The sequence below is a fragment of the Solanum lycopersicum genome, chromosome 10 (assembly GCF_036512215.1).
Source record: "Solanum lycopersicum chromosome 10, SLM_r2.1".
NCBI lineage: Eukaryota > Viridiplantae > Streptophyta > Magnoliopsida > Solanales > Solanaceae > Solanum > Solanum lycopersicum.
The window spans coordinates 13,161,081-13,233,169 of NC_090809.1; the positions used below are offsets into that span (position 1 = coordinate 13,161,081).

At 36.0% G+C, this 72,089-nt stretch overlaps 1 protein-coding gene across 1 annotated transcript; it reads left to right on the forward strand.

The window, feature by feature from the left end:
• Nucleotides 1-31,489: 31,489 nt before the first annotated feature.
• On the forward strand, nt 31,490-49,200 carry LOC138338716 (uncharacterized). Its single transcript, XM_069289798.1, has 7 exons — nt 31,490-31,552; nt 45,295-45,441; nt 45,610-45,744; nt 45,835-46,176; nt 46,916-46,989; nt 47,484-48,145; nt 48,977-49,200. The coding sequence occupies exons 1-7, from the start codon at nt 31,490-31,492 to the stop codon at nt 49,198-49,200; spliced, it is 1,647 nt and encodes a 548-aa protein (XP_069145899.1).
• Nucleotides 49,201-72,089: the final 22,889 nt, after the last annotated feature.

Genomic DNA, 72,089 nt, shown 5'->3' on the forward strand with positions numbered 1-72,089 from the left:
TATACTTTAAAATAAAAAAAAGAATTTAAAACTTTCTTCACAAACGAAGAAATACTTTCATTAAATACTCAAGCGGAAGATTTATTTAAAAATATCTAACTTTACAATGTCTTATATAAACCATCTAATACTTGGAATGTACAACATAGGGACTAAGCCCACAAAAACTATAAAATAAAGACTAAGACATAAAAGGAAAATGTAGTTATTGTCCTCGAATCAATGAGAAATCACCAATACATCATCGTCAACCCTTAGAAACCTATCCATTCTGCATGGAATATGAAGAATCAGTTCCCTATAATGTAGTCAAAAAGGTAAAAGAAGGGGTTAGCACATTTAATCCACTAAGTATGGAAGTCATGCAACAACCATGAAAAGAGGACATTTAGTATAGAAACATGCTTTCATGACCTTTTAATATACAAGATTCATAAAGAGTTTAAGTTATATAACATAAGTCAATAATCACATATAAAACCCTTTTTAGTAACCTCAATCACATTAGGATATTCACATGGACCCCCTACCAAAGATTATCCTAAGACCCACCTAATTAAGCTATGAACCGCCACCCATAAAACCCCTTCACATATACCTAGATGATCCTTAAGACTACCTAAAGTAAGATATTCAATACATCACATAGCACAATTTCCATATTCAATACAAGAAGTCTTTACATCATATAAACTCCCAACCTAAGGCTGCTCTAAGACTCACCGAATTAAATCATGAACAAGCCGCCCATACACATTCTTTAAGCCTACCTATGCAATCCCCAAAGCTACCCTATATAAGTACCATTTCATAAAACAAACTTCATTTAGAAACCATATTTTCATTAAAAACATTTAGAGAGGAAACCATGTATGGACATCACATAATGGTCTTGGGAAGACCTAGGGAACCTACATCCTAACATCTTCAAAGTGTAATCATTCCATGTCTGGATATAGTCCCATTACACTACCTAATCGTTGTAGAACTTATCTAACACTAGAATGTATCCCACATCATGAGAATAGGCATACATCGACATACAACATACTAGCTAGGAATGGAATCCGAGTCAAACCCTACAATAATGGAGGGTGTTCCACTTTCGTAGGATAGAACGAGGACACATCCTTTATAGGCACGTGGTTAAGTAATATCAAGGTCTTCTGTCTACTCCACTATCATCTTAAGTTGAGCTACTACCCAAGCATATTCACTCGGGGCTAGCCTTATTGTCATAAAGTAAGTTCAATTAAGGGCATATGAAGAGGTACCATATAGAAGTCATAACCAAATCATAATACACCTTAACAAGAATGGGTCCACTAGGGCTACCACCCAACAGTCAAATAGGATAGCTCAATGAATTTCATAGAGATGGTTTCATATCGTTCCAACCAACCTACCCCTAAGTCCATCATTCAGACGAGAAGGACACCATTACGACTTTTAACATCAAGGATATCATAACCTTCTTTCTAAAAGGTTCCAAGTAATGACCTTCTTTCCTATTTTCAAAGTCATATATCAATCACTAGTACACTCACAAGACAATGATGCTTTATCCTACCAAGTCAAGAGATCATATATTTACATATTATTCATGCATGAAGACGAGGAACTTAGGTCTACCACATCAATAAACACTATTCATCATATCAAATATTCATCTTTTAAGTACCATGTAGGGACTACAACACAAGATACCACATAATTACATATAGCAACTCATCATAGTCTACCATAACCACACATAGTCATTTAAGAACAACATGCTTGAACATCAATCATTTATACACAACATTATCACATAATATACTTCTTATACCTCTTATCCTTCTATACCATCACTAAAGGAAGAATCACAACATTATCATCCATATAAGCTCACATAAGCATTAAAAGTGCACTACACTTCACATCCTCACAATTCTACCAAATAAAAAATATATCACATCATACTTCACTTTACATAATAATATAAGTCATAATATCTTTAAAAAAATACCATTACTTCACATAATCAACTTCACACTATCCATTTGTATAAGCCCTAATATGATACTACTACAATTTAAAAAAATAATGCCAAGAAGACCATGTTCATCACATAATCAAGACATAAACATCGCCACCATAAGTGGGCCATACCAATCGATAGCAATTCTATAAAACTCTACATCAATTCTACACAATATAGAGAATCAAGTAAACTTACCATCTTTGTATCATCAACATCAACATTCCTTAGCCATTTCAATCAAATCAACTCACAAAGGCTCTTATGAATAGCCATCAATAAAATTCCAACCCAACAATTCAACAATAAAAAATATGAAAATTTAAGGCACCCTATATACCATTCTAACATAATATTTACATAAATAAATAGCCCAAAGTAATCTACACATGATATTCACTATATCAAGTCATGACAAATTCACCATGCTATTGACAAATATAGAGATATGGGAAGGTCAAATGTTCATGTATATTTTATTTGGAAAACATAAATGAAACATCATTAATATCATATCTTAATGTTTGAAAATGTTTCATGCAAGAACCCATGACTTAGAGTAGAAATTGGATCTTTTCATCTTATTGAAACCATTGAAATCATCTTTGTAATTGACTCTAATATGATAGAAAGCCTTATATGAAGAACTACCATAACCTATTAGAAGAATCCTAAGAGAATTGAAGAAGAAATTCCATTGAAAATCCATCATCAAGCTCCATCTTAATCTTGAGCTCTCATGGAGGTTTTTGGAGAAAGTTTGGGAGGCAAAGGATTTTCACATAGGTGTTAGGGTATAAATGAGAAGTAAATAAATTTAATACTCTTAAAATACCCAAATACACCTAAATAAACCATCTCGCAATATATAAGACTTGGGGTGAATTTTCACAAAACACCCCAAGCTTGTAGAAAATTGCAAGCAGTGTGCAGTGCCCATCGTTGCCCCATCATCAATGAACCGTCGAGTGGCCTATGCCCCATCTATTGTGGTCCATTGGTTGGGTTTTTATCTCCTAAAACTTAAGGATACATGTATCCATTGATGCCACCCATCGACGAGCCGTCGTTTGATCGACTGGCCGTCGTTTGGGGGTCGTGGATTGCAACTGCCAGGCAGTCGGCCTCTTTGAGTCGAGATCCTCTTCTAGGGCCCCTTGTGGGTCCTAGGTAGAGTCATTCCCGGACGTTAAATCCCTAAATACTTACGTAGAGATATTAGGGACCTACCCCATCAATTCCAACATCAAACAACTTATAAAACATGCAAAGGAACACATAATCACACAAGCACGTCAAAAGACTTACTTTCAAATGCCCCCAACGTTCTTGGACGTTTGGCATCAAAATTCTTCCAAACCTCATATATTGCCTCGAAACTACATAAAAAATAAATTAAAGACCTTAAAACTCAGGACATACACACATAAGAACATAAGTACTATCCGTTGAAAGTCTTGGTCGTCCCATGACGTTTGACTTCAAACTCAATCCGAATGACTTGAAAACTCAAATACACATTCTTTAAGATAATAAACATCATTTAGAACACTAGTGAAACTCAAGATAAGCATAGTTCATTTTTGGGTAGTTACATTCTCCCCCACTTGAGAACATTTGTCCTCGAATGACACTTCACATTTAAGGGGATAACACCCAAAGAATTACAACCCACACTCAAGTACACAATATTATAATAGAACTCATAGTTAGGAGGAACATCACTCCATATAAAAGACATCAAACAACTTCATGCAATTCAAGAAAATAGAGTTACATCTATCAACTCCTTATGCATCAACTACACCATACTCATTTAAACATCATTTAGCACATTGTGCAAGTTCTCATGAAAGAAAATTCACGCAACATCTTCTATAAGGTACAATTTAACGAATTTCTCATAGAATCTCAATATGCAACTTTCTCAACAACACAATAGCATGCTCAACAAGATCAACCTCTTATAAAAATTTAGACATGATCACTATTTCTTCCTCATGAAGAAAATAATAACCTAGACTAAATGCACATAAGCATGAGGAAATACCATGCATAAAACTCATTTTCTCATCTAACAAGATCTTAACTAAAACATGCATATCAAAAGGAAAATATTTTGGAAACTCATTTTTCACAAAAGGCTCCAACATAAACCAAGTCAGTAGGAACTCGAAGGTTTAAGCTTGAATAAGCACATAAGTAAAATATAATGATGTCTCACTCCCAAAAACTATATTATTAACCATACTCCCCCACTTAGGAGAAACCCAATCTAAGGTCAACATAAGCATACTACAAGGATGTCCCTCAAGGACACATCACCCTTACATGGACAAACTCACCTTTACTCTTTCAAACACTACAACCTTCCTTTCTAAGGTAGAATCAAAAGAACTTCAAACTATCTCAACTATCAATCCTCCACCTTTATAACACTAGACGTCACCATTTCTTTCAATGACACTACTCTTAAAAAAGTAACTCAACCAACCTAAGGTCAACATCAAAACCTTTTTATATCCCATCTCACAAGTCACGTCTCACCTTTTTCTCTCCCTCACCGAAACTCCTCAAAGGCCACACTCCAAGGACCATCACAAAAGGGAAAAAGGTGATGACACCTTCAACAAAACTCTTAGGCACGATTTGTAGAATGAAGAAGTGAAACATTCCTAGCACCCATAACCTCTTACTCGTAATGTGGCATTCTTCACATTATGAACAAGAATCTACTATATGTGGTTTATGAAATGACTAAGACACTCTCAAAGCCTGATGCTCTGATACAAACTTTGTCACACCGCGAAGATATACGCTACAAGATAGGGAATCCCTCAAGTTGGGACACAGTGAATGAGACTTCAACAAGTCTCACTCAATCCTCTTGTATCAATCATCTTATAATATACTTTAGAAATAAGTAAGAATTAAAAATATTCTTCACAAGTGAAGAAATACTTTCATTCAATACGCAGGTGGAAGACATTCATTAAAAATATCTCACTTTAAAATGTCCCATATAAGCCATATAATTTTTTGAATGTACAACATAGGGACTAAGCCTATACAAGATTTTAAAATAAATACTAAGACATAAAAGGAACATGTGGGTATATTCGTCAAATCAATGAGGACTCACCAATACTTCATCTTCAATCCTTAGAAACCTATCCATCCTCCATGGCATATAAAGACTTTCAATTCCCTACACGTTAGTCAAAAATAGAAAAGAAGGGGTTAGCACATTGAATGCATTATGTATGAAAGTCATGACAAAAACATGAAAAGAGGGACATTTAGTATAGAAACATGCTTTCATGATGTTTTGATATAACACCTTCATAAAGAGTTAAGTGTCACATCCGGGGAGCACCCTTAGACGTAGTAAGCGTCTTCGTCCTCTTTGACGACTAATACTAGCCTCTTAGCTTACAATATTACATACGTTGGTCCAAAATGCAAAAACTTTAAATTTTTTCGTTACTTCTACAATGAGGTTTACATAGACCTCTACATACACATAATATTTATATAGAGTATACATAGACCCTTCGTATAGGAAGATTGCATAGTCTTCTACTTTTATTACACACAGATATATAAGATATAACATAGTCTCAAATGGATGTCTCATCTCATAATCATCTACAAAAGTAGAACAATATGGGGCTAGCCCATACATTAATGTAACAAATCCACATATAGGCTATACAATGTTTAGTACTCAAATAAAAAAGGAAAGAACATAGTAGTCTTAAAACTAGAAACTTCATAAGCTTGATATTGGCATTGCTCTCGGAGATTGAGGACCTACCAAACTTGGACGAATGACAGTTCCAAGTCTTCTTTCAAAGTCATCTCAAATCCCATCAACGACCAGAACATAAAATGTTAGACAAGAAGAGAGAAAATGGGGTTGTTACACCGCTTTTACTAAGTAAGACACTATATACACACATATCAAGAAATCATTCTAAAAAGGGTTAATTCATTGAACTATGCAATTTACTTTGAAAAGACTTATGAACATTCAAGAATACCATACCAATCATTAAGACATATTCATTGAGTCAAAATCCTATACATCCGAAGACAAACAATGTTAAGTCTAGTCAATTCAACATGCATATCACATAATTGAACACATATTCGAGGTAACTCTAACATCAAGTTATAATAGCCACAAGCATGAATAAGAGTTCGTTATAACAGAACCAATGCAAGAAAATTAACCCTGAGCCATCATTAACTCAACTAGTGCAATGAACAAGCAATATCCCATAACCTTACTGAATCAAATAAACTCAACAAGACTCATAACTAATTTCCTACATCACATAGTATATCATAAAGAGTGAATATCATAATTATTTAGTAATAGAGATCAACACAAGTTCGTAAGTGAACCCAATAATCATGTAGTATCATCAATGTGCAAGATCATCATATACATTACATGTACAATTATATGCAAATTCATATATAAGAACAACCTTCTAATGCTTCCTTCAAGGCAAACTAGTTTAAGGCATATGTAGAGTCCCATACCCCGACCTAAGCTAAGCCAAACCTCTTAAGTCACCTTTGTTGGTTTGTACTTCATTTATTCATTTTAGTTTAGGGAGCACTCGCCTTAGCTGACATAGCCCACAAGAGGTAAGTGTAGTATCCGTGTTGTAAAACCTTACACCGATGGAAGGTGGTCTACTAGCCAAAGTAAAACATAAAAAAATGTCGATTTCTTGGTGGATCCAGTAACTAGTCTTCCTATGGGGGCAACATAGTTCAAGTACTAAGAGATAAGTATGAACTCTCTTTATGCGTCACGGCAAATGGAGCCTCATCTCATGGGAATCCATAAGATGAGTATCCCTCATATGGGAGTCAACACCTCATGTGGAACTATTGGGTGAATCTTCCTCTATGGAAAGTCAACACCTCCCATTCTCAAGTTCAATCTATGCTAAGCTAAGCTCCTTTTAAAATGTCTTTAAAGTCTTTATTAATCATTATTGCATAATGTAGGTAATAGGGTCTATCCCTTGTATAATCATAATCATCATAACTCAATAAGAATTGCATGAGTATAGTCCTTTCATTACAATTCATATAGTTGAGGTTAGTACATTTATGCATTCACATCATGGAAAGACACATTAATAAGTTATCACCATCCTTATAACATTTACATATTAGATAACACCTCACAAACCATAGTCAAGAAATTTAAATTCAAAATCATACCAACCCTATCAATCCTAATACAAGATATACTTCAATGCAACATCTTCACTTAATTTCAACTAACCACTATTCAAGCAAATAGTTGAGATCATAAGACTTACCAAGTGTCCTTCATAATCTATCCTCAATTTCTTACCATCAACACATAAATCAATCCTCCAATGGGTATAATATAATCAAATTATTGTAACCAACATGATAATAAAGTCAATTCAATAACTACATCACAATCCTTCACTAGTTTATAACTTAAGACAAAAGACATAGGTCAAATTCATAATCTAGATCAATTACTCAAGAACTAGCATGATAGGACTAACATTCATCCTAATATATTCATAATTGATAAAATAACATCATAGGATACTAACTCAACCAATAACTAAGTTAATTGAACCAACCTTACACAACTCACACCAAGATCACAACCTAGGGTTAAGGGGAATAGGTCATCTTCTACAAACTAGACCGACCCATCAACAAATGGCACAATGGAGTTATAATAAATGTTAATATATTCATAATACCTAACAGAAATCATAAACAAACATATTCAAAAGATCAATTGCGAGATTAGAAAAGACCCATTTGAATTTTATAATTTTGAAATAAATTTGATGGAAACCCTTTGGGGAAAGAAGTCCCAAAAGTTAAAGGAATCATATACCTTAATGTTTGATGAAGATTTATTGAGAAAACTTGGTGATTGAATCCCTACAAACAACCTTGACCTTGTCATGCTGTTCTTCAACTTGGGAGAGAGAAGGAAGAGAGTTTGAATTTGTGAATTATGAAGGCTTAGGTTAGTTTAATTACCTTAGGGGCTTTATATAGGACATTGACCAACATAATTATACCTCACTAAAACCCCAAATAATTAAATAACCACCTAATAAATTAATTTAAAAAATTTAACAACGTGTAGCAAAACAACTCCTTTGCTGACCTGACAATGACAAACTGTCCGTTCGTCAAACGACGGGCACTGTTCACTTCCGTGCTGCACACTCGTTGTTTTTGTGTGAGACTTGTCAAAATAGGCCTCCAATTGTCTAAGTGTCCATCAACGGAATAAGTCTACGCCCCGTGGATTGGACAATGGGTCATTGGTTTAATCCGTTGGTGGACACTGCCTAGGGCTGCCTTTGACCCCAAAATGCAACGGTCCTTCTCATGGGAACTTGATTGGTCTTTGGGTATTCGTGCTTGAACGTTTGAACTATGAGTAAACTATAATATGTTTTATACAACCTTCCACAAAAATTCATCAATTTCGGACTCCTAAAACATAGTAAAATAGACTAAGGCAAACTAGCACCTCATTGAACTAATTTCTCAACGTCATAGACGTTCCATGATGTTTTGATTTCTAAACTTCCTAAATGACTTATATACATTAAAATAGACCTTAAAACAATTTATAAACCTTTTGACACGTATGTTAGGATCTAGAACACGTCTTAGACTTTGGAAGGGTTACATTATCCCCCTAGGAACATTTATCTCGGAATGACACTGAAATCTTTTGAAAGGAAGGAATAGACTCAAGACTAGCAGCCCAACCAATCAAAAATACTTGAAAACATGAGTTAAAGCATCAATAATTACATTTACACATAGAGATTCAAAACATCAATTACCACAATTAGACCCAAAATCACACTATGAGGAATTTCCTTCTAACACAACAACATGTGCTCAACATACCATATATGAGTCAACTATGCCTAAAATTCAACTTACAAACATGCTCAAACTCATTTCATAAAGACTCACCATATCAATATGCACAACATAACTCAAAAAAAGAAGAATTGAAAAATTTTCAAGTCAAAACACATTTCACTACAATGACACCATAACATGCATATTTTGCAAGACTCCACAAAAAAATCAAGGAAAAATTAAATTTAGTTATTATATCAGTTATTAGTAAGAAAAACTAACCTTCATTAGGAAAGAGATGAGGATAACGGTACTTTATGTCGGCCTCGGCCTCCCTTGTTGCTGCCTCAACTAGGTGGTTTCTCCATAACACTTCTACGGAGGTCGCCTCTTTTTTTCCTTTACATCTTCACTTGACGATCAAGGTTTTCCACCGGAACCTCCTGATAGAAGAGGTTATCCTTCACACCAAGACCATCAATACGAAGAATAGACTTGGGATAACCGATACACTTCTTAAGCATAGAAAAATGGAAAAATGGATGAACCGAAGCCAATTCACAAGGAAACCTCAACTCATATGCCATCTTACAAATCTTTTGCAAAAGTTCTTAGGGATCCACATAGCAAGGACTAAACTTCCCTTTCTTTTATAATGTAACCACACCGTTCATAGTTCAAGTACACCTTATAACTTTCTTCAAACTCTAATTCCCTTCTCCTACGGTCGGCATAAGACTTTTCCCGACTATAGGCTGTTTTCAAGCGATTTCTTATGATATGAACCTTCTCCAAAGTCTTATAAATAAAACTGGGACTCAAAATATAAGACTCACACACTTCAAACCATCCAATTGGAAATCTAAATCTCCTTCCATACAAGACTTCATAAGGAGCCATAGATATATATGAATGGTAGCTATTGTTGAAAGCAAAATCTACAAAAATGCAAATGCTTATCCTAATTTCCCATAAAATCAATGGTACTACCTCTAAGTATATATTCAAAGGTTTGAATAGTACCCTCCGCTTGACCATCTATTTGAGGATGAAAAGCGATGCTTAACTTCACCTTGGTGCCCAACCCTTTTTGGAATGACCTCCAAAACCTAGATGTGAATTGTGCACCCCTTTCCGATATGATGGATAATGGAATACCATGACGATACACAATCTCATCTATGAAGATCCTGCATAGTCCTCCGCTGAAGAGGTAGACTTGACGGGAATAAAATAAGCGGATTTGCTCAACCTGTCCATAATCACCCATATAGAGTCATATTCCTTTTGTGTCCGAGGTAAACCTACCACAAAATCCATATTAATTTTATCCTAGTTCCAAGTAGTAATTTGTATTTCTTGAAGTAAACCACTTGGGTTTTTGTGTTTGATTTTCACTTGTTGACAATTTGGACACTTCGCAACAAATTTTGCTATGTCCTTCTTGAAATTTTCCCACCAAAACACTTCCCTAAGGTCATGGTACATCTTTGTCGAACCCAGATAGATGGAGTAACAGGACCTATGAGATTCTTCAAGGATTCAATTGCTCAAACAATCTACATTGGGAACACACAACCTTCCTTGATACCTCAAATCAACATCCTTCCTAAGGAGAATGACTGATTAAGCTTGCCAAGTCTTCAATGCCATTTATGATTGATCAAGTTGTTTTCTTCACCTAAATCACCAATGATTACTCAGAGTTATGATGGACCATTAAACCACCATTCGGAGAATCTTCCAATTTAACACCCAACCTAAATAACGTATGAACATCTTTCACTAGGTCATTCTTGCTTCCTGTACATGAGACACACTACTTATGGTCGTACGACTTAGAGCATACACAACCACATTGTCCTTACCGTGGTGATAGAGAACACTCAAGTCATAATGTTTCAACATATCCATCAAGATTCTTTATCGGAGATTCAACTCTTTTTGAGTAAGCGCATATTTTAGACTCTTGTGGTCGGTATACGCATAAACATGAACACCATAAAGTAATGCCTCCATAATTACAAGGCAAATACCATGGACACTATCTCAAGATCATGAGTTGGATAGTTCCCATCATGCACCTAAAGTTGTATAGAAGCATAGGCTACTACTTTACCGTGTTGCATAAGCACACACCCTAAACCAACTCAGGATGAATCACAATATACAACGAAGCCCTTAGTACCCTCCATTAAAGTCAACACCGGAGCGGTAGTGAGCCTATCTTCCAAGATTTGGAAGCTCTCTCACATGTCTTTGACCAATCAAATTTCTTACTCTTTTGGGTCAAACTAGTCAAGAAAGATGCAATGGAGGTAAAACCATCCACAAACCTCCGATAATAACCCACTAGACCCAAGAAACACCTAATGTCGGTTGGAGTCAATGGTCTAAGCCAATTTTCGCTACTTCGGTTTTACGTGGATCGACATCAACTCCCTCACTAGACATCATATGACCAAGAAATGCCACCGACCTCAACTAAAACATACATTTTTTATACTTGGTAAATAATTGGTTCTCCTTAAGCACTTGTAATACCACACTCAAATGGTCCATGTGTTTACCCTCATTTTTTGAATATACCAAGATGTCATCAATGAAAACAATAACAATGAATCTAGGTAACTTTAAAACACCCTATTCATGAGATCCATAAATTCTACCGGGCATTAGTGAGACTAAAAGACATTACTGAGAACTCATAGTGACCACATCTAGTCCGAAATGTCGTTCTTTGTATATCCTCACCTCTCACTCTAAGTTGATGATACCCCGATCTCAAGTCAATCTTAGAGAAGTAGATTGCCCCTTGGAGTCGATCTATCAAGGCGTTAATCCGATGTGGAGGATAATTGCTTTTTATAGTGACTTTATTGAGTTACCGATAATCGATGCAAATACTAAGGGACCCATCCTTCTTCTTCAGAAACAAAACCGGAGCAGCCCATGGAGAAATATGAGGTCTAATGAACCTTTGTCTTGTAAATATTTGAGTTGAGCCTTCAAATATTTCAATTTGGCCGGATCTATCCGATAAGTAGGAATTGAAATGCGATTTATATCTCGTAACAAGTCGATACCAAAATAAATTTCCCTTTTGGGAGGAATACCGCAAAGACCATTTGGAAAGACCTTTAAAAATTCCCTCATTACGGGGACCGACTCAATAAAAGGATTTTCAAAGTTAAAGTCTTGTACTCTAACTATATGGTATAAACACCCTTTAGAGATCATCCTGCAAGATTCCGAACAAGAAATGATACAACCTCTAGGAAAAGAATTTCCTCCCTTTCACTCTAAAACAGGTTCATTTGGTAAATCAAATTTCACTACCCTTGTTCTATTATCTATAATGGCAAAGCAAGTATTCAAGCAATCCATACCCAAAATGACATCAAATCAAGCATATCATGTTCTACTAGTTCGACATAAGTAACTCTATTGGGCAATATTATAGGAGAATTTCTATACACCCTTTTTGCAACCACCGACTCACCTGTAAGACCTCGAAAATGGATTAGGTGAAATAGATCCTAAATAGGTCTAAAATATTGTATTGAGGCACTGTCTAAGAGTTTAGGTGCATTGGAATTCAAACGTCAAGGGACGACTAAGACGTTCGACGACTAAGTCACCTATATTCCTCATATCTGGTTCTATGTGTTTATGTGTAATTAATAATGTTTTACGGTACTTAAATGAGTTATTATGATATATATAGGCAGTGTGTTGAGTTTTCTGGAGTTTGGAGGTCAAACATTCAAGAACGTCCATGACGGTTGAAATGTTTGCCTTGAAATGACCTTGTGTGTCAAAGAATGTTTCGTAGAGTTTTACGTGTTTATTTTTGATGAAATTCATGTGAGAAATACTAAACTTACATACAATAATGTTTTTGCTTGAAACTTCAGTTAACAATTCCCTAAGGACCATTTAAAGGTCCCTAAGGAAGGATCCAAAATTGGTGCAAAGGTTGCCCAAGACACCAAACCACGGAGGCAATAGACGCCCAGTGGGTAAATCGACACCCGGTTGGTTGGGTCTTGTCACTTGAGACATATCCTGGGGAAATAAGGGACAAAATACAATCCTCATTCCCAGACCATTGACCAACAGGTTGGTCCGTTGGTCAAGAGACGGGCCGTCGATGCCCCTTTCGTATGTGAAGCTATGTTATGCGCATGTTCACTTAAGTTGAGGGGTGAACTTATAATTTCACCCCAATTCCAAATAAGAGTATTGTAGGTTTCTTAAGGGTATTTTTTTTATTTTAAATATGTATATAAGTGTTTAATACTTAGAAGATTTTATTCTTCCAAATAAAAACGCCAAATCCCTTATAATTCTCTCTAAAACTCCATTGGAATCAAAACTCAAAGAAGGGCTTGGTGTGAAGAATTGAGTGCAGTATCTTCATAAAAGTGAATAATTAGCTTCTTAAAGGTATGAATTTTCACCCTTGAAACTCTCATAATAAAGGAGCCCAACACTTATTTTCAAAGTTGAATTGTCCGATTTCACGATTCTACCACGGGTTCTTGCATCAATTGCTTATAAACGTTTGTTATGGATTAAATTTTATTTTATTGATGGTTTTAACCTAAATTACCTATGAACCAATGAATTGGATTAACACTCATTTTTGACTAAGTTATGGGTTACTTGATTTTGACCTAATATTGATGAATTATTGTGTTTATTTCTATGGGTTGTCTAATGATGTAACTATCGTAGTATATTTATATCTAGCTGGTATTTTATTGATGAATATGTATTAATTTAACCTAGTTTCATGAATATTGTTACAATTGTGTTTAATTGTTTGTTATGGCCATGGGTAAGGGCCTTGTGATATCGAATGTGGTGTTTTGACATTAAATTCAGGTGTTGAGGATGATGTGGTGGTAAGTTGACTTATTTCCTTTATTTTGATGTTATTTATACTTTAATTATATGTGATTGGTATGGTCCAATTATGGTGGCAATGTTATGATTTTTACTAGCAATTGATGTGACTTGATCGACATTACTTTATGTATTATGATGATCATGGCCTTTTCAGCAACTACTTTGAGTAATATGGTTATTTTTGTAGTTTATTATGTGAATAATGACAATATATATCTATATGTGAAGTCATATATTTATTGTTCTATTCATGTCATTTTAGGTGATAATGTTAGACTATGACTTTAACCTTGTATGTATAGTCTTAGAGTTGAGTCTTGGTTAGTCCTAATTGACTATATGAGTCCATGTTTGTCACATTGATAATGTTATGATTGTTGATAGGATGACTTGAAGATGTTATGGTTACATTTATGTGTTTTTTCAGAATGGTATGCATTATGAGTTAAAGTGAAGTATGTGGTGACTTGTTCGGGTTGACTTGTGTCCCTTACTTGATGTATATATGAATAGGAATATGTGATGTCTTGACTTAGGATTCAAAAGCTCTTAGTATTCTATGTGTGAATGACATGATACCTTAAATGATGTTGAGAGAGTCTTTTCTGTTAAGACCTTTACCTAGTGGTAAGGTTATGAATGTTGAAGAAGAAAGTCGTAACGGTTCTTGTCGCCATTTTAAGGTGACCCGAAAGGACCTCTTTTGTAGGATAAATGTAATTTTGTTATGGACTTGATATGGAACCCCTTTATATGAACCTTAATGTGAATTAATCTATGAGAACGAAGGCAAGCACTAAGTGAGTATGGTAAGGGAATTATTTTTAGTCAAAGAATGAGGCTAGAATATAAAGAATGCTCTTCATGTTCCTTAACCATGTGTGTAAATCACATAAGTCTAAGTTCTACTATTGGCAAGTAGAGCAACCTCATCGGTGTAGGATAGAACTACGGATTCCATGTCTTTCTATCATGGTCTATGTAGGTTATTGCCTATTCTCATAATGTGGGATAATTACTAGCGTTAGAGAAGTTCTATGAAGTTCAGGTTGTTGTGTGGGACGCTATCAAGACATTGCACAATAGGATTTGAGGGTGTTACTTAGAGTCGCTAGTTCTTGTCCAAGACCATTACATGGATGTCCTTTATGTGATGTATTATCTCTTAATAAACTAATTAACTAATGACCTATGTTATGAAGTATGTAAATGAATGAATACCTAATATGAAGTTACTTAAGGATTCCTTAGCTAAAGTGTGAAGAGGGCATAAGGGATGATCTCTTCATGTCTTATATATTGATGTCTTGGGAATGACTCTAGTTTGGGAAGTTTGATGATTATTTGTACATTATGTAAGCCTTAGGTAGTCTTAAGGATTACATAGGTAATCCTAAAGAGGTGAATCATGGACGTTATCATCCTGATTTACATAAGTAGGTCTTTTGATAGCCTTAGGAAGGAGAATGACATAATTATCACTATGTTGATACAATTATGGAGAATGATTCTATCCTAGTTAGTCTATAGGATCTCTTGAGTTTGCGTGTAAGGGATTGTATGGGCTGTCGCGTCACAACTCACTCAAGTGAGACTTAGAGTCACCTTTGGTAGAAGAATCTTACATTGATATTTATGCTTAGATGTATGGGCGGTCTCTTTTTTTATGTGCCTAAGTGGTTCTTAATATAGATTTAAGTGGGATAAGTATTTACTAGATGATGTCAAAAGGGAAGATAAGAAACTTCATTGTACAATGAAGGAATTCACTGTAACAGTGAGTTGAGCTTACTGTAACGTTGGCTCAAAATTATGATAATTTATTTAAATGCTCCCTTATGTGTTTCTAAATTGATAAATGTTGTTTTTATGATTTAATATGATTTCTAAATGAAAAAGATACGTATTTCCAAAAAAATGTCCGTGTTCAAAATGTTATGCATTATGCCATACTTAGTACATGTGGTTGTACTAATCCTTGCTTTTCTGTATCTCGATAGTTTTTGGTGGGTGAGGAGAATTTGGGAATTCAAGACTTGGACCGTAGCATAGTTCAAGAGAAGTTGAAGTATGTCCTCATTTGACTTGAGGGCGTATATTTCTTTTATGTTTTTATATGAAGTATTGTAATAGATAAGTATTTCTATTTTCGCATTGTGTATGGGCCGTGTCCCAAGTATTCTCGTGTATTAAGTTTGATGAGTTTGAGACTTAGTATTTAATATGATTTATATGAAAGAGGTTTTTGAAGGACTTAGTTTTGTGAAAAGTTTTAAATCTGCACTACTTTTTACTATATTTATGCGATGAATGATACGTAAGGGCTTGTACAAGACCTTGGAGAGGTCAAGTACGCTAGTTGAAATCTTATATTGACACTAACTTCTAGGGTGTCATTCTGTTCATTCAAAATATTTGGCAAAATGTAAAACTTTTTAGCTACTATAGGTGTAAAAAATTGTAACAGTACGGAAATGCAATGAATTATACTAGAGATTAATCTATTAAATAATGTTTAAAATGATATTTCCAGACCTATATTAATGTAATAGTTTCATTAGGAAACGGTTAGAGCCAAAACGAAAAAGAAAGACCTTGACGTTCGGAAACTAGCTAACATCCTTATGTTTGGTGATGTCTTCGAGGTGTCAAATGGAGTCTAAAACATGAAAAGAAACCTTGGATATCTAGTATGTAGTACAAAGGGTGCAAACGCCTAGTAATGACAACTCAAGGACCACCCAAGGGATCCTTGGGCAAGACCCAATCATGGGTGAGCAGGTTGCTTGGCAACCTGTGAACAGGCATATTTAGGGACAAGGTGCGCGACACACAGCCCTCACCTGGTGTTCTGGCACAAGATGTGAGGGGAAGCCTCGCGACGCGAGGATGACATGCACCTTACTGCTGCAACCCTGAATTCAGAAAAATAATGGGAATTGGCCGTGCGACGAGCAGCCACTTCTTAGATTCGTTAAAGTTGTATTTTTGGTAATTTAACTTCATAAAAAATCCATTTATGTGAATGGTATTTTGGGTATTTTATAGGAAAAATATATATGGCAATTAGATATGTTTTAGACCACTTTTTACACGTCCAAATAAGATTCAAACGCAGTTATCCATTTCTCTCAAGAAACACTCTCTTTTCAAAACTCCATTGAAGAACAAGAAGAGTTTAAGGAAAAAGATGAAATCTTCGAGGATTCCAATCAAATTTTGTGGATTATCATCTATGAGGTATGAGTTTTTCACTCTTGGAGTTCCTTTCCCCAAGAGGTCCTTTGAAAGATTGTTTTAAATAATTCAAACTTTTAGGGCTTTTACTTTACAAAACAGGTTTTCTTCCTAACTCAAGATTTATGACTTTAGGTGAAATATAATGATATTCTATAGTTTATTTCACACGAATAGTGGATTATTTATTTATTAATGTTTTAATTTCATGTTATGCATGACTTTTCTCTTATTGATTGTTTGGAATGGTTGTTTCTACTACTTAATAACGTGTAAACGTGAGTATTGGAACTAAGACTTGAAAGAACTCTTTAATGACCCTTTCTCTTATCCTACATTATGAATTCATCTTATATATGAATTCAAGAGTTTGTATTGAGTATGTTATTGAGTATTTCACTATCGTACTGTTATGAATATTGAAAATTGAATATAAGTTTTGAATAAGGTACTTGGATGCAAAAAGAAAGTCTTCTACAGTTGTGATTACTCGATGATATTTATGTTAGCCTATAAATGATGAGAATATGATAATGAAGTATGCATGATGTTTCTAACAATATATATTGGGCTATGAACATGCTAAATGTCAGATCATGATGAGAAGACGAAAATGCATGTTTATGATATCCTCTTGTATGATTTACACAATATTATTATGTTATGTTAATCTCACATATGAAAGGTTATGATAAAAGGAAATTCTCATCTAATCCTAAAAATCTCATGATCATGTTTATACAAGGAGTTAATCTCTTATTACCTATGATAAATTTATGATAAAAGACAACTTAAAGGTTATTCAAGAAAGGGACTTAATCTAAGCATCGATGGACTAGATATGAGAGGTGTCCCTTCCCTAGTTGGAAGGTTGGTTCATAATTACTCTCATGATATAGAGGATTCCATTTAATGTGGAACTGTGGGTGTATATTACATCTCCTAGTTCTTGAATTATGTTGCCACTATAGGATACTAGCTGGTGGATCCACCTGGAAAGCTATGTCGTGTTTGCTTCTACTTTGGCCGGTAGACCACCTTCACACCATGTGGGATTTTATGATATTTTATTCTATGTTTACCTCACATGGTGTATGTTGGTTAAGGCTTATGTTCCCACAAGTAAAATGAAATACAAGTGAATGGACGTTGACTAGGGCTACTTGAAGAGTGTACTTAGTATAGGTAGGGGTATGGTACTCTACGTAGATATTGCACGAGTTGACTCTAAGGAAAGTCCAAGGACATTATTCTTATGTAATGTGATAACATGAAAGTTATGATGATTATGATACATGTTGTTACTCTTATATGAAGTTGGTTACATTGATGAACATGTTATTGGTCTATATTTCTTTATGAGGTGATGACTACTTATATTACAAGTTACATGAATCAAAACTTTACTTATGGTCTCCTATCTTATTTACTTGGTTGTGTGGGGTTTGGTGGCTTCTCATGACCACTTCACATGTAGTTTGGGCAAGGGATCATTGGTAAGTGTTCTGTATGTTATGTGTATATGATCCTTTTAATATGAATTGTTAACATGACTCTATGATAATATGTCTTTGATTATGATCATTCTTTATTTTGATGGAATTCTTAACTTGTACATGTTTTATGGTATGTGCATTAAAGACATTCATATGACTTAACATGCTTTCTAGAGAAATAATAAATGATCTTTTTTCATGCATGTCCTTCAATATTATGTGCATATACCGATACTTAGTACATGTGGGGTACTAACCCCATTACTTTATATTGCTACAAATGTAGGGTCTGGCCATTGAAGATTAAGAAGGTTGATTAAAGAAGCTTGGAACTCTTTCTCGAAGTGTTGGTAGGTCCTCATGTTCGGGGATGCTATCTTTTCTTACTCTAGCTTATGAAGAAATTAATGGTTTTATGAATATTCTATTTCCATTATTGTTCATTCGATTCTTTTGTATTAAGTCCTATATGGCATATAGACTATTTATTGGCTAATTCCAAATTCGTTCTCTTTAGATGGTTTTATACATGTGAGACAAGTTTTTAGAATATCGTATGCTATTATGAATGTGAACAATGAAATCTAAGTATACTTCGCATAGTATTAAAAGTTTTTAGTTTTCTGCAATTTTAAATCATAACATGTTATGATGAAATGCTAAGGTCTTGTCTGAGTCCTCTGAGAGGTCGCCGCCACCGTTCACATCTGCGGTGTACTCTCCAGGTGTGACAAGGGTATCAGAGCATGAAGTTAAATATCCTTAGGATAAACGTCTCACTAAACCACATTACATAGTATCTTATTCATGGTTGTGAAGTGCGCTACAATTATATATGAGAGTCTATGTGATGACTAGGAAACTTCTCTTTTCTTTATAATCCTATATCGTGCCTGTAGAGTTTTGACACTATGTATCTTTTAGAATCTAATACCTTTGTTGTGGTTTTAGGTGATGCACACAAGAATTACAGCCACTAGAAGAGTAGGAGATGATTGTGAATGCGGGAGTTACTCCCCAAGGCAATCGAAATGCTCCTTATGTGCAAGTTGTTGCAAATGAACAAGATTTGGACAATCCTCCGGCAATGACGGATGGTGAGGTGATGGAAGCACTATTTCAAATGGCCCAAACCATCACCACCCAAGCTCAAGACATTACGGCACAAGCTAACATGGAGGTTGTTCCTCAAGAGTTTCAACATGATGGCACTATGGCTAGCCTTTGAGGGATTTTACGAGGATGAATCCTCCTATGTTTTTGGATCTAAGGTTGATGAAGACCTTCAATACTTCCTTGCTGAGGTTTAATATATTTTGTTTGCTATTGGGGTAAGTAAAACTGAGAAGGCTGAGCTTGCTGCCAAACAATTCAAGGACATGGGTCAGACATGGTACAATTAGTAGAAGGAAAGTAGGGCATTAGTAGGTGGTCTCATGGCTTGGGAGACCTTCAAAAAGGCATTTCTTGACAGATTCTTCCTAATATATCAAAGGGATTCTAAGGTATATGAGTTTATCAACCTTCATCAAGGAGGTATGATCGTCAAGGAATACTCCTTGAAATTCATTAAGATGTTCAAATATGCTTCCTCTTTGGTTTCTAACGCTAGGGATGAAATGAGCCGTTATGTACCTGGCGTGTCCGAAGAGCTTGAAGAAGAATGTCGTGCAGCCATGCTTCCTGACTATATGGATCTTTCTTGGTTTATGTTTCATGCACAAAAAGTAGAGGAGAGTCGTCTAAGGAAGGGGAACAGAGAATCTAAGAAGGCAAGGTCTTTCTAAAGTAGTTTTTCTAAGAGTAGGCTTGATGTTCAAGACAAGCCTAAGTTAAAGAAGATGTTTTCAAACAAAGTCCCTCCAAATTTCTCCAAGAATCGCAATGATAAAGGTTTAAATTCTAAACCTCAAAAGGGGAGAAATGTTGATCCTCTAAAAGAAAGACCAACATGTAGTAAGTGTGGTAAGACACATGTGGGTGAAATGTCTTGTTGGGACTAATAGTTGCTATGGTTGTGTCAAAGATGTCCATATGGTGAATGATTTTCCTAATGAGAGAAGTCACGGCAAAGGAAATTGCAAAGCTCAACCAAGCAGTCGTAGTTCCGAAGCTCTAAAAATGAACTGTTTCTATGCACTTAAGGCTAGAGGAGAACAAGAGAACTCTCCTGGCGTTGTGGCAGGTATGTTACAAGTTTTATCTATTAATGTTTATAGATTGCTTGATCAAGGTGCTACTCTTTGTTTCGTTACACCTTTGGTAGCTAGGAAGTTTGATGTATTTCCTGATATTTTGATTGAACTCTTTTCAGTTTGTACCCCAAAGGGTGACTCTATAGTTGCAAAAAAAATCTATAGGAAATATCCTATAATGTTGCTCAATAGAGTTACTCTTGTTTATTTGATAGAACTTGACATGTTTGACTTTAATATCATCTTGGGTATCGATTGTCTTCATACATGCTTTGCTTCTATAGATTGTAGAACAAGGGTAGTGAAGTTTCAATTTCCCTAATGAACCCATTTTAGAATGGAAGGGGAAAAATTCTATGCCAAGGGGTAATATTATTTCTTGTTTGAAGGCTTGTAAGATGATATCCAAGGTTTGTCTATACTATGTTGTCAGGGTTAAGGACTTAGAATGTGAAACTTCATCTATTAAGTTAGACCTTCTAGTGAGAGAATTCCCAGAAGTTTTTCCTAATAACCTTCCAAGAGTTCTTCCCAAATGGGAAATTGTCTTTGGTAATGACTTATTAACTGATATGAATCCCAATTCAATTGATCCATATAGGATGACTCTGGCTGAATTGAAAGAGTTGAATCTCAAACTCAAATATTTACTACTCAAGGGTTTAAGTTAACCTATTATTTCTCCAGTCTTGTTTGTTAAAAAGAAGGATGGGTCTCTTAAACTGTGCATTGGTTGTGACCAACTTAATAAGGTCAACATAAAGAACAAGTATCCTCTCCCTAGGATTGATGATCAATTTGATAAATTCCAAGGTGCTAGCTAATTTTCCAAGATTGACTTAAGGTCGGGATATCACCAACATAGGGTGAGAGGTGAAGATGTTCCCAAAACCAATTTCTGAACTAAAGATAGTCGCTATGATTCTAGTTATGTATTTTGGGTTAACAAATACCCCGATGACGTTTATGGATCTAATGAATAGAGTTTCCGAGATTACCTTGACTCATTTGTTATTGTTTTCATTAATGATTATATTATATACTCCAAAAATGAATATGAGCATCAGAGTCACTTAAGGTTGGTGTTGCAAGTCCTCAAAAAACACCAACATTATGCCAATTTAGCAAGTGTGAATTTTGGTTGAGCTCAGTTGATTTTCTTGGCCATATTATCTTTGGTGATGGGGTAGAGGTTATTATCAAGATGACGGATGCATTCAAAAATTGTCATAGACCTTTGACTCCCACAGACATAAGATGTTTCTTGGGTCTAGGATGGTATTATAGAAGGTTTGTTGATGGATTTTCGTCCATTACTTCTCCTTTACAGCTATGACCCAGAAAAGGGTATGTTGAGTGGTCGGATGTTTGTGAATAAGGTTTTCAAGAATTGAAAGATAAGATCACCTCCACTCCGGTGTTGACCTTACATGAGGGCAATGAAGGCTTTGTAGTGTATTATGATGCTTCCGGTGGCAAGGGATGTGCCCTCATGCAGCATGGTAAGGTGATAGCTTATGCTTCTAGGAAACTTAAATATCATGAGAAAAATTATCCAACTCATGACCTTGAGTTATCTGTTTCAGTTTTCGACTTGAAAATATGGAGACATTATTTTTATGGTGTGCATATTGATATGTTTACTGACCATAAAAGTCTTCAATACGTGTTTACACAAAAGTAGTTGAATCATTGATAGAGAATATGGTTATAATTGTTGACGGATTTGTCACGACCTGAAAGTACCCCTAGAAGTTAGGGAGAACCCTTGTTCGTGACCAATCGTACTAGACGTTTTGGGATCTTGTACAAGCCCTTTAACTACCATTCACTGCATAAGACATGAAAAGTAGTGTGGAATTAAACCTTTCAACACATTAGATATAAAAGGGAATCTTTTATAAATACTAAGAAAATCTAACTATCACAAGTCAAACATAAAGACACGACATAATTAACTTAGGGACACGACCCTTTACATTTGAAAGAGATACATAATAAGTATTAACATAAGGAAATGAAGAAGAAAGAAATTATGCCCTCGGATATATGAGGACACACTTTGTCTTGAGTAGAACTTTCCTAAGCTTTTCCTTCTAGACCTCATGCTTGCTTCGAGAACCTATACTTAGATAGTTTAGAAAAGTATGTGGTTAGTACAAAACAATGTACTAAGTTTGGTATATGCAAAAACATGCAAAAAGGGACCTTTTAGTAAATTAATATTTCATCCAAATTAAGTAACACATTCAATAATATAGGAGCAAAACATCATAAGGAACACCATTAAACACTTAGAGAAGGATTTCAGTAGTTTTAACCAAAGGGTACCCTTTACAGTAAACACATAAAATGATAAAGTGACTCAATTTGAACATTACAGTGAATTACAAGACTCCAAAGTAGTGAACATCAAAAGTATTGTGAATGAGGAATAAGCATCATTTCCATCGGAGTTTCCCTTTCTAAGGTCATCCTAAGACTCACTAAGGTAAGACATGTAAGAAGTACACCTATGCCTCCTTAAATACACAGAAAAGTGACTCTCAAGACTACCTCCCTTTTGGAATACTCATCTCGGGAGAACTAGCACCCACTCAATGGCAATCCAATAGAAGAATACCCAAGAACACACCATGAATTTCCTTTCAAAATACCTATTAATTGCAATGAATAGATGGCGTCCCATACCACCACCTACGCTATGTAGTACATTCTTTTAGAAGACTTGACACCAAGACTGTAACATTCTAGAAAATATATCTATCTAGTGAAGGGCCCATAATGTTTTGAAGAAGAGGTATTGGGGGTAACTAGGCATCCCAATGCCCAATACATAGAAATATTTATTAGGCATATTAGAAAATATTGTCTTAAAAGGTGGTAGCCAAATTTCTATGTACTAACAAACTTGTCCATGAATTGTACCTGCAATGAAGACCCTAAAATAAAACATATATTTTCTAGTATTTGCACATTAGGTGCGAGCCATCCAATTGTCAAGCCTAGGAGCCATAGCACATGAAAAATTAAAATGGGCTTGTAGATTAAGCAGTGCCCAAGGATGAGGATCCTTGGGACAATAAGTAAACGTTTTAAATGAACCCCCTAGAATTGTTAGTTCGTAAAGTACACACAACAAAAAATGAGTAGCAACACATTTGCAAGAATTCAGTTACAGGCTCACATGTGGGGAGTCAAGCCATGTGGGGCTGAGATTCCTAACTAACTCTAGGATCTAACTAACTTACCTAACTAGATAACTAACCTAGTACTAATTGAAAAAAACTAACCAAGGGACCTGACAACCTAAGACACAACCAGGTTAGACTAACCTAGTAACTAACTCAAGAAACATCATAGTAGCTAACCTAGAATGGTCCAACGATGTAGGGTTACTCTAGTAATTAGCTTTATAACTAAATTAATTAAATTAATAACTTAATTAAATAATTTAAATTGGAAAACCGAAATCCTTACACTAGACAAGTAACTAACTAAGAAACATCCTAGTGCCTAACCTAGGATGGTGCAAAGGGTTGGTTATGGTCCTAATAACATAGGGGTACTTTAGTAATTACCCTAGGTTACCTAATTAATTAAATTTCTCAGTTTAATTAATTAACTTAATTGGTCAAAACCGAAACTAGTAAGCTATTTCAAGATTTTTGTTAAGTCAAGTGTTTTTCTAATTCTAGTCAACTTAGGAGGAGCATTTTAGTAATTAACGAATTAATTTATTTAATTACCTTTATTAGTGTAAAGTTGAATTATTAAACATCAGTTGTTAAGACCTAAAACCCACAATCATTAACTTAGAAACGGGTCTCAAAGACAACAAGCAAAAACGTAGAAGGACAAGCTTCTCTTAGGCTATTTCAAGGTATCTTTCAAATTCTTAGTGCAAGGTGATCTTCGTAGATACAATTCTACATAAGGTATGAGTTTTCTTTCCTGGAATTCAATATGCAAGAGGCTTTTCTAACGTTTTCGATTCATGAATATCAAAACTAGTGTCGTTACCAATGATATTCTCGAACGTCTATCTTCCTAGTTATCCTTTTTTTCGATTCTAATAAGTATGTATATGCAAATTCGAACATGTTGTGGGTATGTTATGCTAATTGATAATTATGTATAGATTTCTTTATTTTTTAATAACTAATGAGGCCTATAGATCTGATTCGTATGATTTAAGTATTAGTTACACAAAATAAAGAATGATGTAATGCTTACTTGTGCTCGAGAAGATAAAGTTTTTTATAAGTCGCCTATGAAGTTTCATTACTGTGAAATGTCGACTGGTTTATGTTGAGGAAATCACTATAGTACATTCATGAAACTTATTTATTTTGTTAGTGGTAACATAATGAAAATTGTCTAAGTAAAGTTTGGTTCATGCAAATAAATTGGCTAACAATACTTTGTTCAAAAAGATCAATGGAATTGTCTTTTGATGTTATTTATAAGTTATGTAATAGAAATAGACAATGACTAATACATACCAAATTAAGCATGGCCAATGTAAATTATAATGTTTCTTGTAAAGTACAAATTTTGCTTCTCAACATAATATATTATTATAATGTATTTATGTAGTAATTGGCATAGCTAGTAATAATGTTATGACAAGTAACTAGTGAAATTGTGATTTATGCCTATAAATTTGCTAGAAAAATTATGTCAAATCATATTACTTCAAAATCTCTACATCAATGAACTCATAACATAGGGTATGCCAATCAATGGGACAAACCCTAACATACCCTATCCACATGAACTTGTGAACGTAATAGCATTGAATAAGTAGTTATAATTTTCATAAAGAATCAAAGCTAGTAAATGAATCTAAAATCCCAATTCAACTTCACAGCTTGGCCAAACCAAGCATTGAATTTTTCTTATTAGTTAGTTAAAGGTTAAAAGTTCAAGTGTTTATTGAATGTTTGGCTTATGCCAATAAATTGCCCTACAACATTATTTTCAAAATATGTAATAGAATTGGTCAATGACTAAGCAATACCAAATTAAGCATGACCAATGTAACTCATTGAATTCATAACCATGGGTATGCCAATCATTGGGACAAGCTCTAATATAACCTTTCCAAATGAATTATGAATATAAGTCAGTACATTGAACAAATTTTACAACGTTCATAAAGAGTGGTTTAAAGCTACCAAATGATATTGAACAATATAAGGTGAGTAATAGCATAATTAAAAGTTAACGAATTATGAAAGTAACCCGACTGAGGTATCAAAAGAAGTGACACAAATCTAACTCACACCTAGACAATTATGTTAAAAATACTCACATAAAAGGGTGTTAATTATCATGAGACAAGTCTCATTAATACTAAGATGATAATGTATGGTTAAATACACATTTCATCAACGTAAATAAAGGTATGACTAATTATCCAAAGAGTTCAGTACACCTCCTTAATAGAAGCAAGATTCCATAATGTTTGAGTAAAATTCTAAGATATAGAAGGTATAGTAAATCTAAGCTTAGCACCAATAGACTAGCAATGAGCATGTGCCAGCATATGTAAGTCTCATGAGACGAGGCTACCACCAAGTTGGAAAAGTAGTGTCCTTATGTCTCTTAGTCTTTGAACTATGTTGCTAGCATAGGAAATAGTCGGTGGATTCCCCCTAAGGATAGGTATGATGCGGTTTCACATTGGCCGGTTATTCCACCTCTTTTCTGTGTGGGGAAGACCTCGAATTTCATGTTTAGCTCACATGATCTATGTGGGTTATCGCTCGGGAAAGTATCCTGTTCACTTCAGCTGTGAACCTTTCTTTTCGGTGTGGGAAGACACTGACTTGGTTGCACTTTAGCCGGTGAACCTCCTTTTTAGTGTGGGACAGGCACTAGATTTCATGTTTAGCTCACATGATCTAGGTTCACTTTGATCGGCGAATCACCCCTTTTCGGTGTGGGGCAGACACTGGATTTCATGTTAGCTCGCACGATCTGAATGCCAAAGATTACTTTAAGAAAGTAAGAAAGAAAAAAGAACAAATTTAATTTCAAAGTGACTAAGAAAGTAAGAGCTTAAGTTTGTCAAATCATCTTTAGTAGATAAGAATAAAGTCTCATCAAGTTATTGTCTTGTGCCAGATCAAGATATATTCTCCAATGTCTTCACGTTATGCAAATGACCGAATAATGGGCATAACCAAATAAAAATGTTCTTATAATTACTTCTTATATTATGTCAATAAAGGGGAGTAAAACATAATGGCAAATCAATGTAACACAATCTCCATAACATTAAAATGATAAAATAAGTGGCCTAGCAAATAAATATTTGCTTATAAAGATTTCAGGCCCAATCCAACAAGAATGGAAAGATTAACTTGTAGGAAGGGTAGCCAAATAATTTCCTTAGTCTTTTGGATTACTTACTTGATTCCTTGTAGGTATGAGACTACAATGAATATTCACACATGTAAGTAAAACAAAAGATAGAAGACATCTTTGAACTACACAACAAAGAGAAGAAAAACACTGAAAAATAAAATAAGTATAAAAAGAAGAGCTCTCGGGTTTTGAGGGGAAAAAATGAAAATTTTCGTTTGAGTTGTTCTTAAATTATGATCATGAATCTAAGGTCTTATGTTCATATAAAAAGTGAGTTGTTTTTTTGAATGCATTAAAATACATCATATTTATACCACAATTCACAAATAACGAATTGGGAAAGTCTACTGAATTCACTTTCCTGAAATGCCATGTGGTTATAGGAAGAGCTTTCCTTGATCATGCATTCTCCTTATGTTTATGTGTGCATACAATAATACTTAGTACAAGTGTGTACTAACCTTATACTATTATTATCTTTATAGGTGCACGTCAAAGAGAAGGTTGAAGACTCATCGTAGCTGTTTGGATTAGCGATCTCCAGACTTTGGTAGGTCCTCTTGAGTTCAAAGATGGTACATTTATCTTTCTAGCCTAGCACTTTGCACATAGCTAGTGGATGTTGTCCCTAGAATTTATTTCCAGATGTTTTATTAAGCTTAGTATTAAGGACGTTTGGTAAACTATTAAGATATATTGATTTCTTCATTGAATTGTTTAATCGATTGTAGATGTTTGTTTTGTTTGAGCTCATTAGAATATTCTTCTATATAGTAATCATTGAAGTCTATGTATACTTTATTATTTTAAAATGTTTTAAGTATTCCGCAAAGTTAACTATATTATTGTGATGAAATCTAAGAAAAGAATTGTGTGCGACCTCTGAGAAGTTAATGACGCCTGTTCCATTCTGATTCAAGAATCCGTGTGTGACAAAGACTCCCCTCTTGTTAGGTCCTACGTATTGCAACGGGTAGATAGCGTTCCATACCACCACTTTCCCTAAGTAGTACATTCTTTTAGGAGACTTAGTTTATATATTTTTAATATGACACACCAAGACTTTCCTTTCGGAATGCCTACCTAGTGCAATGGATAAATAGTGTCTCATTCCACTACCTACCCTAAGTAGAAACACTCCATTAGAAGACATATAACATTCACTTCATTTGTGCGAGTTAGATTAACCAAAATAGACCATGATAGCTACACATGGGATCCAGATATTAACCCCTATAGGATGAGGGATCCTCACTTGCCTAGAATAAGGTCATTCTCTTAGCTTTTACATGGCTTGACCAATAGCTACACCTATGCTGACGCATAGTTGAGGGATAAGGAGATTGCTACTAAATAACTCATTTTCTACTAACGAGGAGTACTCATCACAGGAGGTACATTGGAATACAATATCTCAACACACGAAGTATAAGAACCTCTTCTTCATATCTTCTCGGTTCTAGGCATAACTTCGCACAAATTCTAAACATTATAAACTATAGGTTAATAACTAGTGAACACAACATCACAACTCACGAAGGACATTCATCCTCCAACCTATCTTAGAAAACTCATGGTATGTAGTGGGATTGCTAATAAACACTTCATTTCAACTCACGAAGAGAGTTCACCCCAAAACACCCCTTTAGGACTTAACTTAGCTTCATTCATTCATTCAAGTGTGAGTGTGTGTGTACATGTGAGCACACCTCCCACATAAGCTTCATTTCGTTTACATTTAACTTCTATGCATGCTTAGACCTTCATTAGTCACATCACACACTTTACATGCTTCACATAATCATATAAGTCACGTAGACGTAATCCTTATTATACTTCTCATAACAAGTTTCATAAAGCAATTAACTAGTGTAACTTCATTTAAACATGTACTCTATCCTACTTCACATAATAGATTCATAAGGAACATTTAACAAAGATAACATTATTATAATATTAATTCACATAACTAGCCTTCAAGGACTCATTCACAATAAACAAGTAACTTCACATTCAAACAATTCAAGTAAAAACAGCCACCAAGATGGTGAACCATACCACTCAAGAGCATTTCAAAATTAAAGATAAACACCATAACCAACTTACCCTTTAATCCAAGATTTTATCACATGCAAATTCTACTCAATATTTAATTATAAAAAATCCCTTTGGGAAGTAGCTAAACAACAATAACAACCATAAGAAACTGGATGTCATGTTTGTGTCGCATAATCTATGTCGGTTATAGCTCAGGAAAGTATTCGGTTCACTTCCACTGTGAACCTCTCTTTTTGGTGTGGGGAAGACACTAACTTGGTTGCACTTTAGACGGTGAACCCCACTTCTTGGTGTGGGGTAGACAATGGATTTCATGTTTTGTTCACATGATCTAGGTTCACTTTTATCGGTAAACTATCCATTTTTTGTGTGGGGCAGACACTAGATTTCATGATAGTTCGCATGATCTTAATTCCAAAGATTTCCTTAAGAAAGTAATAAAAAAAGAAGAAATGTAATTTTACAGTGAGCTAAGAAAGTAAGAGCTTAAGCATTTCAAAACATTTTCGGTTGATAAGAATGAAGTTCTAACAAGTTATTGGCTTGTGACAATTCAATGTATATGCTCTAATATCTTCAGGTTATACAATGATCAAATAATGGGCATAACCAAATAAAAATTAGTTTATAATGACTTTCTTATATTATGTCAATAAAAGGGAGTAAAACATAATGGCAAATCAATGCCCCACAATCTCCGTAATATGAAAATGATGAAATAAGTTGTCTATCCAATAAAGATTCTCTTATAAAGATTTCATGCCTAATCTAACAATAATGGAAAGAGTAACTTGTAGTAAGGGTAGCCACATCATTTCCGTAGTCTTTTGTATTTCTTGATTCATTGTAAGAATGGGACTACAATGTATCATTTCACTTTAATTTAAAAAATAATATTAAAGATAACTTTGAAAAACACAATAAAAAGAAAAAAAAGACTGAAAAATAAAGTAATGTTTAAAAGGAAGAGCTCTCGGGTTTGTAGGAGCAAATTTCAAAATTTTCGTTCAAGTTGTTCTAAAATTATGATCATGATTCTAAGGTCTTATATTCATATAAAAAGTGAGTTTTTTTAATGCATTAAAAAAAGTCATATTTATACCACAATTCACAAATAACAAATTAGGAAAGTTTAGTGATTTCACTTTCCTGAAATGCCATGTTGTTATAGTAAGAGCTTTCCTTGATCATGCATTGTCATTATGTTTATGTGTGCATACAACAATACTTAGTACGAGTGTGTAATAACCCTATATTATTATTATCTTTATAGGTGCAAGTAAGATAGAAGGTTGTAGACTCATTGAAGATGTTTGGATTATAGATCTCCAAACATTGTTAGGTCCTCTTCAGTTCAAGGATGCTACATTTATCTTTCTAGTCTATCACTTTAGACATAGCTAGTGGATGTTGTCCCTAGCATTTCTTTCCATATTTTTTATTCAAAGCTTTGTTTTAAGGACGTTTGGAAAACAATTCAGATATATTGATTTCTTCATTTAATTGCGTAATGGATTGTAGGTGTTTTGTTAGTTAGAGCTCATTAGAATATTATTCTATATAGTTATCATTGAAGTCTATGTATACTTAATTATGTTTTAAATGTTTTAAATTTTCTACAAAATTTAACTATATGATTGTGAAGAAAGCTAAAAAGAGGCTTGTTTGCGACCTCTAAGAGGTTAGACACCGGTTGCATTCGGATTCAAGAATCCAAATATGATAAACTTGGTATCAGAGCATGGGTTAAATTACCTAAGAACTAAAGCTCAAAACAACCACGTTAATTATTTTCTAATACATAGAGACTACGTGATGTTAATAATCTTCAATTCTTATACTCTTTATCATACCGTGTAGAGGTTTGACATTTTGTGTCATTCTAGCATCTAATTACCTTCTTGAGTATATGAGTAGAAAATGAACACAAGGAGAAACGCAGGCAAAAGATTCACAAAAGCAGCTGCTGGAGGCAACCAAGCACCTCCTCAAGCCCCAGCTGTTGGAGTGCAAATGATTGTCAACCCAGCTGCGTTGATGAATGGAGAAGTAAGAGATACGATAATCCAGATGGCCCAAGACATCACTACTCAAGCACAGGCTATCACAACCCAGGCCACTAGAGAGGGTGCGCCTAGGGAGAACCCACATGCTAGCACCATGTCTAGCAGACTGAATTATTTCACTAGAATGAATCCTCCAGTATACTAGTCTACTTCAGTCCATAACTAATGAGGATCCCCTAGAAGTTTGTGGATGAGGAGTACAAAATTCTCGATGTCATGGGTGTTAATGAAAAGGCAAAGGTTGAGTTAGCTGCATACCAGCTCAAGGATGTGGCTCAAGTATGTCACAAGAACTGTTGAGATGGCCGAGTTTGTCTACGGTACCAGATTAAGGTCCTATGGTCTTAAATGGTAGAGAGGAGCTGGAGAAGTCAGTTGATGTGGTCGCTGGTACCTTGAATGTCTTTTCTTTTTCGGTGTATGCATTGTGAGATTCAAGATCCACCTTGTATTTTTTGACTCATTTAGTAGCTAGTAAATTTAACTTGCTTCCTGAGATTTTGCATGAGCCTTTTCTAGTTAGTACTACCATAGTAGACAATATTAGGGTTGAAAGGGTATATATAGATTGCCCAATAATTGTTCTTGATAGTGTTACTTATGCGGACCTAATAGAATTAACCATGCTTTATTTTGATATAATTTTGGGTATGGATTGGATCAAAAAGTGCTATGCCACCACAGACTATCGGCACAGGGTAGTAAGGTTTCAGTTGCCAAATAAGTTAGAGTTGAAATGGGAAGGGCGTGGTTCAAATCAAACTAGCCAAATTGTTCCAATATTAAAGCCAACAAGATGTTATCTATAGGGTTTGGATCTGATGATAACCTTTCTCACGAAGAAGTTCCCATTGAAATTTTAGATCTCCAAGTGAAATTGTTAAGGAGCAAGGAGTGTTCCACCGTTAAGTTTTTATGGAGAAATTACCTTGTTGAGGGGGCAACATGGGAGACCGAGGTTGATATGAGATCCCTCTACCTTCAATGATTTAGTTCTTGAGGGTAAATATACTCTTTCTTAGTTTGATTTCGTTAATGGGACTCTAAATCTTATTGCATTAGGACCTTGTTGAGGGGGCAAATGGGAGGCCGAGGTTGATATGAGATCTCGTTACACTCAATTATTCAGTTCTTGAGGGTAGATATACTCTTCCATAGTCTGATTTCGTTAATGCGACTCTAAACCTTAGTGGATTAGGAGGATTTTATGTTCTAAGTCCATCACCATGTATCTTATACTTCCACTATATGAGTTAATATGAGTTCATGCTTGCATTCATGTTGTTGTTTTTGTATAGCGTAGACATGATTTTTGTGTTGCTCGAAGTGTGATCTGCATTAAGTTAAGTTTGATTGAGAAGGAAGTTCCTCAATCTCATATATAAAGCTTCAGATAAGCTTGAGTAATATGCATCATCCAGAATAAGTGTAAATCACAAATTCACAAAGAGTAAAGTTTCAAGTATGTTGTGTGTTTTCGAAATTACCATCTTTATTTTAAAATGATAAGTAGTATCATTTAGGGACGAATGTTCCTAAGAGGGGGGAGGGATAAAGTAACATTCTAGAAAATTATACCCATCTAGTGAAGAGCATATCAAGATTTAAAGAATAGGTTTTGGGGGTAAATAGGTATCCAATGCCCAATATTTCTATTAGAAAACATTGTCTTAAAGCATGTTAGCCAATTTTCTATGTACTAACAAGTTTGTCCAAGAAATGTAACTGAAACATATACCCAAAGCTAAAGACATATATTTTGTAGTATTTTCACATTAGGTGCGAGACATCCAATTGTAAAGCATAGGCACCATAGCACATGACCAATTAAAATGGGCATGTAGATTAAGCAGTGCCAAAGGACATAGTGATGATCCTTGAGACATTAAGTAAAAATTTCAAATGAACCCCCAAGAATATTTTGTTAGGGAAGTACACACTACAAGAAATGAGCACCATTACATGTGAAAGGACATGTGCATGAATTCGTTTAGGGTGGTTAGGGCAGTTAGGGACAGGCGCACATGTGGGGGGTCAAGCCATGTAGGGCGGAGCTTCCTAAAAAACTCTAAGCTCTAAATAACTTACCTAACTAGCTAAATAATCTATTACTAACCGAAATAAACTGACCAAGGGACCTGAAAACCTAAGACACAACCAGGTTACATTATTCTAGTAACTAACTCAAGAAACATCCTAGTACCGAACCTAGGATGGTCCAAAAGGGTTTGTTGTGGACCTAAAGACTTAGGGGTACTTTAGTAATTACCCTAGGTCACTTAATTAATTAAATTAACAACTTAATTAATTAATTGAGATAAGAAAATCGAAATCCTTACACTAGACAAGTAACTAACTAAGAAATATCCTAGTACCTAACCTATGATGGTCCAAAAGGTTGGTTATGGTCCTAAAAACTTAAGTGTACAGTAGTAATTACACTAGGTTACCTAATTAATTAAATTATTAATTTAATTAATTAATTTAACTAGTCAAAACCGCAAACACAATGAAATTTCCAGATTTTGGCTAAGTCAAGTGTTCTTCTAATTCTAGTCAATTTAGTAACTAAATAATTAATTAATTTGATTAAATTAATTATTGTAAAGTTGAATTATTCAACATCAGTTTCTAAGACCTAAAACCCACAATCATTCACTTAGAAACGGCACTCAAAGGCAGCAAGCAAAACGTAGAAAGACAAAAGTTCTCGTAGGAGATTTCAAAATATCCTTCAAGGGCTTCGTGCAAGTTGATCTCTGCAGATTCAATTCTACATAAGGTATGGGTTATGTCTCTTGGAATTCTTTCTCCAAGAGGCTTTTCAAACGTTTTGAATTCATTAATATCAAAACTAGGTTATTCCAATTGATATTGTTGAACGTCCATCTTCCAAGTTATCCTTGTTTTAGATTCTAATAAGTATGTAGATGTAAATCTCGAACATGTTGTTGGTATGTGGTGCTAATTGATCATTATGTATAGGTTTCTTGCTTTTTTGATAACTTATGAGGCCTATATATCTTATTCGTATGAGTTAAGTATTACTTACAAGAAATAAAGAATGAAGTAACGCTCACTTGTGTTTGAGAATATTAAGTTTCCTATAAGTCGTCTATGAAGTTTAGTTAATGTGAAATGTCGTCTGGTTTATGTTAAGGAAGTCAATATCATACATTCATGAAACTAATTGATTTGGTTAGTGGTAATATAATGAAAATTGTTTATGTAAAGTTTCGTCCATGCCAATACATTGGCTAACGATACATTATCCTAATAATTGAATGGAATTGGCTTTCTATGTTATTTACTAAATATGTAATAAAATTGGCCAATGACTAAGTAATACCAAATTAAGCTTGGCCAATGTAAATTATGATGTTTATTGTAATGCAAAAAGTTTGTTGCTCAACATGATAGATGATTATAATGTATTTATGAAGTAATTGGCGTGGCTAGTGATAATGTCATGAAAATTAGCTAGTGAAATTGTGATATATGCCAACAAATTGGCTTGAAAAACAATGTCCAATCATATTACTTCCAAATCATATAGATTCATACCAATCTCTACATCAATGAACATATAACATAGGGGTTCCAATCAACGAGACAGGTCCCAACATAACCTATCCACATGAACTTGTGAATGTAATAGCATTGCATAAGTAGTTATAACTGTCATAAAGAATCAAAGCTAGTAAACGAATCTACCACGTCAATTCAACTTCATATCATGGCCAAACTAAGCATTGAATTGTTCTTATAAGTTAGTCAAAGGTTAAAAGTTCAAGTGTTTAGTGGATGTTTGGCTTATGCCAATAAATTGGCCTACAACATTATTTCCAAATTATGTAATAGAATTGGTCAATGAATAAGCTATACCAAATTAAGAATGACCAATGTAATTCATTTAATTCATAACCAAAGGTATGCGGATCATTGGGCCAAGTCCCAACATACCCCTTCCAAATGAACTATAAATATAAGTAAGTACATTGAACAAAGTTTACAACGTTCAGAGTGGTACAAATCTACCAAATGATATTGGACAATATAAGGTGAGTAATAACAGAATTAAAAGTTTATGAATTATGAAAGTGACCAGAATGAGGTGTTAAAAGAAGTGAGACAAGTATCAACACACCTAGACAATTATGTTAAAGATACTCACATAAGAGGGTGTTAATAATCATGAGACAAGTCTCATTAGCACCAAGATGATAATGTAAGGCTAAGTTCACATTTCATCAACGTAAAGAAAGGGATGACCGGTTATCCAAAGAGTTAAGTAAACCTCATAACCAGAAGCAAGCTTCCATAGTATTCGAGTCAAACTCTAAGAGATAAGAATGTAAAGAAAATATGAGTTTAACACCAATAGACTAGCAATACGCTTGTTACAGCAATTTAAGTCTCATGAGACGGGTCTATTACCTAGGTGGACAAGTAGTCTCTTTATGCCTCCTAGTCTTTGAACTATGTTTCAAGCACATGAACTATCCAGTGGATTGCACCTAAGAGAGCTAGGTATGATGCAGTTTCACTTTGGCCTGTGATTCTACCTCTTTTTGGTATGGGGAAGAAACTGGATGTCATGTTTGTATCGCATAATATATGTCGATTATAGGTCAGGAAATTATCCGGTTCATTTCCATTGTGAACCCCTCTTTGCAGTGTGGGGAAGACACTGACTTGGTTGCACTTTAGCCGGTGAACCCCACTTTTTGGTGTTGGATAGACAATGGATTTCATGTTTTGTTCACATGATCTAGGTTCAGTTTTAACGGTGAACCATCCCTTTTCGGTGTGGGGCAGACACTAGATTTCATGTTAGTTCGCATGATCTTAATTTCAACGATTTCTTGAAGTAAGTAAGAAAAAAAGAAGAAGAAATGTAATTTCACAGTGAGCTTAGAAAGTAAGAGGTTAAGCATTTCAAATCATTTGTGGTTGATAAGAATTAACTTCTAACAAGTTATTGGCTAGTGACAAATCAATATATATTCTTCAATATCTTCACGTTATGCATTAATTAAATAATGGGGATAACAAAATAAAAATTGGATTATAATGAATTCTTATATTATGTCAATAAAGGGGAGTAAAACATAATGGCAAATCAATGCCCTACAATCCCCGTAATATGAAAATGATGAAATAAGTGGCCTATCAAATAAAGATTGTCTTATAAAAATTTTCATGCCTAATCTAACAAGTATGGAAAGAGTAACTTGTAGTAAGGGTAGCCACATCATTTCCATAGTCTTTTGTATTACTTGATTCATCGTAAGTATGGGACTAAAATGAATCATTTCACTTTAAACTAAAAAATAATATTAAAGATATCTTTGAAATACGCAATAAAAAGAAGAAAAGACTGAAAAATAAAGTAAAGTATAAAAGGAAGAGCTCTCGGATTTGTAGGAGAAAAGTTCAAAATTATCGTTCAAGTTGTTCTAAAATTATGATCATGATTCTAAGGTCTTATATTCATATAAAAAGTGAGTTGTTTTTTTTGAATGCATTAAGATACGTCATATTCATACAACAATTCACAAATAACGAATTGGGAGAGTCTAGTGATTTCACTTTCCTGAAATGCCATGTTGTTATACGAAGAGTTTTCCTTGATCATGCATTCTCCTTATGTTTATGTGTGCATACAACAATACTTAGTACAAGTATGTACTAACCTTATACTATTATTATCTTTATAGGTAGAGGTCAAGGAGAAGGTTGAAGACTCATCCTAGCTGCTTGGATTAGCGATTTCCAGAGTTTGGTAGGTCCTCTTGAGTTCAAGGATGCTACATTATCTTTCTAGCCTTGCACTTTAGACATAGCAAGTGGATGTTGTCCCTAGAATTTCATTGTAGATGTGTTATTAAGCATAGTATTAAGGACGTTTGGTAAACTATTATGATATATTGATTTCTTCATTGAATTGTTTAATCGGTTGTAGATGTTTGTTTTATTTGAGATCATTAGAATATTATTTGATATAGTAATCATTGAAGTCTATGTATACTTCATTATGTTTTAAAATCTTAAATTTTCCGCAAATTTAACTATATTATTGTGATGAAATCTAAGAAAGGGATTGTCTGCAACCACTGAGAGGTTAACGACTCCTGTTCCATTCAGATTCCAGAATCTGTGTGTGACAAAGACTCCCCATTCGTTAGGTCCTACCTACTGCAACAGATAGATAGCGTTCCATACCACCACATACCCTAAATAGTACATTCTTTTAGGAGACTTAGTTCATTTATTTTAAATAAGACACATCAAGACTTCCTTTTTGGAATGTCTACCTAGTGCAATGGATAAATAGTGTCCCATTCCACTACCTACCCTAAGTAGAAACACTCCACTAGAAGACATACCACAATCACTTCTTTTGTGGGAGTTACATTCACCAACATAGACCATGATAGCTAGATATGTGATCTAAATATTAACCCTTATAGGATGAGGGATCCTCACTTGCCTAGAATAATGTCATTCTCTTAGCTTTTACATGGCTTGCCCAATAGCTACATCTCTGCGGGCGCATAGTTGAGGGATAAGGAGATTGCTACTAAGTAACTCATTTTCTACTAACGAGGAGTACTCATCACAAGAGGTACATTAGAATACAATATCTCAACACACGAAGTATAACAACCACTTATTCATATCCTCTCGGTGCTAGGAATAACATCACACGGATTCTAAACATTATAAACTATAGGATAATAACTAGTGAACACAACATCTCAACTCACGAAGGACATTCATCCTCTAACCTATCTTGGAAAGCTCATGGGATGTAGTGGGGTTGCTAATTAACACATCATCTCAACTCAAGGAGAGAGTTCACCCCAAAACACCCCTTTAGGACTAAACTTAGCTTCATTCATTCGTTCAAGTGTGAGTGTGTGTGTACATGAGCGCACACCTCCCAAATAATCTTCATTTTGTTTATATTTAACTTCTATGCATGCTTATACCTTCATTAGTCACATCACACACTTTACATGCTTCACATAATCATATAAGTCACGTAGACATAATACTTATTATACTTCTCATAACACTCTTCATAAAGCAATTAACTAGTATAACTTCATTTAAACATGTACTCTATCCTACTTCACATAATAGCTTCATAAGGCAAATTTAACAAAGATTACATTATTATCCTATTAATTAACATAACTAGCCTTCAAGGACTCATTCACAATAAACAAGTAACATCACTTTCATACAATTCTAGTAAACACCGCCATCAAGATGGTGGACCATACCACTCAAGAGTATTTCGAAATTAAAGATAAACAACATAACCAACTTACCCTTTAATCCAAGATATCATCACATACAAATTGTACTCAATATTTCATTATTATAAATCTCTTTGGGTAGTAGCTAAACAACAATAATAACCATAACAAACCAAAGCTTGAAGATTACCAATTCATGCTCATTTAACCCATTTCCTAAGTAAACATTTGATGAAAATATTTAACATGCTTTATTTGAAGTTTTAACCTTAAAATCATCAACTTACATTAGAAACATAATTATTAATTCATTAGAAACGTTTTCATGCAACACCCATATTTAGAGTTGAAGATAGAAGAAACTAGGGTTGAAAACCCCTTTTGAAAATTCATTAGAAGGGACTCCTTGAATGGAAGAAAGTTCAAGGATCGATATCATACCTCACATTGAATAAATATCAATTATTTTTTATGGATAATACCACCAATAGACCTCCTAGAACTTCTTAAGTTCTAGCTTCCATGGTGACTTTAGTGAGTCTTCTAAGGGAGAGGGTTTTTGGGTTTTAGGAAGAGGAGTCTAAAATGAGGGTCATTAAAAACATGGGGTGAATTTATTAAACACCCCAAGCCAAGGGAGTCGCTTAACATATTTTGCAGGCCTCAAAGACGAGACCTAACCAACGGATCGTCTGTCCATCAATGGAGCATTTGTTGGGTCTCGTGGGTTAATACTTACCTCCATTTCAAGCCTGTCCAACCTACCTTGCAGTTCCAATCAAATGACCAAGATGACGGCCATATGGTGACCTACTGGATGTTGTTTGATCTCGTTGGTCGACACTGCCTAGATAGTTTTGGGGTCCAAGCCTTGGGCCCTTCACTAGGGCCCCTTGTGGGTCCTAGGTTGGGTCGTGACCAGATGTTAAACCCATAAACTAATTCATATAGGTCTTAGGAACATCCCACATCAATTTTGATTAAAACAAACATGTAAACTCACTCAAACATATCAAGACACATAAGAGCTATCTAATGCATATCATCCGAACGTTATGGATGTTCTTGGACGTTTGACCTCCAAAACTAACCAAACTTCACACATTGACAAAGAAAAATAATATAAATCATTTTAACTTCAAATTAACTCAATAAAAACTCATGAATCTCTAGTTCACCTTTGTTTGTTTTAGGGCGTTACATTCTACCCCACATAGAACAACATTTGTCCTTGAATGACACTAAAACCTTAAGAGCAACAAGAACTCACTTAGAATAACATAACACATTGAAATCATGATAAATAACACAAAATCAAAGAATCAACTAGAAAGGAGCACAATTTCACACTTTCATACACTTTTCTACACTAGCACTTTAGCAAAACTTTCACATTTCAATATCTCTTCTTATCCTTCACTTAAGGAGAAACTACCTTCTCCAGCATTAAACATGCTTATAAACAATACTTATATACACGTTGAAGCTTCAATCAAAGGCAAGAAAATTTTTCTCAAAATTAAAAATTTTTACAGTGAACATCACAACAACTTTATTAAGCATGCTTAAAATTAAAAATTTTCAGTCTTTGAGAAATTCATCAAGAAGTCATGATCATATGAAGTATAATACCTTATAAAATCATCTCATATCACATTCAAACCAATAATTATTGAAAATGCAATTCTCTCTAAAATTTGAACTCCTTTAAACTGACCTCAATATTTCACTATGTCACATGCTTAAAATTTTAATAATGCACCTCACAAGAAACCTTAACAAGATGTGATGACATTATGAGGGACAAGACCACACTAACTTACTCCAAAGAGTCTTTTTAAGTTTCACTAAGTGAAATATTAGAGTAACATCACATACTACCATTTAGTGATACTTGAGGATTCTCTTGGATTAAGTACATTACATTCCATTTTACTTAACATTCATTATGAAAGACTCTTGATCATTACCAAAATATTAAGGATTTGTCCTCAAACTTGAATACCAACAAAAAGGAAAGATGAGGATATGAACTACCTTTCTACTAAATTCATTCTCCCCCACTTCGGGTAAAGCCATCCTCAAGGTCTCATACTTCAAAGTACCACTATGCCTCTTACAGGGTAGGAACTCACATTACCCTTGACTCATGCACATCAAGACAACACATCAATGTTACAAGTTAAGTATGCCTCTTACAAGGTAGGAACTCACACTACCCTTGACTCATGCACATCTAGACAAGACATCAACCTTAAAAGGTAAGTATAACACTTTCCTTTTAGGATTCAAGCCTAAACAAACTCCCTTGAATGCCACCTCATTCAACTCATAGGCATTACTTAACTTAATTTGGTGGAACAACACACCCTTACTAGGCATTCATACCACACTTCCTCTTTAGTGTAAGCCTACACAAGAACCTCAACCAATCATAGTGGCAACTATTCAAACATTAAGCACAAAAGATAGTTTCCCTCTACTCCTACAAAATATCCACATTCTTTCGACATTCGTGAAATTTACTCGTTAAAACACTTCTACCATCCTTCAATATAATCACAAGAAAGCTCATTTGCTCTCAAGGGGACTTTATTCAATCATTATAATTCTTACAATTCTTAGAACTACATCACCATAATGTTTCTCATCACAACACTTCCAATCCCATAAATCACTTCTAGCCATAAATAGCATCACTTCACAATTTTAAACACATACCTTCATACCTACTCTTCTAGCCACAAATCCACCATAACATCAAAACTCACCTTTTCTCTCCCTCGAACATAGCAACATCTCCCCTTCCAAGCAATAACGCCTAGAAGACCACCGGTCAAGCAAAAATAAGAGAGAGTCCTTATGAAGTTAACTTGCATGGCACGATTCAAGGGTAATGAGGAAAGTGAAAGTCAATCGTCTTATAGCCTCTTGTACATGGATGTGTAGCGACTCATACCAATGACCAAGAAACTACTAGACGTGGCTTCTGAGACTTTTAGAACCTAAACTATTTGCCATATGCTTATGCTTTAATACCAAGTATGTCACAACCCAAAAATAACCCCTAGAAGTTAGGGAGAACACGTGTTTCGTGACTGAACGTACACGGCCCTTTGGGGTCTTGTACAAGCCCTTTAACTATCATTCATTATATAAGACATGAAAAGTAGTGTGGAATTAAAACTTTTCAAGTGATTTGATTCTAAAAGGAATTTTTATAAATAATATGAAAATCTCATCATTACAAACCAAAATTAAAGACACGACATAATTAACATAGGGACACGACCCTTTACATTTGAAAGAGATACATAATAAGTATTAATATAAGGAAACTAATATGATAGAAATTATGCCCTTGGATATTTTAGGACACACTTTATCTTGAGAGGAACTTTCCCAAGCTTTTCCTTCAAGACTTCATCCTTCCTTCCAATACCTGCACTTAGATAATATAGAAAAGTCTGGGGTTTGTACCAAACATTGTACAAAGTATGACATATGAAATTACATGAAAAAGGGAAATTTTAGTAAAATAATATTTCATGCAAATTAAGTAAAACATTCTATAATATAGGAGCAAAACATGATAAGGAACATCATGAAACAGTTAGACAAGGATTTCCATAGTTTTAACCAAAGGGCACCCTTTACAATAAACCCACAAAATGATACAGTGACTTAATTTGAACATTACAGTGAATTACAAGACTCCAAAGTAGTGAACTTCCAAAGTATGGCCAATGAGGAATAAGCATCATTTCCATCAGAATTTCCCTTTCTATGGTCATCCTAAGAATCACTGAGGTAAGAAATCTAGAAAGTACACCTATACCTCCTTCAATACACACCAAAGCGACCCTAAAGACTACCTCTCTTTTTGGCATTGTCACCTCGGGTGAACAATCAACCACTCAATGGCAATATAATAGATTAACACCCAACAACACGCCAAGAATTCCCTTTTGGAAAGACTACTTAGTGCAATGAGTATATAGAGTCTCATACCACCACCAACCCTATGTAGTACATTCTTTTAGAAGACTTGGCACTAAGACTCTATTTTTGGAAGGTCCTACCTACTGCATGTTATGCCTCGTATTTTTTTTTACGTAGTGCGCATCGTGATCTAGTAGACGTAAGTCAAGGGATTGAGATTTTATTTTAAGTTCCAAGTGATTAAAGAAGTATTAGGCAAGGATGTTATTTCCAAATGTGATATTAAGTATGTGTTGGCTAATGTAAGTGCCATTAACTTTAAGTAAGGAATTAATTAGTTGCTAATTTGGATTAATTTAATCTAGTGGGCCCCACCACTCAAAGCAAAAATTAAAAAGGGATCAGATTGTGAGCTGGCCTTAGTGGACAGGTGTAGAGGAGGGCTGCCTCCACTTCATACTATTAAATGAGGTGGAGAAATCCACTCCATGTTAAATAACGTGGTGAAATGCATTGCTGCATATCATCTTCTTCTTCACCACTTGTCTTAGGCTACCATGGAAATGGAGAAACCAACCCTGCAACTCTTGGCTAGCAGCTGCAAATAATTTGGTTAGTAATCTCCTTATTTGGTGTGTTAATTCTTTAGAAAACCTTTGTTAATTATCCATTAATTTTAAGAAGGGGGCGTGACCAGTAGCTTAGGATGTTTGTTTTAGTTATTGAATGTGCTGAGTATGAACGGAAACCATAATCGGATTATTAGTGGTGTCGTGTTGGTGCTTGGGCTGTTTTGATTAAAGCAAACTGCGGGAAAATTCTGTTTTGGTGTTGTAAATGTTAAATGTTATTATGAGTATATACTTCAAAGGATGAATATGATAAGTTAGATGTGTTGCGAATTATAAAACAAGTTATCGCTCGGTGTGTCGTTACTTCGCTGCTATGGTTGCCGAGACGGAACTGTTTTGGGGAGGGGCTGTTTAATATGATTCGTTGGGTTATATGTGTTATTGGTATTGCTGTGGATAATTTGGGTTGTTGTCGGATTAGGACGAAGTAAGGAAAATAGGGGAAGAGCTGCCGAATTTTAGTTAGATTATTAGCTAGCTTACAAGAAAGTAAAGCGCGATGTTTATCTAATTGCGGCACGATTGTTGCTTGTTATAGATTAATGGCTTGAGCAGTAAATATTGGACGTGCGGCTCGATTATACGGTATGTAACGCTGTCCCTTCTTTCTTTGTTTGGCATGACATTTAAAAATAAGCGAATAACGGACAGGTTTGATACTTACCTCTAGAGCGTCTAGGTGACGTATATTCTTGCTTCCACAATTATTCCTCTATATATCGGCTATTTCTAAGGCTATAATGATCTCTAATATCTATGGTAGTGCTTCTTAGAGTCATTGAGATTTTACGTTTCCATGTCGTATTAAAGGTTCATAATCTCTATAAAACATTAATCTTTGGTAATAATCCTTGCTGGTTCACGTTGGTTGTTCTATTGAGTTATAAGAAATGATTTTAATCGCATATGGTTGCTCATAATATTCTTCTCGTGCATAGAGTCATTTATCATTTCACCGAGTCCTGGGCCGGGTAATGTTCGTGCGGAGTTTCTTGCATATGTCACCGAGTTCCTCACTAGAGGGCCGGGTATGTATATTATATATATGATAGGTGATGAGGATGGTTATGATGATGATGATGACGGAGATGATGTGATGACTATTTTATCTAGCCCCTAGGGAAGCTGGGCACCTTATATGTTAAAGATATGCATGATTTTCACTTAAAAGGGTGCATCTATAGCGATATTTTGGTTCGACTTTGCATATTGGTATCCTGTCATCTTTACCTTATGTTTTACATACTCAGTACATTGTCCGTACTGACCCCCCTTTCCTCGGGGGGCTGCGTTTCATGCCCGCAGGTGTAGACGCACAGTTCGGTGATCCTCCCGCCTAGGATATCTACTCTGCTGATTGGGAGAGCTCCACTGTTTCGGAGCCCAGTCGTTTTGGTAAATAAATTTTGTGTAGTCTTTTGCTTGTCTATGGGTATGGCGGGGCCCTATCCCGTCGAGTTTCACTAATGTACTCTTAGAGGTCTGTGGACATTATGTGGGTTGTATATATATGTTTTGGATAATGGTATGGACATGGTTTGTTTGAGATGTCCGCTTGTACAGGGGCAGCCTTGTCGGCTGCGTACATCATTGTGTATTGTGTAGTGGCAGCCTTGTCAGCTTACGTATGTTATTATGCTTTGAATAGTGGCGGCCTTGTCGGCTCGCGTATGCTGTTATGGTGGAATGGTTATGACTCCTTATGAGACATGTCCTCTTTATATATATATGACGTTCGGGTTGGCTTGATTTGATTAAATTCCATATTGTCTTAGCTTTAGTTGATTATACTTAGCAAGTTTGTATGTGGGTGTCCAAAACGGGCACTAGTCACGGTCCATCGGGTTGGGTCGTGACAAAGAGTGGTATCAGAGCGGTTCTTCCTTGGAAGTGTCTACACACCGTGTCTAGTAGAGTCTTGTTTAATTGTGTGTTGTGCACCATATCTATAAACAGGAAGCTACAGGACATTTAGGGTATCATTCTTTCTTCTTATTCTAGATCGTGTGATAGGGCTATATTAACATGATAATCCCTCTAACGAATCTGTGTGTTTTCAGCTATGCCTCGAAAAAAAGCGACAGCTTCCCAGAAGGGAAAATCGGTAGCAGAAGGTACTAGTCAGACCCGTAGAGTTACTAGGGCCCGTGCCCAGTCTATGCCTGCTATTATGCTCTAGTCGGAGAGCTCTGCTACACCGCCACCACCAGAGGAGCTTAGAGCAGCAGCATCTCCAGTTCGGGGGATACCACCAGCCCCCAAAACCCCAACACCTGAACCTCCAGCTCCTCAGTCAGGGGAGGAGGATAGGGCCATGAGAGATGCGGTTCAATTGCTGACTAGATTAGTGGCAGATCAGGCTCGCAGGCATGGACTAGGAGTTGATCATGCGAACAAATCTGATAGCTTAAGGGCTCGTGACTTCTTAAGTTGTAATCCTCCAGAGTTCTTTGGGTCAAGGCCCCAGGATGATCCGCAAGAGTTTATTCGTCAGATGCAGCGTACATTGAGGATAATCAAGGCTTTGGAGACCGAGTCTGTTGAGTTGGCTACGTATGGTTTGCGGCATGTAGCTATTAATTGGTATGAGTCTTGGGAGTTATATAGGGGTGAGGGTGCTCCTCCAGCGGTATGAAATGAATTTGTGGAGGCTTTCGAGGGCCACTACCTGCCTCCATAGATGAAGCGAGCTAGAGTCGATAGATTCTTGCGTTTGAAGCAAAATGGCAGGAGCGTTCAAGAATATAGCCTCGAGTTTGATTCATTGGCTAGGCATGCGCCTACTATTGTGGCTGATATGGCAGACAGGGTACATCATTATGTGAGGGAATTTGATCGTTATCTTATTGACGGTTGTATGGCAGTGACTCTTCAGCGAGGTATGGACATTGCTCGGGTGCAGGCATATGCACAGGGGGTAGAGGATCGGCACCGGGGACGTCAGCCAGATAGAGATTATAACAGAGGCCTGCATAAGAGGACAAGATCAGCAGTTATCCTGACGAGTTTCGAAGCGGGCAGTCTCAGCAGCATGTTAGATTTTCTTCCCAGCCAGCACAGAGTGCACCCCCACGTTTCATGGGTAGGGGGTTCGATTGTATGGGATATTCGGAAGATGGTCAGAGCTCTAGGGTGCCAGGGTCACAGATGGGCAGGGGTTTGAGCCAGTCGAGGCCACCTTTGCCTCGGTGTTCTCGCTGTGGTTAGTCCCATCCTGGGGAATGTCGTTGGGCTACAAGTGTGTGTTTTTCTTGCGGCCGTCAGGGCCATACTATGAGGGAGTGTCACCTTAGAGGTAGTGCAGGTGGTATGGCACAGCCTACAGGATTCGTTGCTGGTTCATCTTCTTCTGTGGCTATGCGCCCTACAGGGCAGGGTATTCAGGCGCTAGCAAGCCGTGGTAGAGGACGTGGTGGAGCGTCCTGTTCTAGCGGTCCCTCGAACCGTATATATGCTTTGACTAATAGGCAAGATCAGGAGGCGTCACCTAATGTGATCACAGGTATATTATCACTATTCTCCCGAAGTTTGTATGCATTGATAGACCCAGGTTCAACCTTATCATATATATCTCCCTTTGTTGCTAGTAGGATCGGAATAGAGTCTGAGTTGATAGAACCATTTGAGGTAGCTACACCTGTAGGAGATTTTTTCATAGCTACGCGAGTATATAGGAATTGTTCAGTAGTTATATATAGTCGTCGTATCGTAGCAGATCTAATAGAGTTAAATATAATTGAGTTTGATATTATCATGGGCATGGATTGGTTGGCTGCTTTTTATGCTAATGTTGATTGCAGAGGAAAGATAGTTCGATTTCAATTTCCAGGGGAACCAATTATAGAGTGGAAGGGAAGTATAGTATTGCCGAAAGGTAAGTTCATTTCATACCTCAAGGCCGGGAAGATGGTTAGAAAAGGCTATATTTACCATCTGATTCGGGTGCATGACATAAAGGCAGAGGCACCGACTCTTCAATCAGTCCCGGTAGTTAATGAATTTCCTGATGTATTCCCCGAGAAACTTCCACGCCTTCCTTTAGAACGGGAGATAGAGTTTACTATAGATGTACTGCCAGATACCTAGCCTATATCAATACCTCCTTATAGAATGGCACCCGCTGAGTTGAATGATTTGAAAGAGAAATTGAGGGATTTTCTAGAAAAGGGCTTCATCAGGCCTAGTACGTCACCTTGGGGAGCACCGGTACTGTTTGTGAGGAAGAAGGATGGGTCGTTGTGGATGTGCATTGATTATAGGCAGTTGAACAAAGTAACAATAAAGAACAGGTATCCCCTCCCAAGGATTGACAATCTATTTGACAAGTTGCAAGTGCAAAGTGTTTTTCAAAGATAGACTTGTGGTCAGGTTATCATCAGGTGCGGATAAGGGAGGCAGATATTCCAAAGACGACATTCCGACCCGATATGGGCATTATGAGTTTAGAGTGCTGTCTTTTGGGCTGACTAATACTCTAGCGGTATTCATTGATTTAATGAATCGAGTATTTAAACCATTCCTTGATATGTTTGTTATTGTATTTATAGACGATATTCTGGTCTATTCACGTTCAGAAGAGGAGCATGCAGACAATTTAAGGATGGTACTTAGGGTGCTTCAGCACCAGATGTTGTATGCTAAATTTTCTAAGTGCGAGTTCTGGTTGACTTCAGTGGCATTCTTGGGGCATATTATTGGAGCTGATGGTATTCGGGTAGACACGCAGATGATTGAGGCGATAAAGACTTGGCCCAGACCTACGACACCTACTGAGGTACGAAGCTTTCTAGGGTTAGCAGGATATTACAGGAGATTCATAGAAAAGTTTGCCTCAATTTCAACGCCTTTGACAAGGCTAACTCAAAAGGCAGCCATGTACCAGTGGACTGATGCTTATGAGCGAAGCTTCCAGTTATTGAAAGACAAATTGACTACAGCTCCAGTCCTAACACTTCCGGAGGGACAAGACGGCTATGTTATTTATTGTGATGCTTCGGGTGTTGGGCTAGGATGTGTATTGATGCAGCATGGCAAAGTTATAGCCTATGCCTCCCGACAGCTTAGGAAGCATGAAAAGAACTAACCTACTCACGATCTAGAGTTAGCAGTCGTGGTTCACGCCTTGAAGATATGGAGTTATTATTTATATGGTGTCCATGTGGACATCTATACAGATCATAAGAGTCTCCAATATATCTTTAAATAGAAGGAGCTGAACTTACGACAGAGGCGGTGGTTAGAGTTGCTAAAGGATTATGATGTTGATATTTTATATCATCCAGGGAAAGCAAATGTTGTAGCAGATGCTCTTAGCCGTAAATCGATGGGTAGCTTGACAGCTGTACAACCAGAAAGGAGGGATATGGTTCGGGAGATTCAGCGGCTATCCAGCCTTGGAGTCCGTCTAGCTAATTCAGAAGATAGTGGAGTTTCTATTCGAGAGGTTGCTGAGTCCTCAATCATAGATAAGGTAAAGAGACACCAATACAAGGACCCTATTCTGGCACAGTATAGAGATACAACTCTTCAAAAGGAAAAGACCCCATTTAAGGTTACACCTGATGGAGTGTTACGATATGAAGCCAGATTGTGTGTACCCGATACTGCGGGGCTATGACGATAGGTTATGGGAGAGGCACACTCTACCCGTTATTCTATTCACCCAGGGTCAACGAAAATGTATCATGACCTCAGATGCTTATATTGGTGGGATGGCATGAAAAAGGACATTGCGGAGTTTGTTGCTCAGTGCCCGAATTGTCAACAAGTCAAGATCGAACATCAAAAGCCTGGTGGATTATTACAGGAGATAGAGATCCCGACTTGGAAATGGGAGATGATTAATATGGACTTCATTACAGGCTTACCTCGCACTCAACGGAAGTATGACTCTATATGGGTTATTGTAGATAGGCTGACGAAATCAGCCCATTTTCTTTCAGTCAGGACTACTTATTCGGCTGAAGATTATGCGAGGTTATATGTCAGGGAGATAGTGAGACTTCATGGGGTTCCCATGTCCATTATATCAGACAAAGGAGCTCAATTTACAGCCAACTTTTGGAGATCGTTTCAGAAGGGATAGGGGACACAAGTGAACCTTAGCACAACATTTCACCCTCAGACGGATGGGCAGGCTGAGCTTACTATTCAGACACTAGAAGATATGTTGCGGGCCTGTATTATTGACTTCAAAGGTAGCTGGGATGACCACTTGTCGCTCATTGAGTTTGCCTATAATAATAGCTACCATTCTAGTATCCAGATAGCACCGTACGAGGCCTTATATGGAAGGAAGTGCAGATCACCTATTGGTTGGTTTGATGTTTGCGAGACTAAGTTAATAGGCCCAGATGTGATTCAGCAAGCGGTTGACAAGGTGAAGCTTATTCAAAAAAGATTATTAGCAGCCCAGAGTCGATAGAAGTCATATGCAGATAATCAGCGTCGAGATTTAGAGTTTCAGATTGGTGACTGGTTATTCCTGAAGGTATCACCCATGAGTAGTGTGATGAGATTCGGCAGGAAGGGGAAGCTATCCGAGATACATTGGGCCATATCAGATTGTTCGTAGGATAGGCAAGGTTTCCTATGAGTTGGATCTACCATCTTATTTGGAGGTGGTACATCAAGTCTTCCATGTATCGATGCTATGTAAATGTATTGGTGATCCTTCTAGAGTATTCCCCGTAGATGATATTAAGGTAACAGAGGAGTTTTCATATGAGGAGAAACCCGTGGCTATACTTGATCGTCAGGTTAGAAGGTTACGTACTAAGGATGTTTCTTCCGTCAAGGTGTTGTGGCAAAATAACAATAGGGAGGAGATGACTTGGGAAGCGGAAGAGGAAATGAAGAATAAGTATCCTTACTCGTTCCCCGTACTTGCAGGTAATTCTATTCCTAGCTTGACTATACTGATAGATAATGAGATTATGTAGCTGTGAGGCATCTGTAATTTACGGAATGCAGGTTGATAGGTATAACACTTAGAGAGACCTCGCTGGAATTTGTTTTTGCAAGACGCTAACTTAACATTCGAGGACGAATGTTCCTAAGGGGGGAAGTATGTTATGCCTCGTATTTTTTTTATACGTAGTGCGCATCGTGATCTAGTAGACGTAAGTCCGGGGAATGACATTTTATTTTAAGTTCCAAGTGATTAAAGAAGTATTAGGCAAGGATGTTATTTCCAAATGTGATATTAAGTATGAGTTGGCTAATGTAAGTGTCATTAACTTTAAGTGAGGGATTCAATTAGTTGCTAATTTGGATTAATTTAATCCAGTGGGCCCCACCTCTCAAGGCAAAAAGTAAAAAGGGATAAGATTGTGAGCTGGCCTTAGTGGACACGTGTAGAGGAGTGCTGCCTCCACTTCATACTATTAAATGAGGTGGAGAAATCCACTCCATGTTAAATAAAGTGGTGAAATGCATTGCTGCATATAATCTTCTTCTTCACCACTTGTCTTAGGCAGCCATGGAAATGGACAAACCAACCCTGCAACTCTTGGCCAGCAGCTGCAAATAATTTTGTTAGTAATCTCGTTGTTTGGTGTGTTAATTCTTTAGAATACCTTTGTTAATTATCCATTAATTTTAATAAGGGGCGTTACCAGTAGCTTATTGAATGTGCTAAGTATGAAGAAACCATAATCGGATTATTAGTGGTGTCATTTTGGTGCTTGGGATGTTTTGATTAAAGCAAACTACGGGAAAATTCTGTTTTGGCGTTGTATATGTTAAATGAGATTATGAGTATATACTCCAAAGGATGAATACGATAAGGTAGATGTGTTGCGAATTATAAAACGAGTTATTGCTCGATCTGTCGTTGATTCGCTGCTATGGTTGCCGAGACGGAACTGTTTTGGGGAGGTGGCTGTTTAATATGATTTGTTGGGTTATATGTGTTATTGGTATTGCTGTGGATAATTTGGATTGTTGTCGGATTTGGACGAACTAAGGAAAATAGGGGAAGTGCTGCCGAATTTTCTTTAGATTATTAGCTAGCTTACAAGAAAGTAAAGCGCGATGTTTATCTAATTGCGGCACGATTGTTGCTTGTTATAGATTAATAGCTTGAGCAGTAAATATTTGACGTGCGGCTCGATTATACGGTATGTAACGCTGTCCCTTCTTTCTTTGTTTGGCACGACTTTTAAAAATAAGCGAATAACGGACAGGTTTGATACTTACCTCTAGAGCGTGTAGGTGACTTATATTCTTGCTTCCACAATTATTTTTCTATATATCGGCTATGTCTAAGGCTATAATGATCTCTAATATCTATGGTATTGCTTCTTAGAGTCATTGAGATTTTATGTTTCCATATCGTATTAAAGGTTCATAATCTCTATAAAACATTAATCTTTGGTAATACTCCTTGCTGGTTCACGTTGATTGTTCTATTGAGTTATAAGAAATGATTTTAATTGCATATGGTTTCTCATAATATTCTGCTTGTGCATAGAGTCATTTATCATTTCGCCGAGTCCTGGGCTGGGTAATGTTCGTGCGGAGTTTCTTGCATATGTCACCGAGTTCCTCACTAGAGGGCCGGGTATGTATATTATATATATGATAGGTGATGAGGATGGTTATGATGATGATGATGACGGAGATGACGTGATGATTATTTTGTCGAGCCCCTTACTAGGGAAACTGGGCACCTTATTTGTTAAAGATATGCATGATTTTCACTTAAAAGGGTGCATGTGTAGCGATATTTTGTTTCGACTTTCCATATTGGTATCCTGTCATCTTTACCTTATGATTTACATACTCAGTACATTATCTGTACTGACCCCCCTTTCCTCGGGGGGCTGCGTTTCATGCCCGCTGGTGTAGACGCACAGTTCAGTGATCCTCCTGCCTAGGATATCTACTCTGCTGATTGGGAGAGCTACACTATTCCGGAGCCCAGTCATTTTGGTACATAACTTTTGTGTAGTTTTTTGCTTGTCTATGGGTATGGCGGGGCCCTGTCCCGTCGAGTTTCACTAATGTACTCTTAGAGGTCTGTGGACATTATGTGGGTTGTATATATATGTTTTTGATAATGGTATGGACATGGTTTTTTTGGGATGTCCGCTTCTACAGGGGCAGCCTTGTCGGCTTCGTACATCATTGTGTATTGTGTAGTGGCAGCCTTTTCACCTTACGTATGTTATTATGCTTTGAATAGTGGCGGCCTTGTCGGCTCGCGTATGCTGTTATGGTTGAATGGTTATGACTCATTATGAGACAGGTCCTCTTTATATATATATGACATTGGAGTTGGCTTGATTGGATTAAATTCCATACTGTCTTAGTTTCAGTTTATTATACTTAGCAAGTTTGTATGTGGGTGTCCAAAACGGGCACTAGTCATGGCCCATCGGGTTGGGTCGTGACACTGCAATGGATAAATAGCGTCTCATACCACCACCTAACCTAAGTAGTACGTTCTTTTAGAAGAATTTTTTTATACAATTAAAATAAGACTCACCAAGACTCCCCTTTTGGAATGCCTACCTAGTGCAATGGATAAATAGCGTCCCATTCCACTACCTACCGTAAGTAGAACACTCCTTTAGAAGACTTAGCACATTAACTTATTTTGTTGGAGTTAGCTTAAGTGACATAGACCATGAGAGCTAGACATAGAATCCCAATATTAACCCCATCGGATAAGGGATCCTCACTTGCCTAGAATGATGTCATTCTCTTAGATTTTACATGGCATGCCCCATAGCTTCACCTATGACGGCACATAGTTTAGGGATAAGAAGATTGCTAATATGTAACTCATTCTCTATTAACGTGGAGTACTCATCTAAAGAGGTACATTTGAATACAACATGTCAACTCACGAAGTGTAACCACATCTTTTTCATATCTTCTCGGTGCTAGGCATAACTTCACACCGATTCTAAACTTTATAAATTATAGGTTAAGGATAACTAGTGAACACCACCTCTCATCTCACGAAGGTCATTAATCCTTAAACCTATCTTAGAATGCTCTTGGGATGTAGTGGGATTGCTACTAACAACTTCATCTCAACTCACGAAGAGTGTTCACCCCAAACTCCCCTTTAGGACTTAATTTAGCTTCATTCATTCATTCAAGTGTGAGTGTGTTAGTACATGTGATAACCGCTTAAACATAAGCTTAATTTCATTTACATTTAACTTCTATGCATGCTTAGACCTTCACTAGTCACATCGTACACTTTTAAATTCTTCACATAATCGTATAAGTCCCGTAGACATAATCCTAAGCATACTTATCATAACAAGTGTTACAAAGTAATTAACTAGAATAACATTATTTACACATACATTCTATCGTACTTCACATAATAGCTTCATAAGGTACATTTAACAAATATAACATTATTATCATATTAAATCACATAACAAGCCTTCAAGTCCTCATTCACACTAAAAAAGTAACTTCACTTTCATACAATTCCAGTAAACCCCGCCATCAAGAAGGTGGACCATACCACTCAAGAGTATTTCGAAATTAAAGATAAACACCGTAAAAAACTTACCCTTTAATCCAAGATTTCATCACATAAAAATTCTACTCAATATTTAATTATAATAAATCCCTTTGGGCTGTAGCTAAACAACAATAACAACCGTAAGAAACCAAAGCTTGAAGACTACCAATTCATGCACATTTAACCCATTTCCTAAGTCAAAATTTGATGAAAAGATTTAACATGATTTATTTGAATTTTTAAGCTTAAAATCATCAACTAACAGTATAAACATCATTATTAATCCATTAGAAATGTTTTCATGCAATACCCATATTTAGAGTTGAAGATAGAAGAAACTAGTGTTCAAAACCCCTTTTGAAAATTCAATAAAAGGGACTTCTTCAAAGGAAGAGAATTAAAGGATGGATACCATACCTCACAATGAATAAGTAACAATGATTTTTGATGGAGAATCGACCACCAATATCCCTTTTAGAACTTCTTGACTTTTATCTTCCATGGTGGCTTTAGAGAGTCTTCTAAGGGAGAGGGGTTTTCGGTTTTAGGAAAAGGAGTCTAAAATAAGGTCTTAGGGTTTGAAACACAATAATATATATAATAAACACTAAAATGAACGTCCTAGGGTCACAAAAGATTGTGGGTGAATTTACCAAACACCCCAAGGAAAGGAAGCCCCTAAACAACTTTTGTAGGCCTTAGAGATGAGACCTAACCAATGGACCGTCTGTCAATCAACCGACCGTTGGTGGGGTATCGTGGTATGACACTTTTCTCCATTTGGAGGCTATGCATCAAAACTTGAAGTTCCAATCAACGTACCAAGATGACGGGCCATTTGTTTACTTACCGGCCATCGTTTGGTCTCGTTGGTGGACACTGCCTAGGAAGTGTTGGGTCCAATTCATGGGCCTTTAATTAGGGCCCCTAGTTTGTCCTAGGTAATGTCGTGCCCAGACGTTAAATTTAAATTAAAACGATCATGTAAAACTCACTCAAACAAACATCCCATATTAGATTTGATTAAAACTGACACGTAAAACTCACTCAAATACATCAAGACATAAAAGAGTTATCTAGGGCACACCTTCTGAACCTCATGGACGTTATTGGACGTTTGACCTCCAAACTTAACAAAACTTTGTGCACTGCCTAAGAACACTAATATAACTCATTTTAACATAAAATCAACTCAATACACACTCATGAGGAACTAGTTCACCTTAGTTTGTTTTAGGGCATTATAGGATTACGACATCAGTGTCCTTTTTCATCCTCGCAAATCGAATGTGGATACGGATGCTCTGAGTCGTATGACTATGTGTAGTGTGCCTCATGTGGAATAACATAAGAAAGAAATTTTGAAAGATGTTCATACGTTGGCTTGTTTAGGTGTGAGGTTAGAAGATTCTTCCAATGGTGGTTTCATGGTCTATCATTAATCGTACTAATCATTAGTGGTGGAGGTGAAATATAAGCAGCAACTTGATCCACTATTGATGGAGTTGAAGGAATTGGTACTTGGTAAGCTCAATGATTCATTCTCCCAAGGAGGGATTATGTTCTTAGGTACCAAGGGATATTATGTCTACCCGATATTGAGGATTGGAGAAATCAATTTCAAGAAAAAGATCATGGTTCTCGGTATTCTATACATTTGGGTGCCACAAAAAAGTATCATGACCTTAGAGTGATCTACAGGTGGGATGGTTTAAAAAGGAACATAACAGAGTTTATTGCGAAGTGTCAAAATTGCCAACAGGTTAAAGTTGAGCATCTTAAATTGGGTGGTTTATCCCAAATCATGGATGATCCTACTTGGAAGTGAGAAGCCATGAACACAGATTTCGTAGGTTGGTTGCCTCCAACCCAGAGGCAAAATGATCCAATATGGGTTATTGTGGATAAGTTGACCAAATTTGCTCATTTTATTCCAATTAAGTATACACACACAATTAAAAATTATGCAAGAATCTACATTAATGAGACTGTACGTTTTTATGGGATTCCTTTGTCCATCATTTAGATGGAGGTGCCCAATTCACTTCTAATTTTTTGAAGGCTTTTCAAAAGGGCTTTGATATTAAAGTGTAATTTTTTGCACCACTTTTCATCCGCATATGGAAAGTCAAGCGGAAAGTACCATTCAGACCATTGAATATATGTTAAGAGAATGTGCTATTGGCTTCAAAGGAAATTGGGATGATCATCTACCTTTTATTGAGTTCTCTTACAACAGTACCTATTAATCGAGCGTCTTCATGGCACCTTTTGAGAATCTTTATGGTAAAAGGTGCAAATATCCATTTGGATGACTTGAGGTTGGTGAGTCCTCACTCATTGGTCTAGATATTATATATAAGGCTATAGACAAAGTTTGAATCATAAGAGATATATTTAAGACAACCTATAGTCGGCAAAAGTCCTGTGACGACAATAAAAGAAGAGACCATGAGTTTGAAATGGGTGATCATGTCTACTTGAAGATTTAACCTATGAAAGTGGTGATGAGGATTTTTAAGAAGGGCAAGTTAAGTCCCCGGTATGTTTGTCCCTATGAGGTTTTAGGACGAATTGGCAAGGTTGCGTATGAGTTTAAACTACCTAGTGAACTAGCTTTAGTTCATTCGATGTTTCATATTTCCATGCGCAAGAAATGCATAGGAGACTTAGTACCCATTCTTCCTATTGAATGTTAAGGTGGATGAGAAACTCTATTATGAAGAGCTTCCGATTGAGATCCTACATAGCCAAGTAAAGAAGTTAAGAAACAAGGAGCTTTCCTCTGTAAAAGTTTTATAGAGGAACCATCTTGTCGAGGGTGCATCATGGGAGGCTGATACCGACATGAAGTGTCTATACCCTCATCATATTACTCCTTGAGTTTAGATATTCCTGTTAATAAATGAATTTAAATTGATATGAAATTGACTTGTTTTCTAAATTGGTGCATGTTATGGTTAAAGTCATACCAATTTGAGTTAAGAGAAAGCTTTCATACTTTACTCTTGCACTTAAATGAAATATAAATGTATGTCTCTTATTGAGATATTGATGCCTTCCTTTTGTCTTAAGAAGAATCATAGCATGGTAACTCTTGATGTATTTTGAGCTTATGTTGATGTTGAGAAGGAATTTCCTCATTATGTGTTACGAAATGTTCAGCTCTCTTATCCGTGCATTGCTATGTGTAATGTTATGGTATGAGTTTAAAGGAGTTGTGAAGTACTCCTATGAGTTGTGACTCATTATGATTTTTATGTTATTGATTGGTTGGCTGCTAGTATTGAGTCTATTCCAATCTTCCAAAAGATTTTTTACTGTCATTTGGGGATGAATGTTCCTATGTGGGGAAGAATGTAACACTCTTTAAATGTAATGACTTAGACTATATCTTAATCTATTAAATAATGTTTCAAATGATATTTCCATACCTATATTAATGTAATAAGTTTATTTTGAAACTTTTAGAACAAAAACGATAAAGAAAGACCTTGACGTCCAGAAATTAGCTAATTTGAACTACTTGACATCCCTATGTTTGGCGAAGGTTTTGAGGTGTCATATGAGTCTAAAACTTGTAAATATACCTTGTATAGGTAGTGTGTAATAAAAAGGGTCCAAACGTCTAGTAAAGACACCCCAAGGACCACCCGAGGGGTCCTTGGGGAGGACACAAACATGGATGAGCAGGCTGCCTAGCAACCTAGGAACAAGCGGATTGGGGGACAAGGTGCATGAAGGACATCCCTCACGAGGTTTTCTTCCTCAATATGTGAGGGGCAACCTCACAACACGAGTCTGTAACCCAACTCACTACCTAGAACCCAAAATTCAGAAAAATAATAGGCATTGTCCCCGCAATGCACAACCACTTCTCAGATTCGGTAAAGTCATATTTTTGGTAATTTAACTCCATAAAAAGACCCATTTAGTTGAATGATCTTTTGGATATTTTATAGGACTACTATATATGGAAATTAGTCAGTTTTATACCACTGTTTACATGTCCAAATCAAATTCAAACACAATTACTCATCGTTCTCAATAAACACTCTCTTTTCCAAACCCCATTGAACAATAATAAGAGCTTAAGGAAGAAGATGAAGTCTTCGAGGTTTCCAATCAAATTTTGTTGAATATTCATCTATAAGGTATGGGTTTTCTCTCTTGGTATTCCTTTCTACAAGAGGTTCTTTAAAAGATGGGTTTAATGAATTCCTTTCTACTAGATTTTAATTTCGTGTGATGAATTATCTTTCTCTAATTGATTGTTTCGAATGGGTCATATCTACTACTTGATAACGTCTAAACGTTAGGATTAGAACTATGACTTGAAAGAACTCTTTAATGACCCTTTTCCTTATCCTACATTATAAATTGATCTTGTATATGAATTGAAGAGTTGGTATTGACAATAATATTGGGTAACTTCACCCCTAGTAGTTTGAATTCATTAAACCCATCTTTTAAAGAACCTCTTGTAGAAAGGAATACCAAGAGAGGTTATTATAATTAATGTTGAAAATTGAACGTAAGTTCTTGAATAAGGTACTTGGAAGCAAGAGGTTAGATTTTTAAAGTTGTGATTACTCTATGATGTTTATGTCAGCCTATGAATGTTGATAATATGCTAATGAAGTAGGCATGATGTTTCTATAGATATATGTGGCTCTATAAACATGCTAAATGTTAGATCATGATAAGAATTTGAAAATGCAAGTTTACGATATCCTCTTTTATTCTTTACAAAGATGATTATGTTATGTTAATGTCACATACGAAGGGTTATCATAAAATAAAATTCTCATCTAATCTTAAAGAGTTCATGATCATATTTATACGAGGAGTTAATCTCATATGACCTATGATAAGTTTATGATATAAAAAAACTTAACGGCAATTCACGAAAGGGATTTAAGCTAAGCACCGATAGACTAGATATGAGAGGTGTCCCTTCCCTCGTTTGAAGGTAGGTTCGCAATGACTTTCATGAGATAGAGGCTTTCATGTAATATGGAACTATGGGTCTCTAATACATCTCCTGGTTCTTGAACTATATTGCTACCATAGGATACTAGCTAGTGGATCCACCTTGAAAGCTATGTCATGCTTGGTTCTACTTATGCAGGTAGACCACCTTCTTTCAGTGTGTGGTTTTATGACACCTGCTTCCATGTTTATCTCACATGGTCTATGTCGGCTAAGGCGTATGTTCCCTAATGTAAAATAAAAGACAATCAAATGGACGTTGACTAGGGTGACTTGAAAAGCCTACTTAGTATAGGTAGAGGTATGGGACTCTACCTAGACATTGCATGAGATTAATCTAAGTGAAGTTCTAGGATATTATTCTTATGTAATATGATAACAAGAAAGGTATGATGATTATGATACATATTGTTACTCTTATATGAAGTTCGTTACGTTAATGAACATGTTACTGGTCTATATTTCTTTGTATGTGATGACTACCTATGTTGCAAGTTACATGAATCAAAACATTAATTATGGTCTCCTATCTTATATACTTGTTTGTGTGGGGTTATGGGGCTTCACATGACCATTCCACTTGTAGGTTGGGAATGTGACCGTTGGTAAGTGTTCTGTATGTTATGTGTATATGATCTTTCGAATTTTAATTTTTAACATGAATCTACAATAATATGTCTTTGATTATGATCATGCTTTATGTTGATGGAATCCTTATCTTGTAGATGTTCTATGGTATGTGCATTGAAGACATTCATATGACTTAGCATGCTTTCCAAACAAATGATGAATGATCTTTTTTCATGCATGCAAATAAATGTTATGTGCATATACCCATACTTAGTACGTGTGGTGTACTGACCCCATGATTATTTATTACCACAAATGTAGGTACGTCCATTGATGATTAAGAAGGTCGATTGAAGAAGCTTGGAACTCTTTATCCAGGTGTTGGTATAGCCTCATGTTCGGGGATGATATTTTACTCTGGCTTTGAAGATCTTAGTAGTTTTTGGAATATTCTATTTCTATTTATGCTGTTTTGATTCTTTTGTATTGAGGGCTATATGGCATATTTACTATTTATTGTCTAACTTAATATTATTACTCTTTATATGGTTTTATACGTGAGAAAGTTTTTAGAATATCGTTGTAACAGACCGAAAATAACTATACTATGTAACGCCTAATGTATCTACAATACCTAGATTAGACCGGGTTCACACAGATTGATGCGCGTTGAACTAGACCTCTGAACCTCTGCAACAGCCAAGCTCACTAACTTGGTGAGTTATTTGATCTACAAAAGGTTGGGTCCATTCGTATGAACTTTCTCCCACCACCTTAGACTAATGTATGGTTTTATGCACTAGTATGAAGTTATTATGTTGGAGTCATCATATTTGTTGCTCACTTATGTGACTTATGTGTTTATTTATGTTGTATGATTTGATGAGACTAGTTTAGGAAGGAGTTCCTAAGTCTATTAAAGCAAGAATGCTAGTAGGTTGAAAGGATGTGCACTAACCTACTAATATGTAAATCAGATATTCACCAACAAAAAGCATTGAATAGCTTAACTATGGAGTTTCTCCATTATTGTTATGCTACCGTAGACTATAAAACCAAAGTAGTGAGGTTTCAGTTGCCAAATGAAATAGGGAATAAATGAACAGGGTATGGATCAATCATACAAGGCTATATAATTTCAAATCTTAAGGCCAACAAGATGTTATCTAACGGTTTAGATATACTTCTCCTAAGGCTGGTTTTGTTTAAGAAGCTCTATGTTTTAGTGCAATAGTCGATTTGGTGTTGCAAGTCTAAATTTGTATGTGTAATAGTTGCACTATGTCAGTTAAAATTAATTCATGTTTGCATGTCATGTTGTTGTTTTTGTAAAGAGCGGACATGATTCTTTTGTGTTGCATGATTTGTGATGTGCATCAAGTTAAGTGCAATTGAGAAGGATGTTCCACAATATGAAATATGAAGCGTCAGATAATCTTGAGTAATTATCCAGAGTAAGTGTGAAACAGAAATTCAGAAAGAGCAAAGTCTCAAGTATGTTAAAAAAATTTAAAAAATAACCATATTTTTTAATGATCTGTAGTGTCATTCGGGGATGAATGTTCCTAAGGGGGTTGGGATAATGTAACAACCCAAAAATTACTATGATATGTAATGGCTAATGTATCTAAAATACCTAGATTAGACCGGGTTCACACGGATTGATGCATGTTGAACCAGACCTCTGAACCTCTGCAACAGCAAAGCCAACTAACTCGCTGAGTTAGTTGAGTTTGAAAAGGTTAGGTTCCTCCATGTAGGGCACTCGAATATAAAGATTTACCCCTGATGAGTCTTAACTAGACTTAAAAAGGGGTAATCCTATGTTTGGAGGGTCTAGGGTAAAATTGTATTTTCCAGGATAAGGGTAGTATTTTTATTATCCTTAATATTTAATTAACTAATTAATTAACATCGTGGAGGGAAATTCGGGTAGAGGTTGCCAAATTCGACCATTTGAGCAAAACCTAGCTCCAACTGGGGTTTGAGCCTTTGTTTATTTAACTTTACTAAGTTAATTAGTTGAGTTAATTAATTTTTAAAAAGTTTATTTAAATAAGGGAAAAATTAGATTTTTAATAAAAAACTAATTATAAAATTAATATATAATGAGGAGTCCTAGTTTAACTAAGTCTCCACCTAACTCTCCTAATCCTGATACTCTCATCCTCACATCTCTCACTCTCATTCTCACATTTTTTATCAGTAAAAGAACTGAAAATTATAGTTTATACTCTTGAAGAACTTATACACAAAAACTCAAACGAAAAGCTAAGCTAAAAAGGAAAATCAACAACATTTTTCTTGACGGATTGTGTTTGGGATTTTTGTGGTGAGGTAATGGTTTCGTGGGATATTGGCAACATTTAAACAAGTATGGAACTACATTAAGGTATGATTTGTCTTATCTGTTGGTCCCTTTCCCATGATACCCCTATGTTCAGTTTAAATTCAAATCGAGAAACTAAGGTTGTCTCCGTTTCATGCCCCTGTCATTAGATCCTTTGAAAGGTTCAAAGTATCCATTGGTATGTCTTTTGTAGATTATTTTTTGGCTGGTTGTGATTACATGATTGAATGTGTATTCGGAAATTATGTAAGGAATGAGTATCTGTTCCGCGAAAATGTATTAAGTTAACTGCTTGTGCATGTGTGTGCCGTGAATTAACTATGTTTTGCTGACTCAAATTTGCATGTTAAAATGTTGTAATTTATGTGTACGAATATGTTAAAAGTGTAATGTTTATATAAGTGTAATGTTGCTGAATAAATGCCACACGAAATACTCCAAGAATAAACATACAAAATTAGAGAAAAACAAATTGAAAGAGGACCAAATTTGCAGCTTGCTGGAAATGTTGGTCTCGGCTTATATTTTGGAGTTAGAGCTATGATTAAAAATTTTATTTAAAATGTGAGGTCATTTCGAATTGAACCCAAGACCTCACCAAATGCAAATTACATACAATTTTCATGAGAAAAACGAAAGAAGAAAAATAAATGTGGTGAGTGGGGATTGAACAACCTCTTGAATAGATGAGAGAGTTAGGAGAAAAAATCAAGAAGAAAAATAAATGTGGTGAGTGGGGACAGGACCCACAACCTCTCGAATAGATGAGAGAGTTAGCAGAAAAATAAATATGGTGAATGGGGAGTGAACCCACAACCTCTTGCATAGGTGAGAAAGTTAGGAGATAAATAAAGAGAAAAAGAATGAGCTTGTGGGGGATTGATCCCACAACATCCTTTCCTTAAACGAGAAAGAGAGGAGGAAAAGAAAGGAAATGTCATGGGAGTTGTGGGGATAGAACTATGGTCCCCCAAATCTGAAAATTACAATTATCAAGCTTAATATAAGATTAAGTGTTGCTCAACGGATTTGAAATTGGGTCCCCTTGCCCAATCCCGTATTGGCACAAAAGTCAGACGTGAACAAATATATAATGAATGCAGTCTCTATGGATCAAAATCGATATCTTGAGATACCTAGAAGATACATAAGTCTTGTACCACATAATCTTGGGTAAATATGAATCACTTAGACGAACTATGAATGAAGCCTCATGGCTTGTATGTGTTAAATCAAAAGTCTAGCTTACATTTACAAGTAAGTGAAACTATGATTTTATGTGAAGAGATGATGAAACCCAAGAGGGGTCATGTAAGATTGTGACACACACTAAAAGTCCAAGTGTATTGGCATACGACGAAATGAACATTCGCGTAAAAAGGGTGAGTAATAATGAAGAGTAAATGTGCGAAAGTTAACGATTGTGGTAAAAACTTGACAAGAAGCTAAAGTGAAAGGTGAGAGAGATCTCAAATGATCCTAAGTAAATGTTACCAAGACGTACTCACCTATGAGAGTGTAAGGTTAATGAAGAGACCAGTCTCTATGAACACTTTAATGAAAGTATTGAAGTTAAAGCATACTTAATACTAATGATGAGATGAGAAATCATATATGAGCTATTATGCCTCATTTTAGTATCCAACTTCAATGATATATGAGATTAAAGTAATGGAACTTTATAATGAGCACCAATAGGATAGATATGAGTTACGATTCCTTTTTTTGAGAAGGTGCAGGTTCGTGTAATTCTCAAGAGATAAGATTGTCCATCCAGATAGATATGGGTCTTCTTATAACTCGTAGACTTTGAAATTATACTGCCTATATATTGTTCTAGCTGGGTTTGACTTACTATATACGCTAGCATGTTTTGGTTCACTTTGCCCTGTGATTCAACCTCTTTTCGATGTGGGATTTAATACTGGATTTCATGATGCTCACATGATCAATGTCGGTTAAGGTTAAACTTCCTAAATAAAGAATGAGTCCAACCTCAAATAATGCACATAATGAAATATCAAACATGGTAGGATAGGATAATCAAGAGGTGAGCTAGACTTAAGTAATGACACTAGGTTATTCATGGTCATTGTACAACGAACCCGATGAAAGTCTTAAATTATATCCTAGGTATAGATTGTGTTGACACTAGTATATGAACGATAATGAAGTACGTATCAATGAATGAAGCAGGCTTTGTGTTTGTTTAAGGAGGTTCCCTAGTTGAGGTCCCATATGTTGAGCCCTCATTTTGGGAAGTCTTAATGTCAAGTCCATGATTCCAATGTCTCATGTCATATGAAGGAATGATATGAACTATGTGATATGATATGTGCAATGTGTTACGTGTTATTTGCAAAATGATATTTATGATGATGCATGTTACTTTCACAGCATGACTTTCCTAATTCTATTTGGTAAGTCCACTGCATTGACTCTCCCTAATTCATCTCGTTAGGAGATATCTCTTCTTAATCATGCATGTCCTTGGTGTGTGTCTTTATATACCCATACTTAGTACAAGTGTGTACTAATCCCTTACAACTCTCTACTTTTAGGTGCAGGTGAAGCTGAATGCTACAGCTTACTGGACTACGCTGAAGTTATCCAGACGTGGAGCATTTATACGGACTTGGTAGGCCCTCTTACTTTCGAGGATGCCTATCTTTTATATTCTAGCTTAGATGTAGGCATGATCTAGTGGTGTATGTTCCACAAGTGTTTCATTCCCATTTATTTTCATATATTGTATTGGTGACATTTTGGCAACTCTATATTTTTTATGTAGATATGATTATGTCATTCATTTGATTATCTTGATATTTGATAGTTGTTATGAAACGATTATGAGTTTATGCAAATAGTACTATAAGAATTAATGTTTCTCACTACAAAGTCTAATTAAACAAAAATTTCAAATTTTCCACTAAACATAACCTAGATGATGTAACTATGACATATGTAGGCTTGTCTGTGTACTCTTAGAGGGCAACGATGCTTGTCTCGTCTTGGTCTAGATTTCGGTCGTGACAATCGTATTTTATTATTAATGTTCATTATGAAATCTAAGTATACTTCACATTGTATTAAATGTTTTCAATTTTCCATAATTTTAACTTATTACATGTTATGATAAATGCTAAGGGCTTGTCTGAGTTCTCTGAAAGGAAGGCGCCGCCGGTTGCATCTAGGATGTACTCTTTGGTTTTTACAAGCTTGGTATAAAAGTATGAGGTTAAATATCCTTAGGATCAATGTAAAGCTTCAAAAATCCAGAACACATTTTAGAGACTAACATAAGTTTCATAAGGTCTAGACATTGTTTTAAGGTTCATTTTAATGAATATAAGTCATTTAGGAAGTCTAGAAACCAAAATGTCCAAGAACGTCCTTCACATCCGTAAAGTATTTCAAGGAGGTACTAGCATGCCTTAGCCTAATTGACTAGATTTTAGAAGTCGGAAAATGATGAAAATTGGTGGAAGGGTGCCTAAAATTTTATTAGAGTTGATTCACAGTTGAAACGTCCTGGTACGACTCCCCAAGGACAAACCAAGGGCCCTTGAGAAGACTCTTACATTTTTGGGTTAAAGACTACCTGGGCAGTATGAAACAACGAAGCCAGTCGACGAGGCGTGTGTAGACTGACTGGGCGTCGATGCCATCCTCTGACCAAAACCTAGCCAAATAATTGGACCGCCTCATTTGCATAGTCTCTGAGCAAGACTACAGATGTGCAACACAGAGGGAGGGCCTGGCCATCGATGGACCAACGATCTTTCGATCACGGTCTCGTCAATGGGGTCTGTAATTCCCTACACATTTTGTCTTAGTCTTAATCAATTAATGAAGGGTTTTGTATTTTATTTAGGTGTTAAGTCAAGTCTAATCATCATAATTAACCCCCCATATAAAGGCCCCAACCCATTAGACTAATTACTACACTCAAAACAATACTCTCTTCCTTCTCTCTTGTTTCTCTCTCTATTGCAAAACATCATTGAAGACCAAGCTAGGGGATGTAAAGGTACCATTTCACCATCAATTCTTCATCAAACATTAAGGTATGAGATCTAATTCACCTTTGAGACCTCTTTCCTTTTAGGGCTCCTTCAAAGTATTTTAAAAACTTTAGTTTTCATGTGGGTCGTTCCCAATCTCGTATCTAATTTTATGAATTGAGTTGTTTGTGATTTATTTTAGATAATATGCATAGATTAGAATTTATTCTAACTAAATTATGATATATCTTGATGGTTTGGTCTTGTTTGTGGAAGATGACCCTTAACCCTAGGTTTTGGTGTTGATATGAATTAGGTTGTATTGGTTTAATAGACTTTGTTATTGGTGGAATTACTATTAAATGATGTAGTTACAGTAATAATTAATGAATTAGGGTGATTTGTAGTTTTTCATGCTAGTTCTTGGGAATATAATCTAGGTTAGAAGGTATGTTGTGAATTGACCTAAGTATATTGTCTTAAGTTATGATCTACTGTTGAATTTTGATGTAGTAATTCTTCTAGCCTTATTATCATGTCGGTTATTGAATTATGATGATGTAAGAGTCAAATTGGTTTGATATGACGGATTAAGGCAAGACCTTGATGATGAACTATGAAGGAGACTTGGTATGTCTTATGATCCTTATCCTTTACTTCAAATTGTGGTTAATTGTGATTAATTCATGACGTTGTATTTGAGTATGCCTTGTATTAGGATTCATAGGGTGGTATCATGTTGAACTTAAATGTCTTGATTTTCATTGTGAGGTGTTGTCCTAAGATGTAAATGTTATAAGGAGGATGAATTATTTACTAATGTGCCTTATCATGGTGTGAAAATGTTAATGTGCTAAACTCTCCCATATGAATTTTAATGAAAGGATTTATACTCATGCAATTATTATTGAGCTATGATGATGATGATTATATAAGTGGTATACCCTATGACCTAAACTAAGCTATGATTGTTAATAAAGGCTTAAGGACATTTCAAAAAGGGACTCTAGCTTAGAACCGAGTGAACAAGAGTTAGGAGTGTCCCTTCCGTAATAGGGAAGTTAGAATTACTAATGAACTCTTGAGATTGGAGACTATAATGCATGTAGCATAACGAGGGTCCCAAATGTATCTACTAGTTCTTAAACTATATTGCCCCAATAAGAATACCATCTAGTGGATCCACGTAGTTCGTATGTTTATGTTTTGGTACTAACCTGGCAAGTAGTCAACCTTCGTTCAGTGTAGGGTTCCACAAAACCAGATTTCACATTAGAGGTCTATGTCGATTAGGGCAAGATGTTCCAAAAAACTAAAATGAACTAAAGTATTGAACTCTACCTAAGATGACCTAAGGGTTCTAGCTTAGTCTAGGTATGGTATGGGACTCTACAGAAGCTTTGCACTAGTTCGCCACGAGGGGAGTCTTACAAGGATGTTCTTATTTATTATTATGCTTATGATGGTGTATGTTATACATATGATGAACTTGCACATTGTTGATACTATATGTTGAATAGTCTCACTTATAAATATGTGTTTGTATAAATTGTTAAAGTAAGATGATATGTACTATTAAATTTCTATATTAGGTAAAGTAGGATGTTTTTCATGATTATTGTTGGGTTACTTGATTGAGTAATTTTATGGGTGTTTCGTTTTTTTATTGCACATATTGAGTTGATAGCAGATCAAGGACAATTATCTTTCTTTGGTTATATGATATGCAGGATTGACTAGATTAGACTTGTTATTGTTGGTTTTGTGATGTACATACCTATGACTTGATAAACATGCATTATTGGTTGGTATGATGTTGTTGAAAGTGCATAAAGTCTTTTAAATGAAAAGTGCATCCTTTATGAAATGTCCCTCTTTCTTAACTTGTTTTCATATATGTGTGCATATGGTCTCATACTTAGTACAAGTGGTGTACTAACCCTTTTTCATGCTTTTCCCCAATATTTTAGGTTCTAGTCGTTGAAGTGCTTTGAAGACGACTTGAAGAAGGCTTGGATCTATTGATCATCCAAGTAGGGTAGATCCCCACTTTCTTAGGGTTATGCCACTAGCTAGCTTATGGAGTTTATTTTAGTTAAAGACTTCTATGGTTCTTTCTTTCCATTTTGTATGAAACATTGTATAGCCCATGTGACGCATTCTTAATTTTATGTATGGGTTATGCCCACGTTCTTACACTCTTATTAGATGCTTATGAGATGAGATGACAATTATGACTATTATGACTATGTTATCTTATATATACCTATGTGCAATAAAAGTAGAACACTATGTAATCTTCCTATCCGAAGGTTCTATGTATACTCGATATACATATATACTATGTGTATGTAGAGTTCTCTGTAAACCTCCAAGTAGAACTAATGAAAAGTTCTATTTTTTGCGTTTTTGACCTATCAATATAATGATGTAAACTAATAGGCAAGTCTTAGTCCTCAAAGAGGACTACTACACCTGTTACGTCTAGGGGGAAAACCCGGATGTGACAAACTTGGTATCAAAGCATGAGGTTGAATATATTTGAGTCTCTGTCACTCTCAATCATCTATATAGGTTTGTTTACATACTTGTGAAGCGCTCCACACATATGAATAGGAATCTACGTGATGCTTAGGAAACTGTCACTTTCTTAGAAATCCAAAGTCGTGCCACTAGAGTATAGTTATTATGTGCTTTTGCATCTAATCCTTTTATAGTGATTATAGCTAATAAATGGTCAAAGGAATGCAGCACGGAGACTTGAAGAAGAGATTTCCAATGAGGGAGCTCCTCCCCGTGGTTATCAATTTCCTTCTCTCGAGGAAGATATGACTGATGGCTAATCCCTGGTGAATCCTCCTTCTTTGACAGATGAGAATATAAGAGCTCTCTTCAGAATGGCCCAAGACATTACTACCCAAGCACAAGGTGCCACTACTCAAGGTAATGCCATGACGACCAAATCTAATCGGGAGGTTGTACCCTCAGAACATCAATTTGCATCTACCATGGCCTCTCATCTAAGGGATTTCACCTGGATGAAACCTCCTACCTTCTATGGGTCCAAGGTTGAAGAAGACCCCCAAGCATTCATTTATAAAATCTACAAGATTATATAAGCGATAGGGTTATCTACTAGTGAGAAGGTCGGGTTAGCCAATTACCAACTCAAAAATGTGGCTAAAGCATGGTATGTCCAATTGAGGGATAATAGGGGTGGACTGGTGGCTTTTGAAGTGTTCAAGAGTTCTTTTCTTGATCAGCTCATTTCTAGGGAGAAAACGGAAGCTAAACTGGTGGATTTCGTCAACTTTCGCCTAGGAGGTATGAGTGTGCATGAATACTCATTAAAATTCACTAAATTGTCAACATATGCTCCTTCTTTGGTATTCTATCCTAGAGATGAAGTGAACCACTTTTATACGTGTGTATCGGATGATTTGCAAGAGGAGTGTCATTCGGCTATGCTATAAGAAAATAGGAGCATTTCGCATCTTATGGTGCACGCCCAAAATGTGGAGGAGTTAATGGCTTAGAGAAAGGGTAAAGATGCTAAGAGGGCAAGATTTTTTAATAGAGGTTCTTCAAAGGATAGGCTTGAGATACAAGACAAGCCAAGATTTTATAAGCGGGTTTCTAATCAAGTTCCTTACATGTTCCCTAAGGCTAGTGGTGATTGGGTGAACCTTAAACATAATAAGTGAAGGCATGCTAGTTCACCAAACATGAAGCCAACTTGTGGAAAGTGTAGCAAGAATCACTATGGATATTGTCTTAAGGGAACGAATAAGTCTTTTGGTTATGGTAAAAGTGGGCACAAGGTTAAAGATTTCCCTAATATGAGTTCAAGACAAGGGTAGTAATCAATCTCAAGCAAGTGGTTCAAATGAGGCTATAAAGAAGAACAACTTCTATACTCTCTGCTCTAGAGGTGAGCAAGACACTTCTCGCAACGTGGTGACCGCTATTTTTAAGGTCATCGCTATTGATGTATATACCTTACTTGATCCTCGTGCTACTTTATCATTTATTATTCCTTTAGTAGTTAGTAAGTTTCATAATTTTCACAATATTTTGCATAAACCTTTTATAGTGTCTACTCTAGTGGGTGATTTGAATGTTGCAAAAATGGTGTATAGAAATTGTCGTATAATATTTCCCAATAGAGTTTCTTATGTTGAACTGGTAGAACTCGATATGCTTGATTTTGATATCATCTTGGGTATGTATTGGTTGCATGTTTTCTTTGCCTCTATTGATTGTAGAACGAGGGTGGTGAAGTTTAAGTTTCCTAATGTACCCGTTTTAGACTGGAAGAGGGGAAATTCTATTCCTATAGCTCGCATCATCTCTTGTTTGAAAGCATGCAAAATAATCTCTAATGGTTATCTATACCTTATTGTAGGACTCCAAGATTTAGAGTCTGAAATTTCTCCCATTGAGTCGTTCCCCGTAGTGAGTGAATTTTTGGAAGTCTTTCCTATTGATCTTCCCATTATTCCTCCTGAACGGGTAGTTGATTTTGGTATCGACTTGTTACCGAATACAAATCCCATTTCAATTCCTCCTTATTAGATGGCTTCGTCCGTAATGAAAGAGTTGAAGGCTCAACTCAAAGATATACTAGACAAAGGCTTCATTATACCTAGTATTTCTCCATGGGGTTCTCTGATTTAGTTTGTAAAGAAGAAGTATGGGTCCCTTAAAATATACATCGATTACAGCCAAATTATTATAGTTACTATTAAGAAAAAGTATGCTCTCCCTCGAATTGATGACTTGTATGATCAACTCCAAGGGGGAAAATACTTTTCTAATATTGACTTAAGATTAGGGTATGACAAACTTAGAGTGAGTGGTGATTATATACCAAAGACAGTATTTCAGACGAGATATGGTCATTATGATTTCTTAGTAATGTCCTTTATTCTCACGAATCTCAAGTGGAGTTTGAATCTCATGAATAGGGTGTTCCGAAGTTACCAAGATTTATTTGTCATTGTTTTCATTAACGACATCTTGGTATATTCAATAAATGAGGCTGATCACATGAACAGTTTGAGGGTGGTGTTACAATTCATTAAGGATAATCACTTGTTTGCCAAGTATAACAAATATGTGTTTCTGTTAAGGTAGGTTACATTTCTTTGTCATATCATCCCTAGGGAGGGAGTGGAGGTTGATCCAAGGAAAATGGAGGTGGTGAAAAATTAGCCAAGATCATTGACTCCAACCGACATTAGAAGTTTCTTGGGTCTAGCGGGTTACTATCGGAGGTTCGTGGATGGTTTTGCCTACATTCAATTTCCCTTGACTAGTTTGACCCAAAAGTGTAAGAAATTTGATTGTTCGGAGGCATGTGACAGAAGCTTCCAAATGATGAAAGATAGGCTTACTTTCGCTGCAGTGTTGACTCTCCCGGAGGATACAAAGGTTTTTGTTGTTTATTGTGATTTATCCCGAGTGTGTTTAGGCTTTATGCTTATGCAACATGGGATGGTAATAGCCTATGATTTTATGCAAATGAAGGTGCATATGGGTCGTAGTATTTGCCTTGAATATATGGAGGCATTATTTGTTTGGTGTCCATGTTGATGTGTTTAGCGATCATAATAGTATCCAATATGTGTTTAAAGGAGTTGAATCACCGAAAAAGAATGTGGTTAAAATAGTTGAAAGATTACAACATGAGCGTTCTCTATCACCTCGGCAAGGCCAAGGTGGTTGCGGATTCTCAAGGTCGTATGACTATGGGTAGTGTGTCTCACATAATTAAAGTGAAGAAATACTTAGGAGAGATGTTAATAGGTTGTCTAGATTGAGTGTGAGGTTGGAAGATTTTCCTAATTATGGTTTCGGGGTCCATCATAACTCCGAGTCATCATTGGAAGTTAAGGTGAAGTCCAGACAACACCTTCATAAATCATTGATGGAGTTGAATGATTCGATCATGCGTAAGCTTAACGAGGCATTCTCCATACGAGGAATGGTGGTTTGAGGTACCAAAAAAGATTGTGTGTACCCAAGGTAGATGATTTGAGGAACCAGATCCTTGAGGAAGACCATGGGTCCAGGCTACTCCATTCATCTTGGTTTGACAAAAATGTACCATGACCTTAGGAGAGTACATTGGTGGGAAGGTTTGAAGACGGACATTGAGGACTTTGTTGCTAAGTGTCCAAATTTTTCCCGACCCGAGTTTTGGAATCCGAAACCCGCGTCACTACCTCTAAGAGGTCGCAGACAAATCTCATCTAGCATTAATCTCATTCATATGGTTAATTTTAGCGGGAAATTTAAAACTTTTAAACGTATGAAGTATAAATAGACTTCATATAGTTATTTCATGAATTCATAAGCAATTCTATACTGATCATGATATTGATTTCATTAATGTCATGTTTTATATTTTATACATTTCATATACACGAGACTTAGGAATGTTGATGTAGCATAAGACATCTCAAGTGAAATCCCAACATATGGGACCTCAACTCGAGGGCCTTCATTAGCAAAGACGTAGTCTTCTTCATTCGTTCATTCGTACTTCAAATTATTCATTTCAT

Bases quoted from the DNA above. Each gene is read 5' to 3' on its own strand.
- LOC138338716 (XM_069289798.1), top strand. From the start codon at position 31,490: ATGGGTGTTAATGAAAAGGCAAAGGTTGAGTTAGCTGCATACCAGCTC. The intron at 46,177-46,915 runs GTGCACCCCCAC...TGTTGATTGCAG, and splicing joins TTCTTCCCAGCCAGCACAGA to AGGAAAGATAGTTCGATTTC. The intron at 48,146-48,976 runs GCAAAGTTATAG...ACTTCATTACAG, and splicing joins ATGTGTATTGATGCAGCATG to GCTTACCTCGCACTCAACGG.